The 72,089-nt window shown below is 41.1% G+C and overlaps 3 protein-coding genes across 4 annotated transcripts; all 3 read right to left on the reverse strand.

Moving 5' to 3' along the window:
- Positions 1-5,423: 5,423 nt before the first annotated feature.
- Positions 5,424-15,130, reverse strand: LOC308700438 (glyoxalase domain-containing protein 5). Its single transcript, XM_081382076.1, has 4 exons — positions 14,755-15,130; positions 7,188-7,340; positions 6,933-7,088; positions 5,424-6,026 (listed from the first exon to the last, which is right to left on the reverse strand). The coding sequence occupies exons 1-4, from the start codon at positions 14,806-14,808 to the stop codon at positions 5,904-5,906; spliced, it is 486 nt and encodes a 161-aa protein (XP_081238202.1). The 5' UTR covers positions 14,809-15,130; the 3' UTR covers positions 5,424-5,903.
- Positions 15,131-27,756: 12,626 nt separating this feature from the next.
- Positions 27,757-49,280, reverse strand: rlim (ring finger protein, LIM domain interacting). Of its 2 annotated transcripts, none has more exons than XM_081383599.1 (4): positions 49,139-49,280; positions 48,170-48,364; positions 31,502-31,606; positions 27,757-31,399 (listed from the first exon to the last, which is right to left on the reverse strand). In XM_081383599.1, exons 2-4 carry the CDS (start codon positions 48,336-48,338, stop codon positions 29,214-29,216), a joined length of 2,460 nt encoding a protein of 819 aa, XP_081239725.1. In that variant the 5' UTR covers positions 48,339-48,364; positions 49,139-49,280; the 3' UTR covers positions 27,757-29,213. The 2 variants fall into 2 exon arrangements, with proteins under 2 accessions (XP_081239725.1, XP_081239726.1); XM_081383600.1 differs by having other exon boundaries at positions 27,757-31,393; positions 49,139-49,277.
- Positions 49,281-68,138: 18,858 nt separating this feature from the next.
- Positions 68,139-71,834, reverse strand: nexmifb (neurite extension and migration factor b; the record flags this gene model as incomplete). The annotated part of the gene is made up of 1 exon (XM_081381986.1): positions 68,139-71,834. One exon carries the CDS (start codon positions 71,832-71,834, stop codon positions 68,139-68,141), a length of 3,696 nt encoding a protein of 1,231 aa, XP_081238112.1.
- Positions 71,835-72,089: the final 255 nt, after the last annotated feature.

Here is a 72,089-nt window from a genome sequence, read left to right on the forward strand (position 1 = left end):
TTAGTCAGACTTGATGACTGCATCAACCAACAGCACGTTCTCAATAAAGAAGATCCTGCTGAAGATACATCAGAGTCTCCTGGTCTTTGCTTCTGAGTTTCCTACACCTCTCCCTCGAAACAGCTGCTGTTCTCTTCATGACACACACCGATGATCCAAAGCATTATGACCATCTTCCTAATATGCTGTTGGTCCTTCGTGTGCTGCCAAAACAGCACCGACCCGCAGATGCCTGGACTCTACAAGACCCCAGAAGGTGTCCTGTAGTTTCTGGCACCAAGACGTTTGCAGCAGATCCTTCAGGTCCTGTAAGTTGCGAGGTGGAGCCGTCACATGAGCCAGCACATCCCAATGACGCTCAAATGGACTGAGATCTGGGCAATTTGGAGGCCAGGGCAACACCTAGAACTCATCATCATGTTCCTCAAACCATTCCTGATCAATGTGTGCAGTGTGTCAGAGTGCATTATCCTGCAGACTTCCACCAGGCAACACATTGTCATGAAGGGTGTACCTGGTCTGACACTACATCAATGTTTAGGTAGTTGGCACGTGTCAAATTTACGTCCACATGAATGGCCGGACCCAGGGTTTCCCAGCAGAACATTGTCCAGAGCATCACACTCTCTCCACCCGAATCCTGGCACCATCCCTTCCCCAGGTAAACGACACACTCGTACACGGCCGTCTGCGTGATGTGAAAGAAAACGGGACTCGTGACCTTACACTTCTCCAAAGTCCAGTTCTGACACTCGCGTGCCCATTGCAGGAGCTTTCGACAGTGGACAGGGGTCATCATTGGCACTTTCATGGGTCTGCAGCTGCAAAGCCCCGTACGTAACAGAGTACAATGCCATAAGTCAAAGTTGCTCCGATATTTATTCCTGCCCATTAACAGCAGCACAAGTCTCAGATTTGTGGATTGATACTATTCAGAATATTTCATCCAGTTCCTTCCGCTTGAATATCGGGATACTTTAGGGTTAGGTTCTGGGTTAGTGTACCAGGTTATTACCAAGTTGTTGTACATTCTATATACAGCGGGGGAAATAAGTATTGAACACGTCATCATTTTTCTCAGTAAATATATTTCCAAAGGGGCTATTGACATGAAATTTTCACCAGATGTTGGTAACAACCCAAGTAAGCCATACATACAAAGAAACAAACAAAAATAAGTTCAGAAATTAAGTTATGTGTAATAATGTGAAATGACACAGGGAAAAAGTATTGAACACATGAAGAAAGGGAGGCGCAAAAAGGCATGGAAAACCAAGACAACTGCTGAAAACTTACAGTAATTAAAAAGCAATCCAGCCCCCTGTCAGTGGAAATTAATAACAGCTGGTTCAGTCCCAAATGATGGCCTACAAAAAGGTCTCATTGCCAAGGTGTCACACAAGACACATCTCATGATGGGTAAAAACAAAGAACTGTCTCAAGACCTTCACAACCTAATTGTTGCAAAACATAATGATGGCATTGGTTATAGGCGCCATTCTAAGCTTCTGAATGGTCCAGTGAGCACTGTTGGGGCCATAATACGGAAGTGGAAAGACAATCATTTCACCATAAATTTGCCTCGACCAGTGCTCCTCCCAAGATTTCTGATAGAGGAGTGAAAAGAATAATCAGAAGAGTTGTCCAAGAGCCAAGGATCACTTGTGGAGAGCTTCAAAAAGACCTGCAGATAGCAGGTACTGTGTTCTCAAAGAAAACAGTAAGTAATTCACTCCACCGCCATGGCCTGTATGCACGCTCACCACGCAAGACTCCATTACTGAAGAAAAAAAGCATGTTGAAGCTCGTTTAAAGTTTGCTGCACAACATTTGGAAAAGCCAGTGAAATACTGGGAGAATATAGTGTGGTCACATGAGAGCAAAACTGAACTGTTTGGATGCCATAATACACACCATATTTGGAGGAGAAATGGCAGTGCACATTACCCTAAAAACACCATACAACTTGGTGTTGGCTCTTGGACAACTCTTCTGATTATTCTTTTCACTCCTCTATCAGAAATCTTGGGAGGAGCACTGGTCGAGGCAAATTTATGGTGAAATGATTGTCTTTCCACTTCCGTATTATGGCCCCAACAGTGCTCACTGGACCATTCAGAAGCTTAGAATGGCGCCTATAACCAATGCCATCATTATGTTTTGCAACAATTAGGTTGTGAAGGTCTTGAGACAGCTCTTTGCTTTTACCCATCATGAGATGTGTCTTGTGTGACACCTTGGCAATGAAACCTTTTTGTAGGCCATCATTTGGGACTGAACCAGCTGTTATTAATTTCCACTGACAGGGGGCTGGATTGCTTTTTAATTACTGTAAGTTTTCAGCAGTTGTCTTGGCTTTCCATGCCTTTTTGCGCCTCCCTTTCTTCATGTGTTCAATACTTTTTCCCTGTGTCATTTCACATTATTACACATAACTTAATTTCTGAACTTATTTTTGTTTGTTTCTTTGTATGTATGGCTTACTTGGGTTGTTACCAACATCTGGTGAAAATTTCATGTCAATAGCACCTTTGGAAATATATTTACTGAGAAAAATGATGACGTGTTCAATACTTATTTCCCCCGCTGTACACGGAGAACAAGGCAGTAAAATAAAGTGTGTCCCTTCAAAGAGTGAATTTTAAATAAAGGTCAGCAGTGGCAAATAGAAGCAAATTTAAATAGAACACATTTTAAAATATTATAACATGTATAGGCCCTAAAAGATAAATTCTGACTCTGGGTCAGTGATTGAACACTCTTGATTTAGCTCAATACTTTTGAGTGTATACACACGCAGTACAACTGCAAGGGCTTATGGGTATTTTCCACAGCCTCAGTATTTTACTTGATCGTTTTGAGTTATTAATGGCTAAAGTTAGGGAAGTCCAATCCTGCTCCAGGAGGGCCAGTATCCTGCAGAGTTCAGCTCCAGCCTGGAACACACTTGCCCAGAAGTTTCTAGTAGACGAGCTTGATTAGCTGGTTCTGCTGTGTTTGATCAGAGTTGGAGATAAACTTTGCAGGAAAGTTCAAGTGGCTCTCCAGGAACGGATCTGGACGACTGGTTAAAATCTTTACTTGATGGATTTTGAAGTCAAAGACATAGCTAAGTGACTCAAGTTTAGGAATCATAACTCCAATAATCTCATGATTATGATTGAGTAATTGGTAACACTTTACAATAAGGTTCATTAGTTAACATGAACTAAGAATGAACAATACGTCTACATCATTTATAAATCTTAGATCATATTAATTTCAACATTTACTAATACATTATTAAAATCAAAGGTTGTATTTGTTAACATAAGTCAATGCACTGTGAACTAACATGAAAAAAAAAACAATGAACAGCTGTATTTTTATTAACTAACATTAACAAAGATTATTAAATACTGTAACAAATATATTGCTCATTGTTAGTTCATGTTAGTTAGCTAATGTTAACTAATGAACCTTATTGTAAAGTGTTACCGAGTAATTTGTAATCAGAAACACTTCATTGATATGGTTTACAATATAACAGTAACTTCATTTACTTTAGTAAGAATAGCAAAAACGTAAGTTTAATTCATCAAATTAGTTTCATTTGAGGAAGCTGTTGTCAAACCCATGTCCAATGTCAGTGTCATCTTCAGTATGAGGATGATCGGCGACAAATGAGGTTTTATTAACAAAGTTCGGGTGGAGCACGTTCAGATAATTAACACGAGTGGAGAGCACTCAGCAATCAATGGTAAACTTTTCCCCCTCAAATTGTATGTAAGTGTGAACTCGTGAAACATAAAACAAACAAACAAACAAACGAAAACTTTCCACTGAAACTGTTCATGTGATGGAACAAGGAAATAGCTTCCTGACAAGAATTCTAGATTACATAAGTGGTTTGTGGAAACAATAGTGATCAGTGACACATCACTGCCATTTTTGCCCAGCAAAAACTTGAGAAAAGGAAATCAGTCAGTGTGCTCATGAAAATGATTTTATCATTCATGACTGGGACGGAAGAATGAGAAGAGAAATAACCATTCTATGTTTTAGTTTGGGCTTTACAGGACAATTAAAGTTGAGTACTGTCATTACGACCGTTAATACATGTAACGTGTAACAAGGACACTGTAAAATAAAGTGTTATAGTGTTATAAATGGCATCATGAGACAACGTTCATTTATTTGTGTGTTGTTGTTGTTTTCACGTGTTCAGACTGGAGCACCAAAACTGGTATTGTTCTAGTAAACATGATGAGTCTTCTTACTTTTTAACAGCAAACCTTTGATGCGTGGCTATGTCCACAAACAGCCCAGAAACTGATGAAACTCTTATATACAGATATGGTGCGTGTGTAGATGGACAATGCCTTTCTTCTACTTCAGAGGTTCTGCAGAGAGGCTTTCCTTAGTCAAGTCAAGTCACCTTCATTTATATAGCGCTTTTAACAATGTAGATTGTTCCTGAGTGTGTCTGCTTCCCTGGACAATGTTAGGAAGACTGTTCCAGAGTTTTGGTGCTAAATAGGAGAAGGATCTACCGCCAGCAGTCGATTTTGATATTCTAGGTATTATCAACTTGCTGGAATTTTGAGATCGTAGTAGATGTGAGGACTATAATGCGTTAAGAGCTCGCTCAAGTAGTGCGGAGCTAAACCATTTAGTGCTTTGTAAGTGATAAGCAATATTTTAAAATTGATGCAGTGTTTAATAGGGAGCCAGTGCAGTGTTGACAGAACTGGGCTAATATGGTCATACTTCCTGGTTCTGGTAAGAACTCGAGCTGCTGCGTTTTGGACCAGCTGTAGTTTGTTTATTAAGCGTGCAGGGCAACCACCCAGTAGAGCATTACAATAATCTAGCCTTGAGGTCATGAACGCATGAACTAATTGTTCTGCATTTGTCATTGAGAGCATATGGCGTAATTTAGATATATGTTTAAGATGGAAAAATGCAGTTTTACAGATGCTAGGAATATGACTCGGTGACAAAGATCACACCCAGGTTCCTAACTGATGACAAAAACTTGACAGAGCAGTCATCAATTGTTAGACAGGTGCGTTTAGTAAGCTGTAGGGGAGCAAAAAAGTGACGACCTCCATTCCCAAAACCTTGGAGTAAAAATGAGTGGTTTTGTTCAGGTCCCGAACAGTGAGCACCAGGTGGTCCAGATGACTGATGTGAACTGGACAGGAACTTTTGAACTGGACTAATGACAGTCCACTGACAACTGACTGGATGTGAAGCCAAGAATCATTTAAACAAACATATTGAAATTATTATTTGTGATGAATGTGTTTGGCAGAATATCACAAAGATGAATACTTTGCAATTTTGGGTATTTTTTATTTATTTAGCATTACTGTAACACGAATCGTAATGGTCCTGAAAGTAGTTTAAATAAGAAAAAGGACATCATGGTTGTTATTTGTTGTACTGCCTTTATTATGATAGCAATAATAATAATCATCATCATCACTAATGTATAGCAATAGACCAATAATATCATGACATATTACCATTTTAAATGAATATTATTTAACATTATCCAAAGAACAGAGGAAGATAGAATGAGTAAAATGGTTAAGGATTAAGTGAATATAGTCAGAATCTTACAAAACTTAATGGCTTCAAATCATAATTACAATTTAAAATCATGTTCAGTGTCTCAGTACGTGAGGATTCGAGCTTGGCCCAAAATGGTTTAGTTTTGAGGTTACAACATAAGGAAGTTTTAAAAAGAAAGAAATATTAGCTCAGCTGAAAACACCATGAAAGCAATTAGCTAATGTGGTTTCGGCTGAGCAAATATTTCCTTCTTTTTAAAACCTTGATGGGAGTTTTTATTGCTTTTAAATAGCAATCCATTTATGGAGCGATTTCTATTCATCCTTAGGCAATGATACAACTGTCTATTGTTGGTAATTGGAGACTTCAATCAAGTTGTTGTCAGGGTCACGAAAATAGAGGGAACTGATGGGACCCACAGCGCCAGTCCTGTCAACTGGGCCCTCCTCTATTGTCACGCCACACTCCTGGAAACACAACATCAGAAAATCAGAGAATATATCATTCTATGATAAAACAATCAGCTATACTTCAGTGTTTTGTCCTCTAAAACCAGGGATGAGCACCATTTAGAGCTGAGTTTAGAAGGCCTTTTAAATTTCAGTTCAATTATTGAAATTGAGTTGAATTAGGAAACAGAATGCAGAATTAACGTCTGAATTAAAGGATGTAAAATTATCGTAGAATTAAATTCTGGCAAGTTTATACTGTATGAGTAGTTTTAATTTTTTTTTTTTTTTTTTCAGCATGAAAGACTCAAAGATGGGGGGGGTTTTAGAAACAGTTGGTTGACATTATTAATGTTTCAAATGTCAATTATAGAAATATGTATTATATATGTAATATGTATTAATCATTAACGTTCGCTTTATTGGACAGTTTGTTTTGGCCTTTGAATCTGATTTAGTTCTAAAACAAGAAAAGTTAATTCAGGAAATAAACACTGGTGTGTTGCTCAGAGATTTTGCTTTGGCTTCGCCTGAAAACGTGTTTTGTCCGTAAAAATAGAACGGTATTATTAAACTGAATAATGTTAGAGTCATTTTGTCAATATTGTGTCTAAAATTTAAGATATTCAGAAGTAACTTCTTGTTTATAGAACTGCTGTATAAAAGCAATATCACACTCACAATCATGTTGTTGTGATTAATTTGACCATGCCTATAATTAGTATTAAAAACAACAGCACTCTGTGGTATTGCTTAATTATGAAGCATGGTGGAAGAACTCCTCATTCTCAGACGTTCTGTGTATGACAAAATGAATGAATATGAATAAAAAGTCCAAATTAATAGTCATTGTTTTATTTATTTATTTAGCAAAACTAGTGTTGGACTAATGATTTTATTAGTCAGTTTAATTGCAACTGATACCTTGAGATGGGCAGAAACAGTTGTCAGAGGGGTCTTGGTGATCAGGCACAGGTCAGCAGATCCTGGTGTTGGGCTTTTGGCTTTCGGCTCAAACTCATTCCCGGCCTGATGCAGGTTGATTTTCTGCTCTCCAAAGCTCAAAGCTTTACGGTCACCCTGGAACACAGACAGTCTTGAAGTGATTCGTGGGAATTCCTATACTTTGCTGCCACCATGTGGTATTGTTCGCTGTGTGGTTTTTGTGTGAAGTTCTACCTTAAAAGTGACGACCTCCATTCCCAAAACCTTGGAGTAAAAATGAGTGGTTTTGTTCAGGTCCCGAACAGTGAGCACCAGGTGGTCCAGATGACTGATGTGAACTGGACAGGAACTTCTGAGCCGGACTGATGACAGTCCACTGACAACTGACTGGAACATAGAGTTAGAGGATTGAAAATATTATTTGTGATGAATGCATTTGGCAGAATAAAACAAGAATGAATACTTTGCAATTTTTTATTTTTATGTTTTATTTAACATCACTGTAACAAGAATTTAAATGGTCCTGAAAGTAGAATAAATGTTCTTTATGCAAAATATAACAAGGACATCATGGTGGTTATTTGTTGTACTAACTTTATTATGATAGTAAAAATAAAAATGATCATCATCACGAGAAAGAGTGCTGTTGTTCTAAACAATCAATGCGTTTTATGGCAGCTATAGTAATAGTATGCTAATATGCTAATCGTAATTCAGCGAGTACGACAAGTGTGCTAAAGTCACCATGAATTTAAAATCGTATTTTTTTACAGAATGTTGCAATGTTTATTATGAATGATTTATCATCCGTCCACATTATTATTATTATTATTATTATACATTTATATTCCCTCATAATCTGTAATCAAAAATGTTAACCTCCCCTCTATGGGATTACAAATTTAAGAGTCTGTTTAAAATTTGCTGATCCTACATCCTGACATAACATCACATGAAAAACTGAGGTAAACTTCAATGCATTGGGCATTCAAGGTGAACACGATGGCATCAGTTTACCGATTAGATTACACGAGTTCACACTTACATGTAATCAGATTATGTGTATTTGGCGTGCTGTCCGAGAGGAGGGCTCTTTTTTCACACACACACACACACACACACACACACACACACACACACACACACACACACACACACACACACACACACACACACACACACACACACACACACACACACACACACACACAATTTACAATAAAAATACATTGTATTCCTGCCTTAGTCAGACTTGATGACTGCATCAACCAACAGCACGTTCTCAATAAAGAAGATCCTGCTGAAGATACATCAGAGTCTCCTGGTCTTTGCTTCTGAGTTTCCTACACCTCTCCCTCGAAACAGCTGCTGTTCTCTTCATGACACACACCGATGATCCAAAGCATTATGACCATCTTCCTAATATGCTGTTGGTCCTTCGTGTGCTGCCAAAACAGCACCGACCCGCAGATGCCTGGACTCTACAAGACCCCAGAAGGTGTCCTGTAGTTTCTGGCACCAAGACGTTTGCAGCAGATCCTTCAGGTCCTGTAAGTTGCGAGGTGGAGCCGTCACATGAGCCAGCACATCCCACTGACGCTCAAATGGACTGAGATCTGGGCAATTTGGAGGCCAGGGCAACACCTAGAGCTCATCATCATGTTCCTCAAACCATTCCTGATCAATGTGTGCAGTGTGTCAGGGTGCATTATCCTGCAGACTTCCACCAGGCAACATATTGTCATGAAGGGTGTACCTGGTCGGACTCTGCATCAATGTTTAGGTAGTTGGCACGTGTCAAATTTTCGTCCACATGAATGGCCGAACCCAGAGTTTCCCAGCAGAACATTGTCCAGAGCATCACACTCTCTCCACCGAATCCTGACCTCACACTTCTCCAAAGTCCAGTTCTGAGGCTCTGGAGGCTATATCTTCAAAAAGGGGGGGTAATATTTTCAAAACCACTAAGAAATCAAGTTTTAAATATAATTCTTTTGAAGTGTTAGTACTTAATGTAAAAATATATAGTAAAAATGATAAATCACGTTTGAGATTTGTGCTGGCTACTGTATACAGGCCACCAGGGCACCATAAAGATTTTATCAAAGAATTTGCGGACTTTCTATCAGAATTAATATTGACTGCAGATAAAGTACAAATTGTTGGTGATTTTAATATACACATCGATAATGAAAAAGATGCATTGGGATTGGCATTTAAAGACATTGTAAACTCTATTGGAGTTAGACAACACGTGTCAGGACCTACTCATCGTCGTAATCATACTCTAGATCTAATATTACCACACGGAATAGATGTTGATGCCGTTGAAATTCTGCAGCAGAGCGATGACATCTCAGATCATTACCTAGTCTCGTGTAAACTTAATTTAGCCAAGGCTGCAAAGCCGACTCTGTGTTTCAAATATGTTAGACCTATCACTTCTGCTACTAAAGATTGCTTTATTAATAATCTTCCTACTCAGTTTCATCATCTCAGCATCCCAGATAGCTTAGAAGAACTCGATATTGCAACAGAAACTTTTAACTCTCTCTTTTCCAGCACTTTAGACACAGTTGCTCCGTTGCGCTTAAAGAAGATTAAAGAAAATAGTCCAACGCCGTGGTACAACAAGCACACTCGGGCCCTTAAAGGAGAACTCTGGTCAATTTTAACATTGAGCTCATTTTATTGTACATTTGGAGTGCTGTCAATACAGAGAACAACTACAAAAATCGGTGTTGCCTACACCGAGTTATTCTATTTTTAAAATTTGCACCCTGTTGACTTCAATGGGGCAAGTACTAAACCTGCTTTTAGGCTCTTAACATCCTTGATGTGTCATTACAAGTGCACAGAAAATGTGAGTGATTCCTTCTGAGTGAACACGAGTGGATCTGACTGCAGTAGATGTGAAAGATATGTATAAAAATTATGTTATTTAAGCCAGCGCAAATACCTGTTTACATCCTGTTTTTCGGTTGAAGTCCAAAGTAGTCGATTGCCGAGTTCACGCGCGTGATAAACCTATGCGCGTGAACTCGGCAATCGACTACTTTGGACTTCAACCGAAAAACAGGATGTAAACAGGTATTTGCGCTGGCTTAAATAACATAATTTTTATACATATCTTTCACATCTACTGCAGTCAGATCCACTCGTGTTCACTCAGAAGGAATCACTCACATTTTCTGTGCACTTGTAATGACACATCAAGGATGTTAAGAGCCTAAAAGCAGGTTTAGTACTTGCCCTATTGAAGTCAACAGGGTGCAAATTTTAAAAATAGAATAACTCGGTGTAGGCAACACCGATTTTTGTCGTTGTTCTCTGTACTGACAGCACTCCAAATGTACAAAAAAATGAGCTCAATGTTAAAATTGACCGGAGTTCTCCTTTAAGAGAGCAGCCAGAAAAATGGAGCGCAACTGGAAGAAAACAAAACTAGAGGTATTTCGCATTTCATGGAAAGAGAGCTCGATTACTTACAGAGAGGCTTTAAAAGCTGCTAGATCTGCTTATTTTTTAAACCTATTAGAAGAAAATAAACATAATCCTAGGTATTTATTTGAAACGGTGGCTAAACTAACGAAAAAGAAAGCTTCAAGCACCGAAGTTTCCAAGCAACACAGCAGTAATGACTTTATGAACTTCTTCACTTTTAAGATTGATAATATCAGGGACAAAATTATAACTATGTAACCGTCTACTACAGTAGATGCAGACAGTGCATTGTAGTCTTAACCGCTTGTTAAAAAACTGCAACTTGATCCTACAGAATTAGTCAATTACAGGCCGATCTCGAATCTACCTTTTCTGTCAAAGATATTAGAAAAGGCAGTATCTTCACAACTGTGTTCCTTTCTTGAAAGAAATGATATCTGCGAGGATTTCCAGTCAGGATTTAGACCGTACCATAGTACCGAAACAGCTCTCGTTAGAGTCACAAATGATTTGCTCTTATCATCCGATCGTGGTTGTGTCTCTCTATTAGTGTTACTCGATCTTAGTTCTGCATTTGACATTATCGACCACAACATTCTTTTTAATAGACTCGAAAATTATGTTGGCATTAGTGGAATTGCACTAGCATGGTTAAAAATCATACTTATCTGACCATTATCAGTTTGTAGCAATAAATGAAGAGATGTCTCATCGATCACAAGTTCAGTATGGCGTACCACAAGGCTCAGTACTAGGACCGCTGCTGTTCACTCTGTACATGCTACCATTAGGAGATATCATTAGGAAGCATGGAATTAGCTTTCACTGTTATGCTGACGATACTCAGCTCTATATTTCTTTAAAACCTAACGAAACTTACCAATTCACAAAATTAACGGAATGCATAGCGGATATAAAAAATTGGATGACTCGATTTACAAGAGGTCGTCAATTGGATGAAAGATTGATACCAATCTTTCATTTGAAAGTCACGTGTCTAGTATCTGTAAAACTGCATTTTTCCATCTTAAAAATATATCTAAATTACGTCATATGCTCTCATTGACAAATGCGGAACAATTGGTTAATGCGTTCATGACCTCAAGGCTAGATTATTGTAATACTCTACTGGGTGGTTGCCCTGCACGCTTAATAAACAAACTACAGCTAGTTCAAAACGCAGCAGCTCGAGTTCTTTCCAGAACCAGGAAGTATGACACACATCTCTTTGACCTAGCGTTCACATAATACATTATAGACTTCTATAATTCAATATTAGGCTGCATAGATTAGGTCAGCTGGAACCGGGAACACTTCCCATAAATCCTGATGTACTCGTTACATCATAAGAAGAATGGCATCTACGCTAATTTTAGTGTCTTTGTTTATCCCGAGGTTTTCCCGCAGCCTGCCGGATCCAGGCCGTATCCAGATCTGATGAAGGACCTTCGCCTGGACCAATGACAACGCAGTGCTGAAGTGCCAACTAGTCTCTCCCTATGGAGGATCCCTTTACCACTCTACAGATAAAGCGTTGTCGGGAAACTCAATTCGCGTACCTACCCCGAATTGATAAAATAAAATAAAATTCTGTTTAAAAAATTATAAGGAAACACCAGTACTTTGTTTAGGCTTGGTTTGTAGGGAATTACAAACCTGTGTACATATATTCAAACGCACATAACTATAGAACCAATTCTTAATGCGCATGTGACCGCCATCAGCGTTTCTCACAGGTTCGCATTTAAAGTCTGTGTAGAGAGAATTGTGTCGTCTTAGCGGCCCCTAATTTAATAACAAATGATTGTTGCGACGGAAGCGAATCAATCAAAACTAACTTTAGCTGGAAAATAACTTTATTAAAGAGCCGCTATAAAGCCAAAACAATCTCTGTTACCTTAAATTATACGTTTATCTCTGTAAAGCCAAAAATGTATGAGATGAAACTTATAACTACTTGCCATAGGTGTAGCCACCTATAAATAGAGGCAGAATTATTTTTTTAAAGTCATGATAGAAAAAAAAAGTTATAAGCAACATCACACGATCAAGAGTCCTGAATACCATGACGATTGAAAATGTGACTGATTTTATATGACAGTTCAATAAACAATTAAGTCACTTACATTTTAAACACAATATTGACTGTTTTTGTTCCATTTCAGCAACGAAAATAGTCCCAAACAAAGATCATAGCAGAACCATGACGCAACTCACCGGAACACACAACCGTGTTTTCATTACTCTACGAACCGTTTGAACGAATCATTTGAATAAAGGGCTCAATGACTCATTCATTAAGACGGTCACCTGCCGCCACCTACTGGTGGTTTAGTTTCGTGTTTAAAAGGATAATTCTTTCCAATATTTTATATTTGTATATACAAAAAATATTTAAAACAATCACATAACAGTATTTAATGCAGTTGTAATTTTCAGTGTAAATTATTTCATTTGATTGGTAACAACCACATAATGTCTTATTATTCTAATTTATTGATCAAATTTAAGAATTTAAAATGAAAGATGAAGCATATATTTAAAATGATTAGGGAAAATGCTCTTTATAATGGTTAAAACATCATAAATATACAGATTTAAATATGTCAAAGCTGACTGAACACTGATGAGAGAATATTACTTCAGAATAAATTATATACTTTTTCTGGACAAGCTAATTTTTTACTTGCACAATTGAATGACCGATTTACTTGCTCAAAGGACAAGCAAATGAAAAGGCTTAATGTTGAGCTGTGAGTTATATTTTATATAGTATTATGGTTATGTGGCGAGCCTGAGTATAGTTTTACACATCAGCCCAGTGTATTCTGTAAAGTTAGTGATACGCAGAGTCAGGTTTTTGCACATTAATCTGAAAATAAATGTGGCACACCCAGTTTTCTTATGCATACCCAGATACTCTTTTCTGGCTACGCTAGTGCTACTTACAAAAGAAAAAATGTTTTGTGGACACAGCGAACATTCCAAATGCGTTTGTCCTGTTATCAGTAGCGCGAGAGCATGGTTCAAGTGTCAGAAACAGACAGAATCACTGATTTTAATGGGTTCTATGCGCTTTTGACACATGTCGTGCCGTTCGCATCCAATGTAGAGTGTAACCTGCCCTTTACACCAATGCGACTAGAATCAACGGTGTATCATTTCACAGTATTCAGTGTCACATGGTCCTTCAGAACTTATGCTAAAATGCTGCTCAAGAAACATTTATATGAAAAAGGGTTGTTGTGCTGCTTATTGGAAATGAGGAATATGTGGATGTTTTCAGGATGTTTTGATCAACGAATATTGCAATTGAATTTGAAATCGAAAACTGAAATGTGAATTGCTTTAAATTAATTTTTTTTGCACATTTACAAAGCAGGACAGAGAGCATACCAATATCATAAGGCCAAAAAAGCTCAATTTTAAATGGAATGGACTCGTGACTTAAAGATGTAAATCAGCATGGGGATTCAACATATTTTTCAAAAACAGGATATCTTCTAAAACTAAGCGATAACACTCCATGTATGTATGTAACAATGAATGTGTAAGCATACTTGGCTGGCAATATATAAAGCTCTTTCTGAATCTGAAGAACATTTTTTTTTTTTTTTTTACATTTTTTACAAATTCAGATTAAATATTCGATTCGAGATGATTCACAATAAAATGTGAGATTTGCTAAACAATCCGATTTACAACTTGTCTTAAATAATTTTGAGTCTGAATCCGTGAAGATGAAAAACAAACTATTATTTTATATGGCAAGGTGTATCATTGCCCAAAATTTTTTTTCCAGGAAGTGAAATTAAACCAAGGTTTAACTCATGAATATTAATAAAACACACACACGTCTTTTAGTAACCTTCATGCAGTGAAGGTTAGCCTACTAAAAGGTGACTCGCATTGTATTTAATATTCATGAATGAGACAAGACTTTCACATAAAGTCAAGAAATGTGGGAGGGTGGTGTAAGTATATCTGTTGTAGCCTATCTGTATTGTTACAATACCTCTTTTATATTGTTATCCTTTAATACAATAAAAATTTGAGTGCCAAAAAAAAAAAAAAAGTCAAGAAATGTCTAACCAACGTCAGCCTTTGAGCCAATCAGTAGAACCATCCCTTTGAGACGTCACACTCCTTAATGAATATTTATGAGCCAAGCCTTCATAATAGTATACAGGATTCAAATTCACTTCCAGAAAACTCATTTTTACTGTAATAAAACATTACGAATCAGTAAGTAATAGTCTTGTGTAATTTAATTAAATTGTTTTCATGCGCTATTTCCATTCCAGCCGTCTAAAAGAAACTAGGAAGTAATGATCAAACTAAAGAGAGATTTTGTTACCTTGCCGTGGGTCGAGTAAGAACGCAGAAAAGTACTGCAAACGCGTAGAGCCATTTTAGCAGTGGAAGGTCAAATGAGACTGAGTGACGATATCACCTGTCCTAACCTGTCCGGAAAAACAAAATCATAAAAGCAAACTCCAACTGGAGAACGAGAAGCGCCAGACACCCTGCCGTAATCACTCTATTACACACGCCACCGAGTGCAACATATCATATGAGTAAAATAAACAATGCGGCCCAGAAGATGTCTAAATGATAGTTAGGCTACATATAGTTGAACGATGTATTTTCAATTCAAAATCTGTTAAAGTTTCTCAGTCTTTACTGTAGGTTATCATCCTGCTACTGAAGTAGTGCTCGTTGTCCCTGCATGCAGGGTTGCCAGGTGCCAGCAAGGTTTTCCAGACCAAAACCTCGTCAAAAACCGCCCAAAAAACCGCCCAATTTTTTGTGTGGCTTGTTTTTCGTTTAAACACATTAAAATCATTAACAAGCTTTAAAATGACCCATTTTTCGACTTAGCCTAACCAATTTTAGAAACAATATTCAATCAAATGAACGCAAGGGTAGGCTACTGACCTCAATCAGACTATTCTACTAAACTAAGCTTATGTTACGGAAAATAATGCGATCAACTTATCGATGAGTCTCTTTATTGCCAATAAAAGTCACTTGGAACAAAAGCATTCAGTAACATAAAAACAGTGGATATTATGGACACACACACACAAAAAAAAAAAACAACTTTAACATTTCAGTTATTTCAAATGGCAACATAAAACATGCATATTAGAGCTTGGAAAAAAATCGATTTTTTTTTGTGATTTTAAAATCGATTTTTTTTTTATTACAGATATTAATTCAAATTAAATTGCTTTTTTTGCCCTTGCTTATAGGTTGACCGAAGTTAGCCACTTTCGTTTCAACAGAGGATGAAATGTGTTGTTACAGAGTTGTTACCATTCTTTAAAAGTCTGTGATCTCGATTCAAACACCCACGCGTTCTTCTTCCATTTCGTCTGTCTATTAAACCTTTGATCATATCACAACATTCAGATCTGTGTTGGCGTGCGTGCGTCACTTTAAGGTAGTGGGAGGGTGTGTTGTGAGGTTAGGGGGCATGTCAGCCAGAGTTGTAGTGTGTGTGTTCGTGTGAGTGAGTGAGATTGCTGTCTGCTGAACATTGGGTCGCAGGAATGATTTGAAGTGCCGGTGTTTCGGCAACAAAAACCCGCCGAACTGATCCGAAACCAGCCCAACTTTTATCCACCCGCCCAAACCTATTTTTGCCTAGCCTGGCTAATGTCTCATTTGAGACTTGGTCTGGGAACCACGTGTTCATTTTCTCGTATTTGAGGCGTGGTTTACGAATGCCCAGAGCCGTTTATTGGGCGCTATGAATGTCTATCAAATGCGCCTGTATGTAGCTCATAGCCAATCGCTTCAATTATACCAGATGACATATGTAGAGTGACAGAAATTCGACGAGGAAAAAGACGATGGGTCAAAGATTTATTTGTACACGATGGTGTTTAGCGAATATTACCGTTTGTGCAAGATAAACATGAGGGTAGAAGATAACGTTGAGTCTGATGCCATGTTGGATCCATAGATATAAACAAACTGCTTCGGTGTCGTCATCGTCTTGCTGCTCCCTCCCCGTTCTGTGATTGGTTCCCTTTTTCAGGGGAAAATTTGGTCCATGGTGTCCAGACTGCCTAGCAGCGTGAATAAAATCGCGCTGCGAGCAAGGCAGTATGGGGAAACTCAGGCTAATTTTTGCCCGCAAAATAGATTGCAAAACCGCCCAATCTGGCAACCCTGCCTGTGTTGCTCCCAATGCTCTAGTAACATTACATTATGTAAACTGCAATGCATTTATGACAAAGAACTGCACCGATGCAGATGTACTATCATAGCAATCTATCAATAAATGCACCCACGACACACCTTGTACTCTCTGATGTTCGCTCTGCTCGGCGCCCCTGCAGACAGGGTTGCCAGATGCCAGCAAGGTTTTCCAGCCCAAAACCTCGTCAAAAAACGCGAGAATGCACAAAAAAAAAAAAACGCCCATTTTTTTTTTTTTTGTGTGTGGCTCGTTTTTCGTTTAAACACATTGAAATCACTAACAAGCTTTAAAATGACCCATTTTTCGACTTAGCCTATCCGATTTTAGAAACAATATTCAATCAAATGAACGCAAAAGTAGGCTGTACCTCAGTCAGACTATTCTATTATGTTACGGAAAATAATGCGATCAACTTAGGCTATCAATGAGTCTGTTTATTGTCAATAAAGGTCGCTTGGAAGCATTCAGTAGCATAAAAACATTGAGTGGATATATGGACATAAAAAATAACCCACTTTAACATTTCAATTATTTCAAATGGCAACATGAAACATGCATGAGAGCCTAAGTCCCTCCCCTTCCGGTCGACGTAATTACAAAGACTACAAACCCAGACGGCGCACATGCGACGTCATACCTTTTCTCTCAATGAATGAAGCTAACTTTACTGAAGCTAACGTCTGTCATTTTTTCTTACATTATAATCGTAACGTTACGCCGTCATGCCTGAGTGTTTTGTGCCAGAATACACACATACGAGCAACGGATCTTGTGACGTACATAGTGCGAGACGAGAGATGTAGTTCACTGAGCGATTTTCACATAAAACTAAACGTTACTCTTCTGTTTTATGACAAACTGTGACTTTCTTGACTTTCATTATTACCTTTTAAATTGACAAACATCATATGTGTAGTTCAGGGCACAGTTCAGACGGAATAAAAAGATAAGTTGAAAATCGCTCAATGAACTACATCTCTCGTCTCGCACTATGTAGGCCTACGTCACAAGATCCGTTGCTCGTATGTGTGTATTCTGGCTCAAAACACTCAGGCATGACGGCGTAACGTTACGATTATAAGGTAAGACTATAGAAAAAATGTCAGACGTTAGCTTCGGTAAAGTTAGCTTCATTCATTGAGAGAAAAGGTATGACGTCGCATGTGCGCCTTCTGGGTTTGTAGTCTTTCTAATTACGTATTTTCACAGTCTTATACCTCAGCAGTTTTACATCAAGCTGCGACTTTCTTGACTTTAAAATGCATCTTTTAAATTGACAAACATCATATGTGTAAATCAGGGCACAATTCAAACGAGATCAAAATATTTGTTGTCTCCCGCCATTGACTAACATACAATATTTTTCCGAACTAAGGTCCCATGGTGGTCGACCGGAAGGGGAGGGACTTAGGCTCTGTATTGGGCTGGGAGAAAAAAATCAATTCACCTAGGTTTTTTAAAATAGATTTTTTTTTATTACAGAATATTACAGATATTAATTCAAATTAAATTGCTTTATTTTTGCCCTTGCTTATACATAGTTCCCACAGACCAATTAATGTCACGTGACCTCCCCGGAGACGCCATCTTTGAGGGCAAAAGCTGCTGTGTTTACAATGTTTTACCATACTGTCTATGAGTTTTACAAGCAAATTTCGAATATTTCTTTCTATTTATAATGTTACGAAAATCATGAAGAGACAAAGTGACAGATTATAAAGAGACTCTATTAACACAAGACAGAGAGAGGTACAATGCGAAAATTTCAGTCATAAATGGTGTGGATCCGTATGCGCTAACAAAGGAAGCACTGAGCACTGATTATCGGTAACAGTTATGCACTATGCTGCTTTGCCTCAGATACAGTATTGTCATGTGTATCATTATCTGGTATTGACTAGGAGTTTTAATACATGTGAGCAATTCCGAGCCTGGAAATATGTGCATGAATGAATGTACACGGTATGAAAATAAATAAAACTCGCGTGCAAATTAATTAATTAATGTAATGCGGAACTACTTCATACGCGGGTTCTTTAGGGACATAATCTGAGATTGCCATGCTGGAATGTGTGTGTGTGTGTGTGTGTGTGTGTGTGTGTGTGTGAGAGTGAGAGAGAGAGTCGCGGGCGCGATCGAACAGTGGAAACAATGTTGTTTTTGTATGTTTTTAATATTTTGTCATTTTGTTCATACAGCACATAATTCAAACTGCAAAGTGTTAACTTCTATTTGTGTACACTCGCAATAAAAAACAACAAATTCTTGCGTGTTTTGAGGGAGTTTCTTTCCTGTTTATCCTCGCCAGCCATAACCCCGTTGTTCTGACAGCTGTCTTCTCACATTCATGAAGTCTAATGACGGGTATACTGTAAAATTGTACTTGGTTACTTACGTAACCTCGGTTCCCTTAGAGATAAGGGAACGAGTACTGCGTTGCCTTGCCGTGCAATCTCTCTTATGTCAGGTGTTTTCGCTTCAGTCGATTATACCTGTCAAATAAATATAGACAATATTTATAAATATAGTCAATGCATATAAATATAGACAATATTCCGCTTTTTGACAGGTATAATCGACTGAAGCGAAAACACCTGACATAAGAGAGATTGCACGGCAAGGCAACGCAGTACTCGTTCCCTTATCTCTAAGGGAACCGAGGTTACGTAAGTAACCAAGTTACAGAATAGCCAGGATAAAACGAGACCGAATTTCGGGCCCAGAAAATATCCAATAATAAAGATCTGGGCCAAGGGCCAGATTAACTTTACCACAAGTCCAGTGACAACTGAGTGTCCAATTTCACAACTAGTCTGGGTCCACAGAGCCAAAGTCTAGAAGGAAAAATTGTGTCTGCAAAGCAGAGACATATAAGTTGTAAAAACTCACAAATGTGGACGGAGTGGACTTAGCCGGCCGTCACACAAATATCCTGTATAGGAACACTCACGTGTTCAGGTCTGAAGTCAGACTGAGTCCGCAGAGCCAGGTTCTGAACAGAAAAGAGCTTGTGCCTGCAGAGCAGGAACATCTAAGCTATAGAATATAACAAATGTGGACGGAACGGACCAACCGGCCGCCGCACAAATGTCCAGATAAGAACACTCATGTGTCTAAGTCCTAAAGTCAGCCTGGGTCCGCAAAGCCAGGGTTTAGACAGAAAGAACTTGTGCCTGCAGGGCAGGAACGTCTAGGTTATAGAATCTGACAAATGTGGACGTAACGGACCAGCCGGCCGCCGCACAAATGTCCTGATAGGAACACCACTCGACCAGGCCCACGAAGAGGCGACACCTCTCGTGGAGTGAGCTCTAACACCTATGGGACAGGAAAGGCCCAGTGAAGTGTAAGCCAGAGCAATGGCGTCAACTATCCACCTGGACAGCGTGAGCTTAGTAACAGGAAGGCCCTTGGTTCAGCCCCCGAAACAAACAAAGAGCTGTTCAGACTGTCTGAAAGAGGCTGAACGCTCCAGATAAATTCTCAAAGCTCTGACGGGGCAAAGCGTGAGAGAATCACTGTCCTCTTCGGAGGAGGGAAGAGCTGACAGAGAAATAACCTGGGCTCTGAACGGAGTTGAGAGCACCTTAGGAATATATCCATGTCTTGGCCTAAGGATGACCTTGGAGTCATTAGGGCCAAACTCCAGACAGGAAGCGCTAGTAGAGAGCGCCTGCAAGTCCCCTACTCTTTTAACTGACGCCAGTGCTAGAAGCAGGGCGGTCTTCAGAGAGAGGGGCTTGAGATCTGCCGACTGAAGTGGTTCAAAGGGAGGTCCCCTAAGAGCCCGCAGGACCAGTGAAAGGTCCCAGGCCGGCACAGACGGTGGCCGAGGCGGGTTAAGCCTTCTGGCACCCTTAAGGAAACGAACTATAAGGTCGTTTTTACCTAAGGAGGCTCCGGCTTCCAATACGTGAAAAACAGCGATGGCTGCCACGTACACTTTGAGAGTGGAGGGGGAGCGACCCGCGTCCAACATCTCCTGTAGAAAAGAAAGCACATTTGGCACTTCACAAGTGTGTGGGTCGAGGTTTCGAGCTAAACACCAGCTGGAAAACACTGACCATTTTAGGAGATAGAGGCGTCTAGTAGACGGAGCTCTAGCCTCCATAATAGTGTTTAGGACACCTTCTGGGAGATCCTGGGGTACCCGTTGAGTGGCCATACATGTAGGGCCCACAAGTCGGGACGAGGATGCCAGATTGTCCTGTTGGCCTGAGCCAGAAGGTCGCACCTCAGTGGAATTGGCCAAGGTTCTGTTACAGACAGTTGCATCAACTCTGGGAACCAAATCTGGGTCCGCCAGAGAGGAGCCACCAAGAGGACCGCGCTTTTGGTGTTCCTGATCCGTTCGATGACCTGAGGGAGCATCGAGACCGGAGGAAACGCATAGAGAGGGAGGTTGGGCCAGTCGTGGGCCAACGCATCCCTGTTCTTTGAAAAGAATATTGGGCAGTGACAGTTGTCTTCTGAGGCGAAAAGATCTACTTCTGCCTTCCCGAAGACCTCCCAAAGCAGGAGAACCGTCTGAGGGTGGAGAGACCATTCCTCTGGGGGAACTCTGCCCCGAGAGAGCATGTCTGCTCCTGTGTTCAACGTGCCTGGCACGTGAGCTGCCCTGAGCGAGCGCAGGTTGGTGTGAGCCCATAGCAGGAGCTGCGTGGCTATGGCAAGCAGGTTGTGGGACCTGAGGCCGCCCCGGCGATTTATGTAGGAGACCACTGACATATTGTCCGTTCGGACCAGCACGTGGTGTCCAGCCAGGTGAGGGAGGAAGGTTTTTAGGGCTAGAAAAACTGCTCTCATTTCGAGGCAGTTGATGTGTAGGCGTTTCTCCGAGCTCGACCAGAAGCCGGAGGCAGGCCTGCCCTCGTACAGCGCTCCCCAACCTGAGTTGGAAGCGTCTGTTGAAATCACCCTCCTCTCTGAGACCACCCCCATGCTTACGCCCTGCTGGTACCAGCTGGCGTCTTTCCAAGGGGCCAGGGCTTGAACACAGCGCTGGTTCACCTTGATAACCAAGTGGCCTGAATGCCAGGCGTGGGGTGGCACCAGAGGTGCTAGCCACAGCTGAAGAGGATGCATACGCAGTAGGCCGAGTTGGAGTACTGATGATGCGGAGGCCATGAGGCCAAGGATCCTCTGGAACGTTCTGAGGGGTACATAAGAGCCCTCTGTGAACGATGCTGCGAGCTGCTGAATCGTTAGAGCACGGGCCGGTGTGGGCCATGCTCTCATAAGTACGGAGTCGAGAACTGTTCCCAGGAACGTGATACGTTGGCTGGGCAACAGAATACTCTTGGCAAAATTTACCTTGAGCCCTAGACATTCTAGATGTCTGAGGAGCCAGGCTCTGTGAGTATGTGACTCCGCCTCTGACTGGGTCAATATGAGCCAGTCGTCGAGGTAGTTCAGGATGCGCATTCCCCGCTGTCTCAGGGGGGAGAGAGCTGCATCCATGCACTTCGTGAATGTACGAGGTGCCAGTGCCAGTCCAAATGGTAGGACTGTGTACTGGTATGTCTGCCCCTCGAATCTCAAGAATGGCCTGTGGTGGGGGTTCACTTGAATGTGAAAGTAAGCATCTTTTAGATCTATTGAGAAAAACCAGTCGCCTGGGCGAATTTGCGCCAGGATGTGTCTGGTCGTGTGCATTCTGAACGGCCGTGACATGAGAGCCTTGTTCAGATGTCTCAGATCTAAAATGGGTCTCAGGCTGCCGTCTTTCTTTGGAACAAGAAAGTAACGGCTGTAAAAACCTGACTCGCTCAGAGAAAGGGGGATCTTTTCGATGGCCCCTTTGGCCAGCAGACTTAACACTTCGGTGCGGAGGACATGACTCAGTGTGCTCCTTACCGTGGTTTGTATAACCGCACGGAAACGCGGTGGTCTGCGGGCGAACTGAAGCGAGTAACCGCGCTTTATGATGTTCATTACCCATTCTGAAACTCCGGGGATAGCTTGCCAAGCTAGAGCCCGCAGAGACAGAGACATTATCATATCTGGAGCGCCCAGTGTTGAGGGTTCGAACTGACATGTATGTGAGGGAGAAATTTTGCTCGATTTGTGCTTTTTGTGGGTCGCTGTTAAAACAGCGTTTGTGTGCAGGGGTGCGTGACAGGTGACGGGCCCATGTTCTGCATTTAATACTGCTCCAACCGCCTGAACTGAAGAGGGGGCTGAGAGTAGCACTCGAGCGATCTTCGGGGCTGGTCCGGCCGCGGCGGGACAATGACCCCTTTTTAAGCCGGTTAGGACGGTTAGGACGGCCGTTTTGCAGGCTTCATGCGCTGGCTAGTCTCAGCCACTGGGCGGGGCTGGAGGACTTGTGAAGCTACCCTCTCAGGTCGCGGCGTGCTCTTGGGGCGCCGTTGGACCGAACTGGAGCGTTTAGGGAGGAAATGCTTCATGGCGCTGGAGGCTTTCTGAGCCTCAGTGAAGCGTTCTGCGAAGCCGCTGACAGATGGGCCGAAGAGACCAGATGCTGTGACCGGAGAATCGAGGAAGGCGGTTTTGTCTGCGTCCCTGATTTCGGTCAATGTCAGCCAAAGGTGGCGCTCTAAAACTACTAGGCTGGCCATGTTGTGGCCCAGTGCTTGAGCGGTGGTCTTAGTGGCCCGTAGAGCTAGATCTGTCGCACTTCTGAGGTCCTTAAAAGTGCCGGGGTCAGGGCCTGACTCATCCATGGAGCGGAGGAGCTTCGCCTGAAACACTTGGAGGGTCGCCATGGCGTGGAGAGCAGAGGCGGCTTGACCGGCGGCAGCATAAGCACGGCTGGCAATGGCCGAAGTAGTTCTGTACAGCTTAGATGGGTGCACAGTCTTAGACCTCCAACTTCCTGCAGTGGGAGGGCATAAGTGTGCAGCGACCGCTTCCTCCAGTGGGGGGAGACACACATAACCTTTCTCTTCAGCGCCGTCAACAGTGGAGAGCGTTGAAGAGGCAGATGAGCGCGTTCGCGCTGAAAAGGGCGCGCGCCAGCTTTTTGTGAGCTCTTCGTGGACCTCAGGCAGAAAAGGGGCGGAGCGCTGACGAGGGGCCTGTTGGCACCCCGGCAGGTACCACTCGTCGAGGCGGCTTCTGGCAGGCTCAGCTGGGGAGAGCCAGTCGAGTCCCAACTCGTCAACAGCGCGAGACATGACACGGAAGAGTTCGGCGTCGATGTTCGCTCGAGTGTCAGAAGGATCTAACTGAGAGGGGGGGGGGGGGTCCGTGGAGCCCGACCAATCCTCACTCTCAGATGCCGCCACGGAAACTGCGTCATCCATATCATCAGCAGATCCGCCGAAAGAGACGAGCCCAGCCGCTTCAGATGAGGGGCGTTGGTCGCTCTGAGAGAATAGAACAGGCGAAGAGGGCGTGGGCGAAGCACGTGGAGAGAGGCCCGGCGTGCATTCGCTAAACTCACCGCGTTCAGGAAGCCTCTGATCGCGCCGCTTCTTCCTACGGGGCTCGCGGGGCGCCGAAGATGGAAGATGGGCGGAATCACTCACCGACGAAGCGTGCACGAGCCGCGAGCGGAGAGTAGAAACAGGCATCCCGTCGCAGAGAAGGCAGCCGCCTTTAGTGAGCGCTGACTCGGCGTGCTCAGGGCCGAGACAGGCAGCACACTGTGTGTGTCTGTCAGACACATGCAGAGGAACCCCGCAGGATTCACAAATAGAGAGCAGCATTTGCAACAACGCCGCGCGCTGTGAAAACAGCGATTTTGCTCTTTTAGAAAGAGAGAGAGAGAGATAGAGAAAAAGGATACTCGTCGGATGCCACAGGGAAACGCTCAGCTGGCAGATGCCGGATGCGAAGCTGTTCCGCTGGACGGCTGTTCAACGGCGAGCGGCTTCTTTATCCGGAGAAGATCAGCGACGAGGTGAGTCGAGCTGAAGGAGATAAAATCTGTCAAATGGCGGAATATTGTCTATATTTATATGCTTTGGTCACGTGCAGTTTCGCGCGCTTGACACTGGCAGTGTGCCAAGCTTCCTGATTGGTTCGCGCGCCTCTGCCGATCCGCCATTGGTTCGTGCAGTTGCCCACAGCACAGCCTATCAGCTCGCTCGCGCGAGCTTGATGCTCTCGCCTGTGCTGCATGCAATGCGTTTTAAAATAAAGGCTTCAATATTCTCGAGAAAAGGAGTTTTCCCACAGCGTTTGCAACGCAGTACGAGAGAACGTTCTCGTAAGGGAACCAAATTTAACTGAACCTCCGACACGATTTAAACATCCATTGACCCAGCAGGAGATCACCATTTTCACTTTTTATCATGAAATTAACTCGCTTTCAGCTTCTTCTACTATTGTTCTGCCCACAGAAATGGCGCCGGGTCGGCAAATGCACGTATGTTGTGACGTCATGTGGGAACTATGTATAGATGAGGTTGACAGAAGTTATCCACTTTCGTTTCAAAAACGTTTCAGGATGAAATGTGTCGTTATAGAGCTGCGCGATTCATCTTTAAAAGACTGTTATCTCGATTCAAACACCCACGCGATCTTATTCCATTTCGTCTGTCTATTAAACCTTTGACAAAAGCATATCGTAACATTCAAATCTGTGTTGGCGCTGCCGCTGACCCAGAGAGAGTCATGAAACCGCAGTGTCAGTCAGCTAGCTAAGTAAGTTTGAAAACCCCGCGATCTAGTGTGTTGTTGTTTGAGGGGCGGGCGCGTGCATCACTGACTGACTGAAGGGCCCTGTCCCAAATGGCGCACTTCATGCGGACTTTCGGTCTCGTGGACTTGAATTGCGCGTGCTCGCTGAGTCTACGAGTCCGTAGGCTGTCCCATTCAGCATTTTACCGCTCTGAAGTGTGCTCAGCAGCGCCCCCTTTGTGCCCTTGAAGCGGTCTTCCGCGAAGCCCGCATAGATGTAGGCTTCACGCACTTTAACTACCCAGGAATCCTTGCGAAAGGCCAATCAGACAACAGATGGGAGGAGATTTTACTCACGGATAATTGTTGACATGGCTGAGAAGAAAATATTACGGTTTTTATGACCTAAATGCACATTTTACCAGTTGTTACCTACAGTTTATACAAACATTATGGTCATTGACCAGTGGTTGATGTCTCAAACATAATAATAGTGCGTTTAATAATACGATCGCATTATGATTCATTAAATAAATAGATCCGAATGTCAGGGCTTTACTGAGTCATATGTAAACTTAGTATTAAATATTGAAACCTGTAAATTGAAAAAAATTATGTTTAAATTATGTTTTAAAATTGTAAGTTCAAATGGAACATTATGTAGCCTATTATTACAACTGTATACATCATTTAAATAAGCATGATATATCTATTTTTTAATGCCCTGGTGATATGCACAACATCAAAATATAGAACTGTAAAATTAGGCTGTGTAGTTGTGATGGAGATAAGACGTCGGAGCGCAAAAATGTGATTTCTCCTGTCCAACAATAACCAGACTATTATTTCCGGCGTGCCGATCGAGTCTGTCCCAAAAATACCTCTCAATGCGCCCTCGTGGACTCGCGCCAAGGGCCCTATAGGTCTGCACTACATGACGTCACCAAAGTGTGGACTCTGAGGAAGTCCACAAGTCCGGAGTGTGCCATTTGGGACAGGGCCAAGGTAGTGGGAAGGAGGAGAGGAGTGTCTGTTGTGAGGTTAGGGGGCACGTACTACGTGGGTGTGTGTGTGTGTGTTTGAGTGAGTGAGTGAGATTGCAGCCTGCTGAACACTGGGTCGCAGGAAGAAGGATCCGATGTGCCGATGTTTCGGCAATAAAAACCCGCCGATCTGATCCGAAACCAGCCCAATTTTTACCCACCCGCCCAAACCCATTTTTGCCCGCAAAATAGATTGCAAAACCGCCCAATCTGGCAACCCTGCCTGCATGGTACCTATTACTTTTCTCAGCGCTGCTCAGGAAGGGCCAATCTCTTGTGGTTCCCAAACCAGGAAAAGACACGTTTGCCCTGTCCAATAGATGTAAAAGAGCACCCTTCACAACAACAAATATTTTCTAATCACTCTAATTTCAGATTTTTATTTATTATTTCTGAAAACTCTAGTCCCAAACGTAGTCTTAATTTGCAACAGGCTGTTGAAATAACTAATTTATCATAAAATACCAATTTACATGATCTAGACACAAGACATCGGTTAGTTTCTTTTTGAATCAAAGCAAATATAATTGCAAAATAGAAAAACACCATAATCTTCAATAGCAGTGTTCATCGTCTGGTTTACTGGGGAAAAAAAGACTTGACAATTGTTCTGCTATTGCCTATTTCCATCAAGACTGTCTTGTGGATTTGGCTTACATAGAGCAATGTCGAATCTGAAAACAGGGTCTGGAAAAGTAGTACATGGGACCACATACATTATATATCGTCTGATGAAGAAAATCACATCAGTAGATCCACAATATTTCATTGATCATTTCATGATCTAAACATCGAACAGTGATCGTCAGTTTCCATAAAATTATGCATTAAGAGTAATGAAACAGTTACTTCTTTAATTATCATTATGAGTCACTTCATTAGCTGTATCAGAAGATATGATTATACTGGAAAGGCATCTCAGATGTAATGTGTGAATTGCGTTTTTGAAATGGTAATACTGTTATGTTTTGTTGTGTCTGTTTGAAAAGGTCAAAAAATGTCATATTAAGTTACCAAAAATAATTAACATAGTTAAAAAAAAAACAAAAAAAAACAGTCTTGTTGCTGTACACTTTTTATTGTAATATACAAATAACATTATGGCTTGATGAAGCCAGAACAAACCGATCATTAGCCTATGTTGTAGCAGAAAGTGTGCGACATCTGTGCAGTAAGCACTGGTGTGGTTACAAGCAAATGTCACCTAAATAAACCAAATTGAACTCAAAATAATTTGGAACATTTCTGGAATATCATAATTATTCATTAAAATACAAACCAGAACATGAAAACTTATCCAGAATATATACGTGTGTGTATATATATATATATATATATATATATATATATATATATATATATATATTTTCACAGCATCACGTTTTTGAGATGTTCAAGGGAAAGTATTGCTAAATTCGAGTCCTTGATAGCAGGGCTGTATGATTTACTTTACGTTTCTTTATTCCACAGCAGCACTTAACATGATGGGACACCGGTGAGGCCACAGAGAAATGGTCAGGTGAGGAAATCATTTTATTCATTTCAAACACAGCAAACTGGAAGCTAGTCAAAATATTGACTCAAAATATAACCTATAAATATGCTGACAAAATTAAGATATTCTATTGAGTAACTCGCTCTTATAATACATGACCTCGGAACTGAATGCATTTTAGCAATGGTTGGCTTGCTTACAATACATGAAATGTTGATGTAACTCATGGTTGAGAACATTTTGCTTGAGGTTGTTCTTCCAAGTCAAAACAGAAACAAAGGAACAGATTTCATCTATCGTTTCTAAATAACACTGCATTTTGTACTCGCATGGGAATAAAGAACCTTAGCTCCCATATGAACCAACCATTACATAATGAGAAAAATAATTTCCTCCTCAGAGTAAGATAAATGATGCTATTCTCAATGTACAGAACTGTTAGAAAAACTTCCATTTAAGTCTTCATTTTAAATGTTAATATTTACAGACTACAACATACAAGTCAATTTGTCAAAACTTCCTTTACATTTTCCTTATTAGCATTGCACAACATTGCCTATATGCAGCCAAGTTTATTTCTTAAGATATATGAAACATGTTTGAGTCAGCTAACTGATGCATTATTGTCATTTGGGAAGACAGGCGGAAATACAACCTGAAACAACATAGCATATTTACAGCCTTTTTTGTTTGTTAAAAAAAAAAAAAAAGTGTCTGAGCATATAGTTTTCAAAACCAGTATTGCAGAACACTTTCAAATGCCAAATCAAAGTCTATTCTATACAGGATGACAAATTCATTAAGAACTACTCCATGAATTTCCTACTATTTATCTGCATTTAATCATTTATGATAATGGTGCAATTGGTACAACACATACTATGCTTTCATACCAACACGCAACCAACTCTGTATGAAACCTAAATAAGTTCAGATGCAGCACAGTGAGACAGTTCAATGCATTTTTTCAATTGAAATGTATTTGAGGATGATGAGCAGAATGCACCATTCTGATCCTTAATGCAATTCCCGATGCTCTACAATATTATCAAATCATTCACTTTTATTAAAACACAATCTTTGTAATGATCTGATAATACTTGCTTAAAATACAACTCAAATCTCTCTTTTTAGTACAAAAGTATATGTACCGCTCAAAGGTATTTCTACATTGCCCCTCATCCTATGATTTTGTCAAATGTTGCTCTTCAATTTATGTAAAAGATAAGGGATTGCAGCACTGTCTTGATCGGTTGTGTCTTGCACCAATATTTATTGTAAGATGGGTCAAAATACACTGACGTATAGTTTGTGGGGGAAGATCTTGGCACCAGCAAATCTGATAAAACTTAATGACTTCATATAGGATGTATGGAAAAATCTCATTAAGAGTCCTCATATGACTAAGTAATAAATGTAAAAGGAAGAGAGGAAAAGAGACATGAAACCTGCCGAGAGTGCCACAAAACCAGTTCTGGCTAGACAACACTCTCGCGGTTGGTGGAAACAAGGACCGCTCTGCGGCAAATAGGGCAGGTTGAGTTCTCTGAAAGCCAGCGGTCGATACAGTGCACATGGTACTCGTGAGAGCAGGGCAGTTTTCGCAATTTGTTGCCTTCAGCATACTCTGTAATGCAGACACTGCAGGTTTTAAGTGCATCGCTTTCACCAAAGTTTCGCATTGATAGGTTGTCAATCTGCTCTTTGGTGAGACCTCTGGGCTGGTCATCATCTTCCTCGTTGAGCAAGAAGAAGTGCGCAAGTCGCAGAAAGGGCAGAGATCCAGTTTCATCCAGGCTGATGGGAGCCCGTTGTCTGCCTCGGTTCTCCCGAGGACCAGCAGCACCGGGAAGTCCACCTTCCACTTCCCTTTCCTCTGTCCGTGCCTCTAAACCACCCTGGTTCGAGACTCCATGCCCAGGGAGATGGGAATCCGCTTCACTTGCAGCAGTTTCAGTAGAAGCATCAGGGTTACCCAGTGCATCAGTAAGGTCTGCTGGTGGGCTGTCTTCACGGTTCGAGTCTGGATAGTCCGAGTCCATAAAGTAGCTAAGTTCACCGAAGCCAGTCATGATTTGACGAATCATAGACTGCAGAGCCAAAGAAGTGGCTTCACCAAGTCCAGCATCTGAGATCCTCCGAATGGGAATGCGGATAGTGCTGACGTATGTTCTCACTCCAGCCCGCTCAGAACGGGAGAAAGTCCGACGGAAACCCCCGCGCTCAGTCTCATATAATAAAGTGTTATTGGAGGTCTGAGAACGAGACCTTGTACGGTTAGCAATGCTGTCTCTCTGGCGATACTCTCCGGGACGCACCCTACGTACCTGTAAATCCAGCATTATGGTTGGAGGACGACGACCTGAGGCTCCTGCTTCCCCAGCATTTGTCTCTCTTTCCTGTGGTGTTCCAGGTAACTCAGGTGCTGCTCCCAATTCTTGAGTTTCCATATCCACGGTGCTCTGCCTAGACAAAAACAATTGCCGAGTCCTTGAGCTTCCCTCTACCTGGGGCTCAGGCAGGATCTCAGGATGGCGAGAAGGTATGCCATGCTGAGTAGGCGGAAGCCCATCCAATCTTTCAAGGTTGAGCGGTGAACGTCCTCTTGCAGTACGAGCCCTTGTCCGTCGCTGCTCTGGGCTTCTACTGCGAGCCCTTATTTGACCCCTACGTGGTTGCTCCACTGTAGCCAAGGTTGGGGGAGCCAAGGTTGGAGGAGCCAAAGTTGGAGGAGCCAAAGTTGGAGGAGCCAAAGTTGGGGGAGCCAAAGTTGGGGGAGCTAAAGTTGGAAGAGCCAAGGTTGGAAGAGCCACGGTTGGGGGAGCTAAGGTTGGGGGAGCTAAGGTTGGGGGAGCTAAGGTTGGGGGAGCCAAGGTTGGGGGAGCCAAGGTTGGGGGAGCTAAAGTTGGAGGAGCCAAGGTTGGGGGAGCTAAAGTTGGGGGAGCTAAAGTTGGGGGAGCCAAGGTTGGGGGAGCCAAGGTTGGGGGAGCCAAGGTTGGGGGAGCCAAGGTTGGGGGAGCTAAAGTTGGAGGAGCCAAGGTAGGGGGAACTATGGTTGGAGGAACTATGGTTGGAGGAACTATGGTTGGGGGAACAATGGTTGGGGGAACTATGGTTGGGGGAACTATGGTTGGAGGAACTATGGTTGGGGGAACTATGGTTGGGGGAACTATGGTTGGGGGAACTATGGTTGGGGGAACTATGGTTGGGGGAGCTATGGTTGGGGGAGCTATGGTTGGGGGAGCTATGGTTGGGGGAGCTATGGTTGGTGGATCTGGTGCATTAACTTCCCTGTTTAGAGATAGGGTACTAGGAACTGCCAGCTCTGGCTCTACTATAACAGCCAGCTCGTCTACCACTGGTTCCTCAACCACCTCTGCAGTCTCCATAAGACTCTCCGGCTCAGACACAGGCCCATCTGCTCTTTCCTGGCCCCCTTCCAGCCTTTCTGTCTGCGTTTGCTGTTCAGCTATGTTGCGGTTGACATTGATCTCCAAGCTGAAACGGAAATCACCACTGTTGGGATTGGTTTGGCTCACAGCCCGCCATGACTGGTTACCCCGGTAACCGCTCCTTGTTGTATTCCCTGTCTGTCGTACTGTGTTGAGCCAGTCAAGAAGGGTCTCACCGCTGGGGTTTTCTTCAGTGCCCTCCACCTCTGTTGCTGAGAATAACAAGAAATTATTAAAACAGGGCAGAATCACAAGTAAACTCACCTGGATGGATATGGATTTTATATAGTAACAGGGCAATTTAGTTGACTTACCACCAGGCCCCTCCCTTCTTTCCTCAGTGGTGCCATTGCTGGGCGACTCAGGGCCATCCTTGACCTGCCGAAGGCGGCTCAACAGTTCATCTGCTGTAATTTCACCTAACCAAGAAACATATTAGTTAGAATTATGACACCAGAGAAAAGGTGGGTATTTTGCAGGGATGTGTAACCTAGGAAAAGTCAATCAGACCATTGTAATGTATTGATCACTGTTGTCCATTCCATACAATTTCATACATATACATTTTCAATGTTTTTCCATTAAGACCTCTTAAAGACAACCAACTTTCAGAGGCTATGAACATTTAAAACAGTCTTGTTCTTTGGAGAAAAAGGTTAAAAACACTGACAACCCTTCTTGCACTGAGAGGAAATTCCAAATGGTCATTCAATACAAGGCTCTCTAGAAATCTCCTCCCTCTAACACCACCTGCCTCTGACTAGGAACAGCATGCTGCAAATCATAGTTCACTGGTGTGACTTGAAGTCTATAAAAAAGTCCCAACCAAACTTTCAATGGGAAATAGAAAAGTGTACTAAGCTCGTCACCAATGGTGGTTAATGGGGTTAAATGTGAATGAACAGGATGTTTTAAAGAATCAACAATACTCAAATTCTTTTATTATTAAATACATGGCTTGCACAAAACAATTGGGATACACTTAAAAATACACAGTATTCTTATACATAAAAGAAATGTAGCAAAACACTGCATATCCAACTTAGCTGCTGTTAGTTGTTAAGACTATGAATGTCTATGTTAACACAATGAACCAGGTTGGAAATAACCAATAAATAAAACAACATGATAAAATGTTTAGTATAGTATGTAAATAACAAGTTCAGGTGATGTAATTAAGCTATTTAACAAAATCAAAAAGTCATGAAAAGAGCATCAATGGAGAGAATGCAAAAGTACTGAGGAAGGAGTATTATGTTACATACCATATAGCTAAACCATCAATGGGTTTTCCTGCATTGAAAATACTTTGGTGACCACCAAAATTATTCTTTATCCTGACATTCTGCAGTACCAGCACCCGCTGCGCTGATAGCCGGCTGTTTTAAAATGCTTCCGTGAGAGTTTGTGTAAGCGCTCTGTGAAAAGCATCAAAGGTTTCTATTTACATGTTTTTGCAGCATTGAGCTTTGTAGCCAATCACAGACATATCTGTTGAGTGTGATTATTAACAATTTAGAATGATAAAGCAATATTCATGACTGAAAAAATAAAGAGCGGGACGTTAGGGTGTTAAAAAGATGTTAAAAAGATGTGGTGCTGGCGATGACTGACACACCTGAAGAGATGCCTCTCTCAGACAGCATGCAATGCCGAATTCAGTGTTCTTTCGTGGCTTTTTGCACTTGAATGGTCAAATGCACACAATTCTCAAAATGAAACCAGTAAACACCAGATGTGTGTCAGTATATCAGACCTCTGCATTTGGTCTTAAAGTGACAGCAACCTCATAAACCTGCTGCTGTGTGAATGTTATTAAACTGCAAAAGGCAAAAAGAAAAATCACTTACTGCTCTTGACAACATATTTTGTATCTTTAATAAGAATCAGTTTAATTCATACAGTGAAGACGTTTATTAAAATGTTTTTGTCTTATCGATTACATTTGTCCTACTGTTTGTAATTTACTTTGTTCTTTTTTTTAAAACAAATTTTCTTTATCCTTTTGAAAAAAAAAAAAAAAAAAAAAAAAAAACAGCAACAACAACATACAATCACATCTAAACAAGACAGAACAATCATTTGGTCACATTGATGAATGTATATGTCAGATAGGGCTTGCATAGACTAGTCGAGTAGTCGATAGATCGACTACTTCAACCACTAGTCGACGCTGTCGGAAACAATCGACTACTCGAGCGTCCATAAACCATAAATGAATTAAAAATGGCGAATGTCACCAACAGACACCACACGTCATTTGTGTGGAAGTATTTCATCAAGGATGACAAAAAATATTGTAATTGGCCAACTCTGCAAGAGGCCGTTCACATATTGCGTCTAAAAACGTGTGGAAAGAGCGCGCGGCCGTGCCGATGTCTCCTACAAGCGCTCGCGCTCCTGTGGCGTCTGTCGTCGCTATGCAACCAAACTGCGCTCTACATGATGACGTCGAAGTAGTTATCATTCAGCAAAGGATTAATTTATTTCTAACCCTTGCATTATCTTTACTACTAGATATATTTCTGGAGATGAGAAGGAAAAACCCGCCTGGAAAAACTAGTGCAACATGTTGCTTTCATTATGAGCGCGCTTGCCGCGGCCGCGCGCCTACATTTGAAATAACGACCTTGAGCGCGGAAAAGACGCGATATGTGAACGGCCCCTAGAAGCAGACGTCTGAAATGAAAGGCAGGAACGGCTATTTATTTGGCTTTAGACTGTTACATGAAAATTTAAAAATGAAATGTCATAATTACGTTTTGAGAGTTTACTTATGTAATTGTTGCATTAGGCTATGCATTAATAAATGTTTATTGATAAGATCTAGCTATTTCATGTCTTTTCATTTACAGTAGCATGAACGACGAGTAGTCGAGTAACTCGAGTATTGTTTTGATAAGAAATCGACTAGCAGAAATCAGTAGTCGTGCAACCCCTGTCAGATGATACATTGGTCAATAAACATGTCATGAAGTCATGAGGTGGTGGTTGAGGAGATTCCCCCCTTCTATGTAAAGCGCTTTGAGTGTCGAGAAAAGCGCTATATAAATGTAATGAATTATTATTATTATTATTATTAAGTCGTAAACACAATCCATTTTTCCCAATACTGCAAATACTTATCCATCTGTTGGATTAAAGCGAAAGTCATCCCCACCATATTTTGGACACTGGTCATAATGTCAAGCCATTCAGCCTGGGGGTTCAAATTGTAGCCACTTTTGTGTTACAGCTTTCTTGCTGGCTGCTAATAATATCTTTAAAAGGTAATTGTCTTTCATCATCAAATGAGCAGCTAAGTTGCCCAGGTAAATTGTAGAAAATGAGCAGTCAATTCCATCACCAAAAATAAAATCTATTACTAGTATTACCTCCTGCCAATATGACTGAATGGCTGGGCAGCTCCAGAATACATGAAAATGGTCTGCCAGCTGTTCCCCACATTTCCTCCAACATAGACCATTTCCCTTCTCACAAGTTTGAATAGATTTTAACTTGGGGGTAACAAAGTATCTAATAATTCTTTGTATCGTATCTCTTTATTAAAATAAGTCCTAGTTTGTAAGTACCTAAAAAAATCAAGTTTTCCCAGACCATATTTATCAGAAATCTCCTGAAAGCTATCTAATTGTCCCTTTGATGAAATTGAACTAAAAGAGGTGATGCCAAGCCTATACCAGAGCTGAAACCTCCCATCAGCCCTTGCTGGTTTAAAGTCGGAGTCGAAAGCAATCCATCTTAATAGTCTAGATTGTCTTTCAAGTAACAGTGATTTGCATTCTTTAACACACTGGCTGCGTGGCGTTTCTGTTGCGCGTCAGCTGCGTGGCGTGAGCGTGGCGTTTCTGTTGCGCGTCAGCTGCGTGGCGTGAGCGTGGCGTTTCTGTTGCGCGTCAGCTGCGTGGCGTTTTCTGTCTTTGCACACCAGAAACGTGTCTGACGCGGCGTTGCTGCTGCTAGGTGACATATGATAAGCCTCATTGGTGATATATTCAACATATGGGGAGAGAGTTGTGGAAGACCTTTACTTCATGTTAAACAAATATATAGCAGCAAAGACAATGTCGGCAGTGTTGACGGCAAGATAGGCTACAGAATATTTCGTTCTGTATTGACAGGTGCAATATATGAAAATCGATAATATTTTTTTTAATTACATTTATATCTGCATTTATGTCAAAACCTAGAGACTTTCAAACATCAAAATGTCATTTATTAATATGTATTCATGTCAAAATGACAAATAAACATTTTCCTATTCTATTTTGCCTGGAAACGCTTCCAACACGCTTGCGCGTTGCGTGAAAAATAGGCGTCGGTTCTATTTCTAGCATGCATGCGTTTTCCTGTTAACATGGGAGCCGAAATAAAAATGGAGACGCTCACGCCACGCAGCCAGTGTGTCGCCGACCTAAGAGTCGGGTGAACACGTTCATTTTTACTGTCTCTGTCCTGTTTTGCATCTCTAAGGGCAGTTGGGACCACCTATCTATATCTGATTTAATGTTCTTACTTATAGGGTATTTTTTTAAGATGGACATCAACCTAGGGATGCTAACCTTTTAACAAACAACAAAACATCTGCGTACAGACAAATCTTTTGTTCGAAACCTCGAACCATAATTCCTTTTATCTCCCGTTCTTCTCTAACTGACTGCTATGGGCCCAATGATCTAAAGCGAAAAGGGCGGGGCTGAGAGGACATCCTAGGCGGCAGCCTCTTTCCAGGTTAATACTCTGAGTGAGATGCCTGTTGATCCTTATTCTAGCCTTTGGTGATGAATACAAAGTTTTAATGCATCTAAAATGCATCTTTAAAACCAAATCTTCTCAGTGCCAAAATACAGGTACTCCCAGAACCGAACCGAGTCAAATGCCTTTTCGGCGTCTAAGCTAATTACTACTGCTCTGATGTTTTCTTTAGTGACATGATCAATTACATGCAACACCCGCCAAATATTATCTTGTGTCTGTCACATGCAAATCCTGTCTGGTCTAAATTAGAGATGCACCGATTGATCGGCTGGTGACCGGAATTGGCCGATTTTCACGTGATCGGCCGTAACCGGCGACCGGCCGGTCAGTCTGACAAATGCCGATTTTATGCCGGGCAAATGCACTCGGGCGCCGCATGATTAACATCGCGCAACATCAGCATCACACGTGCACATGGAGCACATGTAGAAAACCTCGTGAATTACGTCCGTTCAGACTGCAAGCGCGTATTTTTTTTCGGCGTGCATGTTAATCATTGAGTGCATTCACAACGGAAGCAGGAGCAGCGCGTGAGCATCAAGCAGGAGCGTCGCGAGAAGTGAAGCGCGTGTTTCGGCGCCAAGTCTATTTGCTGCACTGCTCACGCTCAATTAAAGGGAAAGCACACTTTTGATGGAAAATAGCCTTATAGGGTTTCACAAAAAAAGTGCCCAAAATGCACAGAATTTGCGTGTTTTAACAAGAACTAGAGTAGGCTATGTCAGAAAAGAAAACAAAGACTAATATTTATAGAAAATGTACCCATTTAAACTTGTTTTATTATTCAGTTTGTACAAGTGATTGCAATAGGCCTGTGTGTGTGTGTGTGTGTGTGTGTGTGTGTGCTTTGAGAAATATCTTAATACTGCAAGGCTATATTTATTTTATTTTTTATTTATATATTATTTTATTGCCATTCCCTGTTTTCATACAGACGTTTCGTTTGCTAAATACATGTGTATATATATATATATATATATACACACACACATATATATATATATATATATATATATATATATATATATATATATATATACATATATATATATATATATATATATATATATATATATATATATATATATATATATATATATATATATATATATATATATATATATATATATATATATATATATATATATATATAATTATTGGATATTGAATGCGAAAAGGAAATGGTTCTTCCACAACACTGCACTTTAGATGTGTGTGAACTATGCAAATTGTAAAATGTTTTATTACAGAAATGATATAAAATAAATATTTGTGTGTGCTGTAAAGTGGTTAGAAAAAATGAAATCGGAATCGGCTAAAATCGGTATCGGCAGGTCAAACCTAATGAAAAATCGGAAATCGGAATCGGCCCAGAAAATTGTAATCGGTGCATCTCTAGTCTAAATCCACTAATTCTGGTATTATATCTTCCAGTCTTTTAGCTAATATCGATGCATATCACTTATAATCCAAATTTAATACAGAAATTGGCCTAAATGCACTACACTCCTTTTTGTCACTCCGCCGAAGTAGCAGTGCTTTGCCTTCTGAGAATATAGTTCCCAGACGATGGCTGTGTCTCATGTGACCTTTTTATTTGTACACGCTGTGACTATACAAATCACAACATGTAAATAGGAAAATGTTGGTGTTATTTTGTCACTTATTGGGAGCAGTATGCTAGCTGGAGCCATTTACCTCCAGTATTTGTGCTAAGCTAGGCTAGCGGTGTCAGACAGAGTTATGGCACGCACGGAGATGAAAAGGGTATGTATGGACTTATCTAACTCTGGGGGATACGGTGAATAAGCTAAAGTCCCAAAAAGTCGGCGTGCTCCTTTAACCTCTTTAGTGCATTAGAGGAATCGAATTTAGGCTGTATTTGGGTGTTCCAGTCTCCTCCACATATTAGAACCCCAGAGGCTTCAGAAGCAATTAACTTTTCTAAATTTTTTAACTAATTTCTCTAATACAGGAATTGTCCTGCTCAGGGGCTACATACACGTTAACTAGTGTAACTTTTTACTGATCTAGAAATCCCTTAATTAAAACATAACGGCCCTCTCTATCAGTAAATTCAGAAACCACTTTAAAATTCACACTATTAGAAATTAAAAATTGCTACCCCTCTTCTTTTTCCTTTCTAATAGGATGAGTAAAATACATTCTTAAACCCTAGTTTTTTTTTTTTTGTTTTTTTTTTTTTTTTCTGTTCTGCACTGTTGAAATGAGTCTCCTGCCAAAATATATGTAACTTTTCCTTTTTCATCTTTGCAATAGCCTTGCTTCTCTTAATTGGATTGTGTAGACCATTTACGTTAAGGGAAATCACCCTATATTCCTGACATTGCATTTAAACCACAGCAAGACACTGTTTGTAAACCACAATATTGGTGACCAAACCTGAACTGTATTCGAACTGCAGAACAAAATCAGAACATCACAACAACAACAAAATAGACCAACAAATCAAAAAACACAGGTAGACCTCCATTATGAAGTAATAACCACTTCGTGATGTGAAGGGAATAGTCTAGCAGCTAACCACCAGAGCCCCCCTTCAGTGCAACCTATAGTACACTCAAGGATGTACTGTATATGCACTTAGAAACGTCAAAAACAAATGTATTACCTGTACTTGTCGGTCAGCTATATTCTCATTAAAGGCTAAGGGTGATTCTATTCAGTTAAGATGGGTATTTAAACTCCAACAGAAGTGAAGAATCAGCATTAGATACATTCAATAGGGAAAATATAATGAATAAAGAATAATAAACTTGTTGGGATGTTAAGATCAACTTAAAAGACCGCAGGTAACTTAACCTAGGCTTTACTCCCACACATTGAGGGCATTAAACATTGCCCCTTGGTGCAAATGTCATTAAAGCATTAATGTCCATAACCAGACATCTGCCTCGTTTGCTCGATAGTTTTTACTCTTATAATGCAAAGTCACTTAACGGTCTGTTGTCTCCCGATTCCATTACCTCTAGATCTATCTTGGCTGGTGAAAACTCCGTAGCTTCTCCTTGATCCATTCCTGGCGGATCTGCCGATTTGTCGTGCTCGCGCTTGTTGATCGCTGCCAGGCAGCCTTCCGGCCTTTTTCCGCAACCTCAGCCTCAGCAGTTTTCGCCCACTCAATCGGGAATCGCCTCTACTTCAGGTCCTCTGCCTCTTCCGCTGTGTTTCCATAAGTAATCGGCCCACTGTCAAAAAAGACTTGCAGTTTCGCTGGCGGCAGTGTTTGAAATCGTATTGCTTTTTCTCGGGGAACCCTCCTGATCTGCGTATACGCCTTCCTTTTTGCTAGCATTTCTGCAGGAAAGTCATGATCGAAGTAGATCCTTGTGTCGCTGTGGTAGATCTCCTTTTTCTTCCACGCAGAATGCAGAACCATCTCTTTAATTTTAAACTGCTGGAAGTACACAATCACCGATCTGGCTTGCGCCTCTCTGGGCGGTTTGGGGCCGAGCGCTCTGTGGCACTGTTGTTTTCCAAGGTCAACATTAGCAAGGGGTCCAGCTCTTTTCTAATAAAGTTCTCAATGAAGTGGAGTTGTTTCCCTCAGTTCCCCCCAGGATCCCGTAAATGCGAACGTTGCTACGCTTTGAGTGTGCTTCCAAGTCTGTTAGCTTTAACTGCAAACTTTCCTGAGCTTGTAGTGACTGGCTCAGTGCCTCTCTAAAGTCCACGGACCACTCTTCAGCATCAGCTATCCAAGTCTCGGCCTCACTCTGTCAGGAGTAGTTTTTAGATCGGTTGCGACCTCGTTAAACTTCTGGTGAATTTTTCTCTCGAATGTCTGCTAGTTCCTTTTTCAAGGCGTCTCTGATTCTGTCTCGAAAGTTACTCAGTTCAGTCTTCATCTCCGTGGACATCATCTTTATATCTGTGCGGATGGCGGCAATCTTAACTTCCATATCCAACAATGTTAATTTAGCATTTTGTCCATGCGTGCCATTACTCTCTCCTTGTTCATCGGCCATGACGCCCTCAGTCATTTTTTTCTCACTCTTCTCACTCTTTCACATTATTTTCTCACTCTCAGTTTCTCAAGCAATTTCCCAGACTGCTTTCCCTTGCCTTTCCTGTATTTTTCCCCTTCCATCATTGATTATTCAAAAATTAAATCTTAATTATATTCAAATTGGGGAATAAACTCAGACCGAACAGGAGTGCGGGATTATGTGGCCATATGCTTCAACTTACCACCGGAAGTCCCCTACTTTGTTCTTTTTTAATAACAAAAATAAAATAAAACTATTTTGTGATATATATCATTATTATGAAATAAAAATTCTCATATTGTGAAATAAGATCATACCGTCATATCGCCAACCCTTAATGACATAAATGATTAAATGCAGCGTAACCACATTACATATGACTTGCATAACTGAATCCGGATAATGGAAACATTTAAATGCAGTCAGACCCAGGCCACATCCAAATGTGGTTTCAGAGATCCAATCACAACCCGTTCACGATGCCTTTTGGGTGCATTTACCCCTGGCATTTAATGTGATCAAGTAAGATCTGATCGTGATCCAATCACAGAATGTCCATTAATGCCAGGTGCAAAGGGAGGAAAATGCGTAACAGTTTAAGAAAATCGTTTCAAATGGCATGGTACATGTATTTTTGTGATACACTACCTCTAAGATACTTTTCAATAGTATAATGTCTTCTAAGGAAGTTGGATATGCAGAATTTTGCATCAAACGTGAGTTTATAAACTAAATGAGTCTAGTCTTTACGCAGTAGCTGTCCAGAAAGACTCTAAAAACCACCAGACTTACCAGGACAAGAAATGTCCATTCAATGTCATCTTCTGGCAGGGCGCACGGCTAAAGGATGCTCCAAAATAACATTCCTTTCAACTGTTCTGGGACATAAAAGGATTGGGTGGATTCATAAGTTTGTTTACTTGTTTATGAGCACATAAACAACAGGCAAACCATTAAAGTAAAACGCAAAGCTAAATGGGAATATGTCTTCTAACCAAAAGACCTAAGAAGGGAATCGAAAGATCTGTGAAAGACCCTGTTATATCGACAATTTCAGGATCAAAACAGCGAGACAGCTGAGTGCGTTCTGGTACTTAAAAAGTGCATAGATGTACACTATATGGACAAAAGTATTAGGACACATCTCTTAATTACTGAATTCAGGTGTTTCAATTAGACCCATTGCAAAATGTAGTCTGCATTTACTAACATTTGTGAAAAAATGGCTCGTTCTGAGGAGCTCAGTGAAGTCAAGGATGCCTCCTTTGCAATAAGTCTATTTGTGACACTCCATCCCGGCTTGATACTCCACGGTCAACTGTAAGAGGTACCATTGGAAAGTGGAAGCATTTAGGAACAGCAGCAAACACGTAAAGTCACAGAGTGGGGTCACCGATTGCTGAGGAGCATGGTTTGTAAAAGTTCATAGGTCGCCAACACTCTGCTGATGCCACAGCTGAAGAGTTCCAGACTTCCACTGGCATTAATATCAGCACAAAAACTGTGCGCCGGGAGCTTCATGGATTGGGTTTCCATGACTGAGCAGCAGCATGCAAGCCTCACGTTTGCCCATATAGTGTAGCTCTCAAATTTATTGGGGCTTGAGTTCAGTTCAAAACATTCAAATGCACAGCTGCGGGAACATATTTTATCAGGAGGGTGCTGGGGGCGGGGCTTGATATGGCGGGGCGGTGCTGTGGTAGAGTGTTTTAAAGAAAATCCTAATATTAAACAGCCCAAATGAGGAGAGTTATGTGAGAACGCTCAGAACTCATGATACATTTTAAAAACAGCACAAAAATCTGCATCTGCGCTCACAGAAAAACAATGGACAAGTAGCAGAGAGAAAAACACGTTATGTGTGAACAGCCCCTAATGCCGATGAATGCCTTTAATCAAGACATCTTTATTTAGTTCACCACCGATGTCTGAGTGAACATGCATCAAATGAGTGTCAAATGAGTTCTGAGATGCTGGTCCTCAACCAGCGTAGTCACATCACTCACTTCATGCGAGATCTTAATTTCTTAAAGACCATATTCGACAATATAAAAACAAAATAATCTTTAGAGTAATTTTATAAAAGGTGGTACTAAAAATGTAAAACATGTTGAAAACTAAAATGTTATTTAAAGCTACACTGTGTAACTTTTTAAGTTGATTCTTAGCAAAAATACTTTTTTCTATCAAAAGTATGAGCTCATTCATGTGTAATTACTTCCACCAACTAATAAAGTATTCTCGTAAGCATAAAATCTGCCATTTATAATACATACGAGCAAGTCGCTCGAATGGCGGCAGCCATGTTGCGCCTCCATCTTGAAAATACATTCGCCAAAGAGGGACATACCTGGACATTCAAGCTTCGCCTTTTGCGTTTTACACTTAGTGACACCATGACGAATGCGAGGGGGAGATTATATTTGCGACTGCCGGCAGATTTGAAAGATTGCTGAAGATGGAGGATCACGCCTATTTTCGAGGACATGTAGCAGTCGCCAAGGAAGCGAAAGAGGGAATTAAAACGTCAACGCGACAGGCAAATCAGCAAGACCAAAGTCAATACTGGAGTAACTTTTCCCAGATGGAAAGAGCTCATGAGGAGCAAAGATTTTAAAATGGACGCCGAAGTTGCCTGCTTTCTTCTCGACAGGTAATATAGCCTATTTGTGTAAATTCGAAGTTTTATAGTTGCTTGTCTAACCATAGCATAGTTGTGCATAACGCCAGAACGACCTCTAGTATAACTTGCGTTACTTTTCCTCGCGTCAATGGTGAAAAAGTATTGTTTACCTTGTAACATAAATCTGTGCTGCGACGGATCACAGGTGATGAATAGTTTTAAAGGCGCAATTTTTTGCGAAGTCGAACTGGAAGCCATGTTAATCTTGGAATAATACGGCCACCGTAGGAGTTAAAACGCCCTCGGAATTGAAAGGAACAGAAACTAATATTCACTGGGTAGTCATATACAATTTCACCGCTAGATGGGGGAAAATATCACACAGTGTAGCTTTAAAGTCATGTCATCTTAAATTCTAATGTAGTGACAGTAGTGGCATCATAACACCTGTCATCGGGGGTGCAGCACCCTCAGCACTCCTTGTTCCCACGGCCATGTTCAAATGTGTTTTGCTGTGTTCAGTGATGCATTGAAATTTCAGAAAACAAACAATAAATGTTGTTTTGAGGCTCTTTAATGTAGTGACATTAAATTTGAAGCGTGGAGCGAACAAACCAATCTACTAGTTCTAGTAGGGCTGCACGATTAACCGAAATAAAATATAAATCGCAAATTAGATTAAATTTAGATCATCACATAGATAAGAATCCTGTGGTTTATGATTAAATATATGCACAGCATGTTTTATGTTAAAGCATTGGAGTGGCTCGATCGCAGAACAATCCTGATCCATCTCTGCAAAAGCTGAGAGATTGACATGCATTTATTTGGGAGAAAAAAAAGCCAAACATTGGTACAAACTTGAAATGACAATTTTCAAGCCTGTTGTCCAACAAAAGAGAACATTTAATGACACGCTTTTACTCCACTCACTTTATAAACATCAGTCGAGCATTTGAAATAACTACAGGGATAGTTCACCCAAAAAAGTAAACTCTGTCATTATTTACTCATCCTCAAGTTGTTCCAAACTTATATTTTAGTTTCTTTCTTCTGCTGAACTTAAAAGATGATATTTTGAAGAATGTCGGTAGTCACCATTTCTTCTTCTTGCCCAAACAGGCCCTATTTTTTTTCTCTGCATACTATGAAAGTCAATAGGGCCCATCGACTGTTTGGTTGCCCATATTCTTAAAAATACCTTCTTTTGTGTTCGGCAGAAGAAAGAAATACAGGTTTACAGGTACAGATTTAGAACAACTTGAGGGTGAATTTTTTGGGTGAACTATCCCTTTAACACACATCACACTACAGGAAAATCTGATAAAATAATCTGTAGAACCATTAAAATAATCAAGGATTTGATTTAGGATTGTTGGAAGGGCAGAACTGGGCCCAAAACCGGCCAGATTATCTTGTAGTTTGTTAATAACAACCTATTTTTGGGTAAAAATAGGAAAAACAATACTAGAAATTTAGGTATGTTTTTCCATGTTTTCATACAGTGTATAGAGTGTACAGGAATCTGTTTTTGTTTTTCAGATGTATAAGATTTTTCAGGCAAAAGATTAAGCAGTTGTCAGATTTGTTTTATCAATTTAATATTTTATAATAAAAATGTACACCTTTCTAATTATTTAATATTTTAGGCTTTTGTGTAAAATATAAATGATAATAATAACAATATATTGATTCTTAAATACTCTTAGTGTTATATAATGAAATAGTGTTATTACAATAGTAATATTTCTTATTTTGTTTAACATAATATTTTTTAAATAATCATGATCATAATAATTATTATTAGTCACATAAAAGCAACTTTTGGGGTAAATTGTGCAGCCCTAAAAACAAGCACAACAAACAAATGTTCTTTATCATTATTTTTAAATTGCATTTTAAATCGCAATCTTGACCAGAATAAATAAATAAATCGCAATTAAGATTTTCCTAAATCATGCATCCCTAAGTTACAGTATAGCAAGAAATATACATTAAACATCTGCAGATATGCTGAAACAAACAGCACAACTTACTGGAATGTCTCATATCTCATGTAAATGTGATGAATCACATGTCAAATATCATTGGTTCTCATCACTGGCATCAAACGTGGTGTGATGCATTTTGAGACACCAGGTTTGAATATGTTTACATGCGAGTAAGATGAGAGTTACAAAGTAATGGGAGATTTTCTGTGTATAATGACTATAATATAAGATACTTCGGTCTGTTCCTCAGCTAGCAATCGACTTCTAACAGCACACAGTACTGGGCAATTCGTTGAACGATATCAAATTTTGTTTGCTGATGATATAAAATTATGTAATATCGTGTATATTTGCTTATAAAGTCAGCAAGACAATTTCACTTCCCTTGTTCTTCGTAAAGCGTTTTGTGAAGAGCATCAAAGGTTTATATTCACAATGCGTTTTGCATTAGCCAATCACAAACATGTCTGTTAAGCGCCACAAAATGGTCAATCAGAGGTGTTTAAGTTAGACAAAATACACTCGATGCCGCTCAAAACGCTGGAGATCGTTCAACGCGCCTCACTGACTGTTCTACACATTCACAAATCCTTTCATTGTAACCAACAAAGTGTAAACACAATGTAAATAAGAGATTCAATGTGCAGTATAGACAACTTCTTTGATTATAACAGGGTTTTACTCAAGAGTGCAAACAAACTCAAGTGCGAAAAAAAATCTGATCACGTATGTCACGACAGATGCAGTCTTGGTGTGTAAATTAATAGATCTGCCACTAGTTCTATTTAATGTGTTTCTTTGTTCGTCAAAAAAAAAAAAAAAACTTTTTGTAGGAAGATTACGCTTATTGCTAACTTTTTTTAAATAGTGCTGATTATGCAGTAAACATTTTGCATGTCCTTTGTAACAACAGCTGTTCTTTTCAGATTTCTATTTTTTCGAGAGCAAACAAAAACATTGATATATACATCAAATTACATCTTCAAAAATTTGGAAAATATTGGGTAGCACTTTATTTTACACTCCTGTTCAGTGTTCCCCATGTGCATACTAGGGCTGCACAATTAATCGCCCTGAAACCACACGCGATTGGGCAAAGGCTCGATTATTTTATGCTCAGCTTGTCGGTGAAGTACGGCTGAACTACGTCATTCCAGGAAATCCCTATCGCTGGAGCGGAATAAACAGAAGATTGAAATGCTTTGATTAAACATGACTTATAAACACACTTTATTCTGTGTAAGAAGCCACATCATCTCACTGAAGAATGAGCTCAACTGTCATCATTAAGTAAGTTATGCATGTTATTAAATGTTGTCTTTTGTTGGAGGTTGTTAAATGCTTCTCAAAGCTGTTTGACGCGTGTTGCTTTTTCAAATGCACGTTATAAGTGACTCACAGCGCTTTAAGATGGAGCAGCGTTTACAGAGCTGTACATCAATGACAAGCTGCGCATAAAAAAATTAAATAAAAATAAAAATCACAGCCTTTGCGATTTCATAATCGCTATAAGCCAACTTGATTTAAGTGCAATTACATGTAAATTGCGATTAACTGTGCAGCCGTAGTGCATACTATGTAGGCTACTTATTATAGTAATTTCAATAACTGGGTAATTAATTACTAGGTACTAACCCTGAACCTAACCTTAACCCATGTAGTTTCCTTCTATTACCAGTCCTTTCTCAGGTGAGTACACTGTACATGTACTGTACAATAAAGTGCAACCAAATATGAAATAGATAGAAATTACAATAGCTGCATCACCCAGCCCTAGTATGGGCTACTTTGTTTCTCTTTTTGTCATTTTGAAGGGGTCACCAGTCTCGTATATAGCAGGGTAAAGACCAGCACTGAAATTATGTCAAATGTCTCCTTTGATCTTTCACAACACCAAAAAAAAAAAAAAAACATTAAAGTAGTGAAATAATTATCATTTTTATTGATCAAACCTTGATTTGAGAATGAATTGTTTTGTCCGACCATGTTGAATGTTAGTAAAAGAAGTGTAAATGAGCTCAGAGGCTCTATAATTAATCTATGAAGTTCTACCGTATACTAACTACCACTGAATTCTGCAAGTCACGTGAGAGAGATAAATATAAAACTGGATGCAGGGAAACCACATCGTTACTCAGTAAAATGAAATGCGTGGCTAAGGCAAAGAGGATGCAATTCATACTTCAGTAACACTTAAGGAACCAATAAAGGTCAGTGGCAACTACTCTAACATCTCATGTAGTTTGTATATTTGCTCCTATAAGCCACTGACTGAAAGACAACAGGAACTACAATTTCTGCTGCACTCAGTTAATATGACCCTTTATGTGGTTTACGTGTTAAGACCACATCAAGAATATTGAAAGCTTAAATTCCGTTCAATTTAAAATTCAAAATAATTTCGAAATAAATAATAAACATTCAGTGTCAAATCAACCAAATTTAGTAAACCTGCACGGCTGAAATGTTTGATTTTGTTCATGTAAATAGTGATGAAAGCCAAGATATCAAATGCCATGGATAAATATATTTATTGAGTAATCCACTATTTTGTAGAGGGGGTCAAAATGACGATTTTCACCTGAGATTTGGAGCCAGATTACAGGGGGTAATTATTTTGTTTACCTATTAGTTAAATCTGCTGACTATATATATATATAAAACGTTCAATGAACTTTCATTTTGTAAGTTAACTGTATTTTCTTTTTTAGTTGTTAATACTTAATCAAAACAACCCAACTGCAGTTTGGTTGATATTACTTGGAATTACAATAAAAAACATGATTTATTTAAATTAATAAAAACGGGGTTATCCGTTTTTGCAAATGAATCCCCATATGTTTTTAACTTTTCTTTTGGTGTCTTCATTTTTAAGGCTCTGTGTGGTTTGATCCCAGAGATAATGGGATCCCAATGTAGCTCCACAAGTAAACTGTTAAATTGCACACATTTTCAGTGCTCAAAATTTGTGGTTGACCAATATTATTATACATTTTTTTCAACATTATTTGTTCTCCCGACATTCCTCTTTAAAAGAAAAAGAATCAGCTTTATACAAAGTCACCCACATTTGTTTTTTGACCACTGAAAATGTGTACAATTTAACAGTTTACTCATGGAGCCATATTGAGATCCCAGTATCTCTGGGATTGAACCATATAAAGCCTTAAAAATTAAGACAACAAAAGAAAAGTTTAAGAGTGGGAATCTAAAACCATACTGAGATTGCATCTCCACATTTATGAATTTTCACCATTTGTATATAATGCAACATTGCTAAAGACAACAACTAACAGACTTACCCATCTATGTGTAATAACAAAAAAATGCTGTCATCTTTCTAAAGTCACTGTAATTTGGTTTAAAATTATAGGTGAAAATAGCCATTTTGACCCCCTCTACAAAATGGTGGATTACTCAGCAATGGCATTTAATATTTGTCTTCAGAAGAAAAAAAAGTTTGAGCCGGGGACCTCTGGTTGAGTTGACAAGGAATGACCCTGCCATTACGCATGACCAAAATGTCTCAATGAAACCATTAGATGTTGTTTTGCACAGTAAAAAAAAAAAAAAAACATTTACAAAAACCAAATGATTTACCAGGCGTGCCAAGCAGATTGTTGTCTCTCATGAGCCTGTAGTCTTCCTCACTGAGATTGTTGACAAACTGGTAGAAGGCCTCTTCTCTGTCCAGACGGTCCCGCTGTCTCCGGCGTTGTGTTTCAGACTGATCACTGCTGCCCTGATCTGCATTATCCTGACCCTCCATCACTGCGACCCAGATGTCAGATCCAACTACAACACAGTGGCAATCAGTCAAAACACACACACACACACATACTGACCCAACAACCATTGATTTCAACCCAACATGAGAAGTATGTGACTATATAATAAATGATTATAGCCAATCATCCAGTGTCATGGCTTCACTATGAGATAGCATCACCATCATATGGCCACACAGTTACTGTGCGTATCTTTTTCATGTTAAATGTAGCTAATAAAATGGTTAAGACGTGACCATGCTCGGTGACTAGAATAATCTTCTAAAAAAGCGTATTATTGTGAGTTAGGCTGTGATCTCTCGAGTGTCTCAGTTCAGATATAAAGAGCTGACTGAAAACAAAATGGCATCAGCGAGCTAAACTGGCTAAAGCTCGGGAATCTCAAGGAAAACAACGTTTAACTTGCGTGTGTCCTCGATGGTACACACAATTATCACAATGACTGCATTACCAATGGAAGCGAGTCCATTAAGGTGCTGCTAGGGCTAATATCACTTATATTACAGCAACGGTAACGTTATATTTCGTAATGTGTGACGACAAACCTCTCGCAACCATGAACTGGGCAAACGGGTGAGGGCTAATGTTAGCTGTAGCATGAGCTCAAGCTGGGCTCAAGTTAGCTCGCGAAGCCTATGGAGAAACGGCTCTCTGGTTCATGCTAAGCTAAAGCGAAGCTAATGTTAGCACGGCTATGAGATAAAAACAGCCAGCGAGCTCTCCGTCATTTCGACGACCACAATAACTGACTGGTGAAATAAACACAAACACAGAAGAATACCTTAATGAACTCGTCGAAGCCTTATCTAGTAACAGTTCCCTTATCTGCCTTGTAGATGTTTATAAGTGTTATTCTTGACAGCTATTCAGGAGTACATTTTCTCAAGCGTCTCTTCGGCATGAATCTACTTCCGGTGTGCGGAGATGTGCGAAAACGTAATACAACTTAAAAGTCCTTATTTAACGCTGAAATAGAAACTCACGTTATGTCAACACCATGTTGTTGGAAGTACCGTTTGTGCCATGCTTAAGAACAACAATACATCACTGTACAATCACCTCATGTCTCTTATTTTCGCTAAATATATACCTCCATCCCACTCTCTTTTAGTAGTGAATGTGTCTCAGAGATAATATCAAATACAGCTCTGGGAAAAAATTAAGAGACCACTGCAAAATTAGCAGTTTCTCTGGAATTGTTTTTTTATATGTAGGCCTATCTGTTTGAGTAAAATGAACATTTTTGATTTATTCTACAAACTACTGACAACTACTTTAGTTATCCTTCACACATACGGATCTGCCAGATTCTAGTCTTACTGAAGAATGAGGGTTATTCATTGAATATTGAATTCTTCCTAAGTTAAAGCATTAGAAATGTGTTGTTTAAAAATGAATATAAACTTGTTTTCTTTGCATTATTAGAGGCCTGAAAACATGGCATCTTGTTTTGTTATTTTGACCCGTTTCTTTCTGCAAATAAATACTCTAAATTACAATATTTTTAATTGAAATTTGGAAGAAATGTTGTCAGTAGTTTGTAGAATAAATTAGAAATGTTCATGTTACTCAAACAGATGATTGTAACGAGGTTCAATATTATATTGCAAGGAAGGAAGAAGACAGGGGTCGGCGTGACTGAAAACACTCACTTTTATTTAACAAAAGAAACAAATAAACAAAAAGGGCGCACGTAGCGCATTCACCGTGCCACGCACAGCAATAACAAAACGGGACAAATAACAATCACAGATTCCACAAAACACAGCGTACAGGTGAGGTTCCAGTCCAACTCTCTCTCTCATCTCCTCCCGCATGCTGGCTTATATCCGGTCTCTCCACACCAATCACTGCAATCAGACACAGGTGTTCATCATTTTGCACTTGACCTACTTACTCACCGATCGGCCCCCTCCTTTCTCTCCTGCTACAGACTTCGCAAAACCACGCCCCCCTCGCCACATACCCCCACCGCCCGACTCAGGCCGGGGAGCCATCCGGCCTGCAGCCTCCCCCCCCCTCCTCCTGGAGAGGAAGTCAGCCACAACCATCTGTACACCCGGCCTGTGGATCACCTTGAACTTAAAAGGCTGTAAAGCGAGATACCAACGAGTGATCCGCGCGTTGGTATCCTTCATGCGGTGGAGCCACTGCAGGGGAGCGTGGTCCGAACAGAGGGTGAACTCCCGTCCCAAGAGGTAATAGCGGAGGGTGAGAACGGCCCATCTGATGGCCAAACACTCCTTCTCTATGGTGCTGTACACCGTCTCTCTCTTAGAGAGCTTCCGACTGATGTACAGCACCGGCCGCTCCTCACCCTCTACCTCCTGGGACAGGACCGCGCCCATCCCCCTGTCCGACGCGTCGGTCTGTAGGATGAAAGGGAGAGAAAAGTCAGGGGCATGTAAGAGCGGTCCGCCACATAAAGCAGCCTTTATCTGGGTAAAAGCCCGCTGACACTGCTCCGTCCATTGGACCGTATCTGGTACCTCCTTTTTAGTTAGATCAGTCAGCGGGCTGGCGAGGTCCGAATAATTAGGCACAAACCTTCTGTAATAACCCGCCAGCCCCAGGAACTGTCTAACCTCCTTTTTGGTCTTGGGTCTCGGACAAGTCGCAACCGCTGCTGTCTTATCAATTTGGGGACGCACTTGTCCATGACCCAAGTGGAAGCCCAGATATCTTACTTCCACCCGCCCAATTGCACACTTCTTCGGGTTGGCCGTGAGCCCAGCTCGTCTCAGCGTCTTCAGGACAGCCCACACCTGCTGCATATGACGCTGCCAGTCACCACTATAGATGATGATATCATCCAAGTAGGCAGCGGCATATGCAGCGTGCGGTCGGAGAATCCTGTCCATCAGACGCTGAAACGTTGCCGGAGCCCCGAACAACCCGAAAGGAAGAGTGACAAATTGGTGTAACCCAAACGGCGTGGTGAAAGCTGTTTTTTCTTTGGATAATGGAGATAAGGGGATCTGCCAATATCCCTTGGTTAAGTCCAATGTCGAATAAAATCGAGCAGTACCCAGCCGATCAAGCAATTCGTCAACCCTTGGCATTGGATAAGCGTCGAACTTCGACACAGCATTCACCTTCCTGTAATCTACACAGAACCGGATCGAGCCGTCCGTTTTAGGAACTAAAACTATCGGGCTCGCCCAGTCACTGTTAGATTCTTCTATTACTCCCAACTCCAGCATCGACTCTAATTCGCTTTGCACAACTTTCTTTTTGTGCTCTGGCAGTCGATACGGCCGGCTGCGAATCACCACGCCCGGCTCTGTCTCAACGTGGTGTTGAATGAGGTCCGTCCGACCAGGCAGGGGCGAGAACACATCAGCAAAATCTGCTTGTAAATTATGCACGTCAGTGAGCTGGGATGGCGAGAGGTGGTCTCCCCCCGCGGCCAGGGAGAGAGATTTCGTTTTGACATTCGCCTCTGGACCGAGATCCTCCTCTCCACTCACTACCATCGCCAGCATCACTGATTCCACCTCAGACCATTTTTTAAGCAGGTTGAGGTGGTAAATTTGATGTGCCCCGCCCCTATCTGTTCGTATTACCTCATAGTTAAGATCCCCAATTCGCCGTGTAACCTCAAAAGGTCCTTGCCACTTTGCGAGTAATTTTGAGCTAGAGGTAGGAAGTAATACAAGCACTTTCTCTCCCGGTGTGAATTGACGCAGTCTAGCCCCCCTGTTGTACAGCCGACTTTGCTTGTCCTGAGCCTGTAACAAATTCTCCCGTGACAGCCGCCCCAAAGTGTGGAGTTTTGTTCTCAGGTCCAGGACATACTGAATTTCATTTTTACTAGCTGAAGGTCCGTCCTCCCAAGTTTCCCTAAGGACATCTAACACCCCGTGGGGCTGACGCCCATAGAGAAGCTCGAAGGGGGAAAACCCCGTGGAGGCTTGCGGGACCTCCCGTACAGCGAACAAGAGGGGTTCTAACCACCGATCCCAATTTTTGGCGTCTTCTTGTACGAACTTTCGAATCATGGATTTCAAAGTGCGGTTAAATCGTTCGACCAGCCCGTCTGTTTGTGGGTGATAGACACTGGTCCGGATCGATTTAATGCCCAATAATCCGTAAAGTTCGCGTATCGTTCGTGACATAAACGCCGTGCCTTGATCGGTGAGAATCTCTTTCGGGATTCCCACCCGGGAGATTAGCTGAAACAGAGCGCTCGCCACACTATTTGCGGAAATATTGCGAAGCAGAACTGCTTCAGGATATCGCGTTGCGTAGTCCACCAGGACTAAAGCAAAGCGATGTCCCCGTGCTGACCGTTCTAATGGCCCGATGAGGTCCATACCAATTCGTTCGAAGGGGACCTGCATCAACGGAATAGGGCACAATGGTGCTTTTGGGTTGGTCGGTGGATTCACCAACTGACATTCACGACAAGACGCACACCACTTGCGTACATTCTCGTGAATGCCCGGCCAAAAGAATCGGGCCATGAGACGGTTTAGTGTCGCGGTTTGTCCTAAATGCCCGGCCATTGGATTAGAATGAGTCGTCTGGAAAAGCATTTCCCGACGGCTTTTAGGTACCAACAACTGAGTTGTATCCTGCTTTGATTGGGCATCTTGGGTTACCCGATACAACTTATCTTTTATGATTGTAAAATACGGATAGGTGAGCGGTTGGTCCGTGTGGAGAAGCTGGCCGTCGATAGAGCGAACCTGATCAAAGGCATGTTTCAGCGTGTCATCCTGGGACTGTTCCAGGGGAAAATCATCGCGCTCTGTGAGGATGGTTCTCTCCAGTGCGCTCTGTTCCCCTGAACCAGTACCCAGAGGTTCCGGATCAGCTTCTCCCAACTGAGCAATCGCCACCTTCCTCTTATCTTTTTTTACCCAAGAAGCATCCGCACATAAATGACCCAATAACTCATTAAACGCTGGCCAATCTGTCCCCAAAATCAGCGGATGCCGGAGGTGCGGGTTAATCGCCACCTCCACACTATGCTTTTGTCCCCTAAATTGAATATCCACAGGCATCACCGGATAATTCACCACTTCCCCGTGCACACATCGTACCTTAACCATGCGGCCATTATCTAATGCCTTAAGTTGAATCAGGCTTTGGTGGATAGAGGTTTGGTTACAGCCTGAATCCACCAGAGCCTGAAAAGTACCCCCCTTTATACTCACGGGTATTTGGTACAGGCCAGCTTGATCGGGGGCAGCTTGCGGCGCGTCAGGGACCCGGATCAGCGTCCCCACCTCCATCACTGGACACCGGTCGATAAAATGACTCGGGTCCCCGCAATGCCAACAAGCCGGCCCGGGCCTCCCCGCCGCTCCAGTGGCAGGAAGCGGGTCAAGGGATTGGCGTGGAGAGAGAGGCAGCGCAGCCTGGGGAGAGAATCCCCCCCTCAATGGGCCCCCTCCCCGGGGAAGAGGCCTGGGGGAAGATACCGGTTCTGCGGCACCCCCTGTCCTCCACCTTGGAGCTGGTCTCGGTGGCAGATTCCCCCGGTACCTGGGAAGGGGAGTGGGCTTAGGAGGGGGGTTAGAGAGAGAGAGAGAGAGAGAGAAGCAGATGGTAGGGGTTCGCCGACCCCCGGGCACGCCAGCATTTGGTCCTCCGCCAGCTGGATGGCCTGGTTCAGCGACGTCGGGCGGTGGCACTGGACCCACTGCGCGGTCTGCGCTGGCAACCGCGCCACGAACTGCTCCAGCACCACACGATCGATGATTTCCTCGACGTCGCTTCCGTCGGCCATCAGCCACTTGCGGCATGAGTCCCGGAGCTGTTGGGCCATGATGAAGGGTCGACCAGACTCCTCGAGGTTCAGCGTCCTGAACCTCTGGCGATGTTGTTCCGGAGTCCGGCCAACCCGCTGGAGAATGGCCCGCTTGAGATCCTGATAGACCAGGAGATTCTGGACTGGCAGTTGGTGCGCGGCCACCTGCGCCTCTCCGGACAGCAGGGGTATCAGCCGCATTGGCCAGTCCGTCGAGGGCCATCCCCGGTCCTCAGCCGACCTCTCAAACAGCTCCAGAAATGCCTCTGGGTCATCCTGGGGCCCCATCTTGTTGAGAGGTATCGGCGAGGACGAGTCTTTGTACGATGGGGGGCTCGCGGTCTTCATGCTGGCCTCGGAGGAGCGCCTCGAACCTTTTGTCCTGCTCCTCCTTTATGGCCAGCAGATGCTGATGTTGTTCCTGGTGAAGACCAGCGAGCGATTGGATGATGTCCGCAAATGGCGTTCCTGGCGGAGCCTGCATGGCGGCAGCGATCTTCTTCCTTCCCGGGATTCGGCACCAGTGTAACGAGGTTCAATATTATATTGCAAGGAAGGAAGAAGACAGGGGTCGGCGTGACTGAAAACACTCACTTTTATTTAACAAAAGAAACAAATAAACAAAAAGGGCGCACGTAGCGCATTCACCGTGCCACGCACAGCAATAACAAAACGGGACAAATAACAATCACAGATTCCACAAAACACAGCGTACAGGTGAGGTTCCAGTCCAACTCTCTCTCTCATCTCCTCCCGCATGCTGGCTTATATCCGGTCTCTCCACACCAATCACTGCAATCAGACACAGGTGTTCATCATTTTGCACTTGACCTACTTACTCACCGATCGGCCCCCTCCTTTCTCTCCTGCTACAGACTTCGCAAAACCACGCCCCCCTCGCCACAATGATAAATCCAGAGAAACTGCTAATTTTGCAGTGGACATTTTTTTCCAGAGCTGTAAATCCTAGTTATACTGCTAACTCTTTCAATATAGTCATTATTACACAAAAGTTTGCCAATGTCTGTCCAAAATGGCAATACAAATGCAGTTTTTTTTAAGCTCACATGCTGATTAATTGTCTTCAACATTTTGTTTCTAAACATCAAGAGCTTAACTTTTATTATGAAATTGTAAAAGAGATACCATACCAGAAGAAACAAAAGCATCAACATATTCATCAACCAGGAAAAATATTCTCGGCAGATTTGCTATTTAGGTTCAGTATGAGGTAAAGTGAAATCATTGTAATTCATTAGCTATTTTACAGCTAACGTTTCCCCCTTATGAGTGCTAACATTCCCCATACACCAAATCAAGCCATACACTAAATTTATACTCAAATATAAGTCACAATAAGGAAGAAAAGACAATTGCAACTTAAGTTTCATGCTGACTGATATTCGCAAGGAGTCAACATTATTAGCAGTGCCCTAACACCAAGACCTAAATAAAAAAATAAAAATAAAAAAAGAACAATTTTAAAGTGATAATAAAAAGTGTTTGTGCTACAATTTTTGTGAACAATGTATTGGTAAATTCAGAGTAACTGTGATCAAGGAGTAGCCTACAAGTTATTGTATTATTATTATTATTTTATTTATTTTTTTGCTTGAATTTTAAAGTTAGAAAAGAAATAAGAGAAACAGGGAGAAACTATACCCCAAAAATCAATCCCTTTGAAAATCCCATCTGTCCAAGCTGAGGGTAGAATTGTTGTTCGTCAGAATTTTTGTTGGTGTTGTTATTGTTTTGAATTAAAATCATTTTAACGCTTTGTTATTGATTGTCAAGGGTCAAAGTCAGCGCTTCTCTACTGGAGGGTTCTGTGACTCATCTGAACATTGGTTGCATATTTGTTCTGGGTCACAGAAAGCAGGCAAATAAATGCAAATCAGAAATTTCATAACTGTGCACAGAATAACAAAAAATGAGCTTACCCGCTAAAAAGGAGCAGCGAAAACACTTTCCATGTCATTTGTTTGTTGATGTCAAAGTCTGTGTGTCACAAACCGATGGCTCAAAACATTGTGCAGGAAATATGAAGTTAGAGGCAATATGTCTGGCACAAAAACATGATGCCAAAAAAATAGGATTTAAATAGGCAAATGCTTAAGAGTGATTAGATCATTATTGCAGTGATTATTATGTTTCTATCATGTTATATGTTTGGTGGCAACTAGGGATGTCAACGATTAATCGACGATCGATTAATTGTCGATAATACATTTAATCGATAGAACTTATCGATCATCGATTAAGCAGGTCTTCATGCGGGTTCGCGGCGTGCTGCTCAACCGCGAAACATGTAAAGCGAGCGCGCCGGAGTTATGTTTGGGACCATTTTACACCTTCATCATCATGTAAGTTTGCGTGTGCATTCGCAGCCTTTTGTTTTGTTCAAATGTAAGTTGTAATACTGTTTATTTTGTGTATGCCTATCTATATCTGATTTATCTCATATTGGATGCATTTGGTAAAGAACTCTGTAGTAAAGCGTCAGCTTCAGCGCGCGCAGCTCAAACGGCAGTGCACGACTAATAATGACTATTGGGACTGTAATATTACATAACATTATAAAGAGAACAATATTGTAATAAAAAATTGTGAATTATTTGGGTTTAGTTGCCGTGTCGCGTTGCTTCAGGAAGAGCGCGTCCACAAAAGGAGTAGTTCTGAATGAATGGCACGTAACTTAGTTCAAGTTCACTTGTGCATGAATTTGCGTCATTTTGTGCAGATATAATTTGTAATATTGTTCATTTTAAATATATCTGATTAATCTCATATGTGATGCGTTTCTTTTAGATAAATAACGTGCTAGCAAAGTGCTCCAGTTTAATGGTAGCAGATTCATTCAGCGCGTGCAGTTGTTCCAGGAAGAGCGCGTCCACAACAGTCACACATTCTAGCGCATATGAGGCGGCGCTGGTGACGCGTTGTATTAGTAGTTATATTTGATTATTAAATAATTAATTTAATTATCAATCACATCGAAACATTTTACAATCCTACTAGCCCTTTTATTTAAAACCATTCTAATCGATTTGGTGAGGAACATTAGCATTTGCAGACCCTGTCATGCTGTTGGCCATATGCCACTGCAGTTGACGCATATCGCAGTATTAAGGCTAACGATTAATCGATTAATTGATCGTTAATTTAAACGACGATCGATCATGGGAATTTGTGAAAATTGACATCCCTAGTGGCAACAGTTCTTCTAACTCTAATTGATGGAGTGTTTTTCATTTCTTAAACAACCATGTAGGGAAGACACATCATGGCCATATTCCAGGATGACAATGTCAAGATTCATCAGGCTTAGATTATGAAAGAATGGTTGGAGGGAAGAATCGTTTTCACACATGAACTGGCTCCTCAGAGTCCAGGCTTAAATTCATTGAAAGTCTTTGGGATGTGCTGGAGGAGACTTTACAGTGCTGGACTCTTGCATTGACAATACAAGATCTTTACCAAAAATGTATGTACCTCTTGATGGAAATAAATGTTGTGATGTTATTTTCATCAAGAGGTGCATGCATTTTTGGTCAGTATCTTCTATATAGCAATGTAGTGGGGTCTAAGTTTTTTATCAATTTTATTTGGATAAACATGACACAATACAGGGCTCTCAAGTGTCACGCACTGAGCGTGACAGTCACTCATTTCGGTCTTTTGTCATGCACTCCCGCCACACATTGTATTTCTCACGCGGAAAAACTATTTTTAATATTCTCAAAATTTCTCTGGCCGTCTTCTCAGTATGGAAACGGCAGGAATCAAGCGCGTCTCCCCTGGAGTTCTTAGTCGATCCTGCCACTTATCAGCCAATCAAAAAAAGAAAGGGGCTACACAATAGCCAATCAGAAAATAGCACTATTGTATCTGGGTAAGATTTAACGCAACAACCAATGAAAAAAAAGCATATCCTGGAATTGTTCACGTGATTCTGCTACAACGTCTTCCGAAAGTTTCGTTCACCCCAAGCGGCAACCTCCCTGGCTGAGTCCCAATTCGCATACTATCCGTCCTAAATAGTATGCAAAACTAGAATTAGTACGTCCCAAATCGTAGCATGTTGAAAAGAGTATTCCAAAGATACCCGGATGGTCTACTATTTCCGGTTAGAATTCGAAGTGCAGATCAATGCACACTCTAACGGCTAATATTGCCCACAACCCATTGCGTGCGGGAGGGAGGAGCTTTGCGGTGATGATGGTGATGTAAACCTGGCAGTCGGATGCAGCAACGGAGATGCGCCTTCAGTTTTTAAGTGTAAGAATTCAAATGTTTAACCCTAATTAAAGTTATATTTTATTGTCTCGTAATATTAATGGGTTTATGTTGTGCCAAAAAAGTACCGTGTTTATCTTGTAGGGTCCGATGAAGATACCGAGCGCCTCATTGCAGGCTACAAAACAATAAATAAAAAGGCTCTAGTACAGTGTCATGCAAGTGTCTTTTTTTATATATTTATTTTTATGTTTGTGTCTGACTTATTTGTAGTAATACTGTGGCTGTACGTTAACTTTATCAGTCCAACCAAAGAAACATGGTTACTACACTTTTACTATAGTAAAAGCATGGTTCATTTTCATCGGGGTATTTTTAAGTATTATACATAAGTATAAGATTAAGTATAAAATACGTTAAACAATAGTTACACTATAAACTTTAAATATTTTAACTTTCGTTACACACATTTGCACATGAACGTCAGAACCAGCCGCCTCACAAACGACCTGCGTTTGGTTGATCTACGACGACGCCCGCTTCACTCCTCAATTTGGTAAACACATTGTAAATGTATTGTGGAAAAAAAGATGGGAATAGTAAATAAAATTATATTGCATAATAAGAATGAATGAAATGTTTTGTTAACCGTCGCGGTGTGCGTAACTAGGCAACCACGTTCAAGTTCACGTTCATGACGTCATCGAAGTATGTCCCAGAACGTGCATACTTTTTTGCTACACACTCAAAAGTATGTACTTTTTCATCACAAAAAAAGTACATACTTTTAGGTCGTAGTATAAGTAGGCGAATTGGGACTCAGCACCTGTCTCTCTCTTGAAACCAACATGGAAGTGAATTAAACGGCAATTCATCAACTGGCCGCTTGAGGCTGGGTGCAGAAGTGAGTCAAATCTGTATCTCCCCCATGTTAAAATGCCCAACTTTACAGCAGAAAAAAACATGTTTACAGCCTGGTGCAAAAACTGGCTTTGGTCTATACAGCTAATTTTGCCCTTCATGACAACTGTGAGGGGGGTGAATTTTTTTATAAGTCATCCGTTTAAATTATATTAAGCCTTAAATCTTTGCATAATTAAGGGTGTCCACTTTTGAGTGACAGGTGGATTCCCGCTGCTGTGGTCATTAGTCATCATTAGCCGTTTGTCTGCTGTCTGTTAGTCGTCACCTTACCTCAGCTCATTGTCTGCCTGTAAAAATAAATAAATCCGGGTGTGACGCGCTGCCAAGATGGCGACGGTCGGCCATGCCCACTTTAGGCTTCAAAAACGGTCTTCAGAAACCTACGGGTGACGTCACGGACACTAGTACGTCCATATTTTTTTGCAGTCTATGGTTCACCCACAGAGGAAAACACTCCGAGCATCACTTTGAGCACAGAGTAAGTCATGATCTCCTGTTTTAATGTTACAACAAATTCACAACTTGTTTGACACAAACAGTGACAACTTGACTGCTGTTAGAGAATGTTTCCTGATAATCAGCATCAGTTTTTCATGAGTGTCTGTAACTTAATCAACAGTTTTACAGCCTGTTCACTGACAATACCTGCTCAGAACAAGTAGTCTAGGCCTAGTCATATTTTCGTTATCACACGATGACTGACATATTGTCACATTATAAACATCTCTCTCTCCAAATAGGCTTAATAATTGTATTAGCACTAAATAAATTAAAGTGTATTGCATAGTTGATGTTAGGTCACTTTTAAAATCATGTCATATTTTATAATTATATCCTGGCCATGGATGCATTAATCATTGCATCTGTCTTTCAAAGATGTCAGGTAAAAAGCCATTAAGCATTCTCTCATTCACCCTGAGAGGAAAGTCCCATAAAAAGGGAATGTCGCTCTTGCCTGTCTTCAAAACTTGAGAGCCCTGCAAAATAATATCTCGACTACGTGAAAAGTTATTTTACTGTTATAAAACTGATAGTTGATAGTGATAGTGCTGATAGTGGAACCAGAGACTGTCTAATAAGGGGAGAACTTCCACTCTCAGTAAACTTCCGGCTTCTGAACTGGTTTCAGTTCCACTCTGGTTCCATATGAGGGCGCTCACAGGACGAGTGCAGAATGAATGGAGGTCTATGGAGCTATACCCCTCAAAATCCACTTTTCTCAGGATATCATTTTTTGTCTAGTAATTTGAATGTTGTATTCGAAAGGAGATGCAAAGAAATTACACATTGCTGGGTGTTAGATTTTTTAGAGTCACTTATTTGCTTTAAAAAGTCTTTTAAAATGTCAATGACGTCATACACATCGTACAACCAGAGATACTGCTTTACGGCAATCCCTCAGTCACTTTGGTGCTTTCGCGCTCTGCACTTTCTTTTCTCTCGAGGCATCGACAACACAGCTGACAGGTAAATACACGTGCTAGAAGAGTTTTTGTTTTGTTTGTCTCTGGTCCTGCTTCAGATGCCACGATGCCATCAAGCGGTCTCTCTGGTCGTAATCAGTCCTTCACTGACCAATCAGCGTTCATTAGCAGAATGCTAGCGTGTTATGGGCAACAAAGACTCAACCTGTAAGAAATCGAAAGGACATAAGTACTCGTTCATTCAACTTTCGACCTATAACCCATGTTGAACTTGCAAAACCTACTATCAAATCTGAGATTTCTCAACGGCAATCGGGTGAAAGAGACAAATTGATCCGTCTAGCTCCATAGACTCCCATTCATTTTGCACTCATGGGCGATCGCCCCCAGTGGAACTCTGGTGTAACTACAACCAAAATTCGGTACAATAGGACTTAATAGGGAGTGGCCAGGCTCTCCGTAGACGGGCTCTGGTGGAACTGAAGGTGACGTGATCGTTGTCATGCGGTGGATTCGGCCAATCGTGGAACAGCTGTGTCGTCATCAGAGCTCGTGAGCCGCTCTGGAGAAACTGCTCTTGATTCGCTCTCACTGTACTTTTGATGCCAAACGTCACACAGTCACGTGGTGTCGGCGCTGTCTCAAGTCGAACACAATTTAATAAAAAAATAAAATAAATTGCACTGCTTCAAGTCAGCCGCTGATCGGTCTGCACAGCACTGTATGAAGTCGAAACAAGTCTAATGTCTGGATTACGCATGTAACCCCCGTAATGCGCATTCAGAGCGCTTTTCTTTGAGTTGCCTAGAACTGTGAGATCTTATAAAAAGATGTCATATTTCGTGATTTTTTGTACTTCTACCTTTTTATACTTATTATTCATACATGCTTTGACAGTGGTGTATTACTCTGAATAATTTATTTGAAGGTCACATTTGTTTAGATGTGTTTACAGAATCAGCTTTATTGCAAACTGTGCTTGCACACACAAGGAATTTACCTTGGTATTGATCTTCCAGTACACACATATTAATATGACAAGACACATAATAACATTTGAGTAAAAAAAAAAAAAAAAAAAAAAAAAAGTATAAAGACACAGATTGGTTTAGTCAGAAAAAACATTTAGCTACAGATAATGAATATTTACCGCAATACTAAATAAATTAAACAAAAGAGCATAGGTGGATTAAAATAAACAAGAAACCAGCAATGATTACCACAATCAACAAGCTAACTTAATATATAAGTATTTTACATACATTTATTTTTATTTTAAAACTGTGTTTTCAAAATTCCAAGGGATGTGCTTCCCGAATTTCAACTGGAAGTTGGTTCCACAACAGAAAAAGCGATAGAAAAAGCTCTGTCCTCCGTGTTTGATGGCCAACCAAAAAACCCTGCTGAGAAGAGTGAAGACTTCGGTTTGGAAAATAAGGTGTTAAAAGTCGAGATAAATACTCTGAGGCCAGACTGTGGAGAGCTTTGTATGTGAGCATGAGAACTTTAAAGGGGTGGTTGATTATGATTTCACTTTTCTAACTTTAGTTAGTGTGAAATGTTGCTGTTTGAGCATAATCAACATCTGCAAAGTTACTATGCTCAAAGTTCAAAGCAAAGGGAGATGTTTCCAGTTAAAGAAATTGCTTTTTAAGGACTACAACAAACGGCTGGTAGGGACTACACGACATTCCTCTCGGGTTAGTGACATCACCAACCCTAGAATTTACATAAACCCCACCCCCTGAACATGATTTATAGATTATCAAGACAGAATATGCTAATCAATGACTAGAAGATAACTACACATAAGCTACATAAATTCACCAACTAACCAGAATGTCCTGTTGCATTTTACATGTTGTCACCTCTTCTTGAGTCTCTCCATCTTTGTCTGACTCCGGTTTCAACATAAAAGGCTAAAAGTTTTAAAAAATTTCAGTGCATGTCTGTGTGAGTGCAAGCTCTTGAAGCTCCGCCCTCTGTGCCGGGAGCAGCAGCTCATTTGCATTTAAAGGAACAGACACAAAACGGTGCGTTTTTGCTCACCTTCTGCTCACAACTTTAACATGCTATATAAAAATATATGTGGGGTATTTTGAGCTAAAACTTCACATACACACTCTGGGGACGTCAGAGACTTATTTTACATCTTGTGAAAAGGGCATTATACCACCCCTTTAAAATCAACTATGTACTTAAAGGAATAGTTCGTTTAAAAATGAAAATTCTGTCATCATACTCACCCTAGAGTTGTTTCAAACCTGTAAGAGTTTCTTTCTTCTGCTGAACACAAAAGAAGATAGAGTGAAGAATTTCGGTAACTAGACAGTTGATGGACCCCACTGACTTCCATAGTAGAAAAATAAATAATTTCCTATTCCTTTAACTGGTAACCAATGTAGTGACTTCAAAACCGGAGTAATATGATCTCTAGTTTTGGTCCTAGTTAAAATTCTACTGTAACTTATTTAAAGTAGGCTATGCTTAGAAACCCCATAATAGAAGCGCATTATAATCAATGCGAGAGAAAACAAACATGTTAATTAAAGGGGTGATGAACTGAGAAATCAAATTTTCCTTGAGCTTTTGACATATAAGAGGTCATAATACTATAATAATATCCTGTAAGTTTCAGAACTGAAAACTACCTTGTTAGTCCAATAAAAGCTTTAATAGACATCAGGCTCAGCAAACGACTCGTTTTTCAAAGTGGGGAACAATGACGTCAAAGAGGATAAAACACCGCCTCCACAAAAGAAGATCAACGCCTACTTCAGCACGGCCTGTTTAGCCCCGCCCACCGATTCGCCCAAACATGCTAAATAACATAGGACGACATGATGATTGCTAAACCGGATCGAGCTACTTCCAAGCAATAAACATGCTGTTTACTAAATATTGTGCGTGCCTGTTTGTGGAAGAAGACAGTCTGCATAAGCTTCCTTCGGATTCCAGCATGGTTAAACTTTATTAAATTCAGTCAATCACAATTTCCCGACGGATCTGCCAGCAACATGTAAGTAACCATGTGTACTCTAATGCCTGATCTGCGATCAGTGATTTCTGATGTTTAATAATTCAAGTTCAGATATTTCTCTTAAAATCGTTCAATACTGTTTATGCATCAGTGACTAAACGATCAACTTCACATAATTTCTCGTAGTATTATGAAAATAATCTTTTTAAAACTGTTATTAAATTATATATAGAAAGCGATCAAAGAACGATCCCTTTCCATTCGCCCAAGCTGTCAATCAAACAGCACAGCGCGAGCCGCGAGAGCTTATCTGGACACTTACCAAACTCGTGATGAAATAATGACACTGTTACACTACACAACGAAGCTCTTACTGTGTATTCACATCGTGTTTGCATTGTGATTTGGTGTAAGCTTTTGTGAGAGTGCAAAAATTGCGTTGCAATGATAAGATCTTTATTCACGCGATCAACAGACTGTCTGTCATCTGCTCAGTGCTCATCATGCTGCAACCTTTCATGCGATGTAATAGATTTAAATATAATGCTTTAAACGATACTTTTCACGATTTGTTAATCTCGATAGCTGTAATAGTAAAAACGTAGTAAAAGTTTTCGAGAGAGTTCATGTAATACTAGCTATTTCATATGCAAGCATGTCAGCCAATCACAGCAGTGGGCGATTGCACCGCAGTCTCACAGCAGACACGCCCATTAAAACGGAGCGTTCAAATCTGAAGCTGAAATCAGGCTTGGAAAAATGGCTTTTATTTATAAATTATGACAATTTTTGATGTAAAAATCATACTAACATTATAAGGGCACCCCAGGTAACATTATATAATAATAAAACAATCCAGTTCATGACCCCTTTAATTAACTTTTCTGCAGCTGAAAGGGATATGAATATTAAATCAATTTGCAAGGATATTGCACAAAAAAGAGGGGTATTGCACTTTGAAGGCATTTAACTGCTCAAGAGGGAAATAGCCTGTGGGAAGAAACTGTTCCAGTGCCTAGATGTTCTAGTGCCTATAGTGAACTGAGGCGCCGTCCTGATGACGAGAGTTCAAATAGGTTGTGGCCGGCGTGAGTGGAGTCTGTGATGAGTTTACCTGACCTGTTCAGGTACAGGTCCTGGAGAGCAGGCAGGGCACATAATAACCACAGCATAATAATTTGCAAAAAGCAGACAACATAAAGAGATTACTCTTTCTAAATACCTCTTTTTGCAATTTCATTTGTTTTACTTTCCTGGAATAACAGTTAGTCTTAAATGCATTTGTTACTCTAACTAAATAGCCTACTTGAATGCATTACTGACTCAGTTATTCTTGCACGCAATGTTCCATACTATGTGCATAGCCTACCTCATATGAAAGCATTTCACTGCACAATTTTGGGGATATGTCACATTCAGATGCCTATAAAGACTTAATTTCTACTAAGTAGAAAAAACAATGGCTAGTTCTTATAGGGACGTCCCACACTATATGCACACCTCATATGAAACCATTTCACTGCAGCATTTTGGAGAAATGTCACATTATTCCACTGCAGAGGCCTGTAACAAGGTCCCCTATAAGAGATTATTAGAAATTAGGACTTTATATGCCAACATATACTTTAACAAACGCTGACATATAGTATAATTGAATGCAACGCTTAAATAAACTTAACTTCAACTTAAAACAATGACATCCCCTATTATCATCTTTGTTCACATTTTTTTTAGGCATTAACCGTGTAAACAATCATGGAAGAAATGTGACAACATTCAAAAGGCAGCATTCAAAATCTTCTTTTAATTTGTATATGTACTCCATAAACATTATTACAAAACTCAGCAAGTTACCAATATTACATTTCACCATACAGGCTTGATCACAAATATTTAAAACCTTTGCAACAGATACAACATAAAATAATACAAGAATAATTTACAAGAAAATCTATAAAACAGCGAATAGTTCACAATTTTTGTCTGAACTTTTTTGCCTATATGTGTTTTTCACAATAACACAACACTCTCACAACAAGATAATTTTCCTCTTACAAAACTTGCAACAAAAGGTAGAGTTTTATCCTTTTCATTTTTTTTTCGTTTCTTAATATTTTGGTTTGTAAAACCAAAAGCTTGTCATTATACATCCTTTTCACTGCCTACAGAGGCACAAAAAAGGTTACTCATACACACACACACACACACACGCACGCACACACACACACACACACGCACACACATACTAATACTTCACAGCACTTTCTAAGAAAAATATACACTTACAAAATATCTTACAAATTGGCACAGAGAAAAATATACAATTTTTTTGTGATGTCGAGAGTCCCTCTGGTATCAACTCTAGACAATATTTATAAAGCTTGATAATTTCTTCAACAAAAAGGCAAAAGCAATTCCAATTAAGGACAAAGAATTGTGTTGTGAATACATCAAACAGAACCATATATTGTACATTCATAAAGAGAGGAGTAGGGATTTCAATTCAAATATTCCCTGTTTCAGAATTTCTGGGAGAATACAATTACCTTCTTAGCACCAGTAGGAGGAGGCAGCTTAACAGTGGCACATTGTAAAAAACTAGAAGTACATTCAGTTGACAACAGGCAGAAATGAGAGAAGGCAGGCAAGTCGGGCGAGCGGCCCATGTGCAGTTTCCCATCAGCATCATCCTGGTGCTAAACATGGCCGGCTAGAGGCAGAGGGGGCGGAGTGAAATCTTTCTAAGGTAAAAGCTATAGGTAAGGCATTACTTTACCTGAGATATCCTCCTAGAGCAACTCTTTTAAATCAAAGGTGTCATCTACAAATCTATATGTGGTAAATGCCAATGTGCTTTTGAAAGGACCAATTTGGTTTCAAAGGTTGAAATTTTGCAACAATAGCAAAGCAAATGTGTTAATTATGTGCCACTAATAAAATTAACTAAACTGAACAAAACACAAATGAAAAAAAATAATAAAAACCCAGCATGTTCAACAAAGTATTTTTTTTTAATTTCACATATGAACAACTTCTTGTTGTCAAATGAAATTGTTAGCACAGGATACTTAAACATTTATGGCAAACCGGAAGGCGAATGTTTAAAAATGGGTTAAAGGAAAAGAGGCATCCTTTACACTTTCTTAATTATCAAAAGTATTCTATTCAACAAATACGCAAAATATGGAACATTATGTTCCCAGTCCCTGTTACAGTAGATTGTGAAATGATTGCTTACCAACTGATACCATCCTCTATTAACATTATCTGTGTCCACCTTTCTCATTTTTCTTCCTTCTGTGTTTAGAAGTCAATCTTTTCTTCTCTTTTTGTTTCTAAGCAGAAGTAATGCTGAGGTACATTGAATTTGGCAAGCAAGGTGGGAAAAGTAAAAAAGTTCAGAGTTTAGTTGTTTTGGTTGAGTGGTTGTACCACTGTCAGCTGCAGGTGCTCTTCAAACGATAGGGTGCCCAAAGAAGACAGACAAAACAACTAACCAAAAAGAAATGTCAGATCTTGTTAAGTCTTGAGAGAACAGCCAGCATTCATTAGGATAGTAATTGCAACAGCCAGTATTCATTCAGATTATAAATGTACACAGATCATTTATACTTGGGACACAAATAGAATTCATGTTTCGCTTTAAAGAGTGCATTTCTGTACAGTGTATACAGTACAGATACTGTAAAAAAAAAAAAGCAAAAATGATGCATTTTGGGATTTCCATGGCATAGAAATGTCCATCTAAAACATTTTCCAGTACAACTCCTGTAAAAAGCATAGTAGATAAGAGAAAATCATAAGTACATTCCAACAGTAAGAAAGTAATTAGAACAACATTAATCTGATATGTCTTCAATACAAAATGGTCCCATTGTGTACTGATAATGTTTAGGGATGTACCAAGGATGTTGTTATCTTAGACAAGGGGCTGAGCATATTCACACTTTAAAAAAGTCAGGCAGTAAAAGGGTAAAAAGAGAGGAGAGGGCATCTGTTTCAGCATACATAATCAAATTGGGAGCTTGTTTCACACAAAGACATTTTAATAGCTACATGTTTGAAGAGAGAAATATAATTACATGAGGGCAGCAAGATTCACTGAGAACTGAACAAAAAAAGGTCCAAAAAGAGAATTTGCACTTAAAGTTTTTCCTTTTCTTCAGACAAAAACTAATCAGCAACTGCGAGGGGGGAACGAAACAGCAAAAACAAGAATGCAGAAGAAAAATGCAGCCATGGTCATTTAAAATCTCAATCAAGCCTAGCACAATCAATCAATAGGTAGTTTGCGAGTACAAGAAGTTTCTCATGCAAGATATCAATATCCTCTTCAGGGGCAAAAAGAAGGAGGGGGTACTAAAGAATAACGTAAATCCATGCATCTCTGGTCTTGAGTCAAGAAATGAGGAGGAAGTGGGAAAGTGAGGAACGTGCATCAGCAGCTAGATATAAAATGTTACCTCAGTTTCTCAAAAGATGCCATTAATGATATGTCCTTATTTGGGTCTCGTTCTGGTCGCGTGCCCTTTAGATTTTCAATCCGAGGGAATTTTGCACTGGTTTTGTGACGGTACATCTTTTTGTGCGCAGGCCCATTTACACCAGGAACGCCGAGGCTAGGCTTGTCAAACACGTTACAGCCCAAAGCCAACTGAGGGAAAAAAGGCAGGGAGGCATTTAACTTGGCCTGGTTTTTGCCACCTTTTGTCCCACCTTTTCTGCCTTTTGTGCCCCCATTCGCCCCACAAGTGCCTTTCTTCTTCGGGTCAGATGAAGTTCCTGCAAGGATTTTGAGAGTTTTTAACTTGAGGCTGTTAGCCTCTGAGGGCAAGCAGACATTTGCTGCAGGGCCCCATATTGGCTCAACAGAAGCCATCATGAATCTCTGTACTTCGGCCATCCCTGAGACAATATTTGACAAGATGTTGGATGGCTCTTCAAACTCTCGTTGGTCATCGTGGGCTTGACCTTTGCTCTCTGAACAAACTATTCCTGTCCATTCCTCAGAGCCACTGTCCTGTAGTGGATGAGCAGCGCCCTCAGTCTGGCCTTTACCCCCCTTCTCATCCAGTAAAGCCTTTAACTTCTTAGATGCTCTTGATGTCTGACGTGGAATTTTGCCCTTTTCTGCCTTAGGAGCTCTTGGGGCTTTGCTTTTTTTGGTACCCTGCCCTGCAGTTTGTTTGTTGGTATTTTTCCTTTTTGCCTTGGTCCCCTTAATTGCACTCGTCATATCACAATCAAAGTCAGCTAGATTTTCCTCCTTCGTCCCCAGGCTTAAGTTGTCTTCACCATTAAAAATGTGCAATTGATACTCATGACCATCTACTGAATATCTAGACAGATCTCGCTGCTCGATCATTTTGCAGTTCCAGTCCACGTCTTTGATGCATGGCATCTTAGCCCCATCCTGGAGGTCAGTGGCCTTCGCAGCTATCTTCATCTCACGGCCCATAACTTGAGGGGATAAATTAGGTGTCTCTGGAGGAGAGAGTTCTGACAATGATGTGTGTCTGAATTTATCGGGAGTGAAGTTGGAGATATCCAGCAAGTCTGTGGACTCCCTCAGGGGTGTGATTGCTTCGATACTCTGCTGAATCACCAGTTTGGGACTGCAGTGGGCCAGAAAGTTCTCGTTCACATCATCCTCACCATCTTTCTCGCAGGACTTAAGACTCAGAGAGCTGTAATTGCTAGAAGTAGCTGACAATGAGCCAACTGAGTCGAAACTGATGAGTCGGCCGTTGTCTGTGTGCAGTGTGGCTCTTTGAAACTGTGGCTGCCCCTGACATGCCTGAAACTCAGCATCAGAAGGCAATGGCTGCTCAGGCATGTAATTCTTTTCATAAAGCATTCTGTTGCTCTCCAGACTCAGCTGGCTATAGCCTGACACAGTCAGACTCTCAGACATCGGCATAGCCATCTCTCCAGTGAAGCTGTTGGGTTGGATCGCAGATTCAACAATATCTGCAGCACCAAACTGCTGGTTGGGACCAAGTTGCGGGTGCCACATCTGGGTAAGAGTTGGACAATTCTGGGGTGACTGTTGGAGCTCTGATTCTGATGGTGGAGAAAGGACACAGCTTTGTGCTAGCTGAATTGAGGTGAATTGCTGCTTATCCAAAGAGAGATCCAGTGAGTGGTGGGTCTGCTGAGGGAAAAACTGGATGCCAGTGCTACCTGAAGAATCAGAGGCATCTAACAATGTTTGCAGGTAGCCCCCTGGGATAACGGAAACACTTGCAGCCATATTCTCAGACGATGCCTCTTTGTTAGGAGAGCAGGTGGTAGTCACAAAAGCACATTTTTCAGAGGCATTAGCTGTTTGACTCTCACACAAATGGGGGCTGTGTGCAGCTGGGCTAACGTTTTTATCTTCAGAACCTCCTACTGAGTCCATATTTTTCTGCAGCGAGCAAACTTGTGTCAAGTCTGTCACGCTCTCGCTGTTCTCCACAAGCTCTCTCATTTTCTTGCTCCTAAGTCTGGCTTCGCTTCTGAATTTCTGTATTCTGAATATTTTATTTCCTTTTCTCCCTTCCTCCCTCTCTTGTGATCTGCTCTTCCGGGTGGCAGTGTGTATGATGTCATTTGGGTCTAATGTGCTTGCACAGCTGGTGGCTATTGTTAATGGCATTTCCATGGAGGCAGTTTCATCTGTAGAAGCAACCTCCTGCCTGGGATCAGAGGCAAAGTGGCCCTGGGTGTTGGGTGATTGCTCCACAGTATGAATTCTCTGAATTCTAAGCCTGTTTGCTAGCTTGTATTTCCTTTTTGAGGGACTTGAACTAAAGGCATGATGGTGAGAATTGTGTTTACCTCCTGCTGCCAGCTTAAGCTGTTCCTCTCTTTCTCTCTGTTTCTCCTGCCAGAAATCTTTCAGAGGTGCAAGCTTCTCATATTTGTTGATTTTATCCTCATTTAAGCTTACTGTCGTGTCAGCTGATTCGATTCTGCCCAGCTTTACAGCCATGCATTTGTCGCCTTTGAACCTGTTGACAATAATGTATTTGATTATTACAGGTGGATCCTTGCGAGAGTATTTTCGTCTCTTTTTAGGGCACCAGTCAAGATCCTCTTCTTGTTTTGGACCAATCGGTAGTTTCTCTCGCTTTTCAATGTTTCTTTCGCCATCAGTGGACTCAACATAATACAAGTAGTCATCACTATACCTAACTTTTCTCTTGGCCCGTAATCCATAGTTCAGATGGTTTGAGCAGCTTGCGTTCTTTCGTGAGAACAAGTGTTTAGGCCTGTTGTCTTGGAAGGTGTCAAGAGAGGAAATGGAGGAGGAGCTGTCATCACTATACTCCCCTGAGTCTTCAGCTGAGTTGCTTGAATCAATGAAGTAGTTCATTTTGGGGTTGTAATCGGGTGTCTGCTCTATGGAGCAGTCATTTTCATCCCCTTTGGTGTCATTTTGGAATCCAAGCTCCTCTGGTTTTGGTGGTAGATCATCCACAACTCGCTTTACCCCACTGCTCTCTTTCTTTGTGCAGTTTACCAAGACACTTGGGAAAAAGTTGAACTGGGTTTCTTCTTGCAGAACATTGGTTTTCTCCCTCATGTTGTCCTGGAAGGACTCGTAGCGGATCTTTAGCGAGCACACGTCACTGCTCAGAGTGGAATCATCATCATCATCAAACATGTAATTGCCCACGTCCTCCTCAGAGAAGAGATTTACGGATAACTCGTTCTTGGAGCAGAGATCCAGCAATTCCATCTTACTCTCGCTAATGAAGGACTCAAAATAGCCCCAGTCCTGATTTGGATTGGTAAGCAAGCCATCGTCTCCATTGCACTTGTCTAATAGCAGACCCTCATACAGGTTTTTGGAGGCTGAATCATCTAAGTCTATTTTCTCTGTGTCCTTCTTCTCCACCAGCTGGGTTTTGGGGACAGGAAAGCTCAAAAGCTGATCCGAGAGGAGCGCTTCTCCATAACTTACTGCTTCACTTGTGCTCATACATTGAATGTTAATATCAGAGATAGGGCAGGTGGTGTAGTCCCGGGTCATGTCAGCCATTTTGAGGTTGATACTGGCCTCTACATTGGACAGATCCTTGGTCTCAATAAAGCAGCCCGGACAGGTGGGACTCTGCTGAGTCAAACAGTCCTGTGTGAGCCCAGGGATACTCGCAGGTTCTAACATGGTGAAATGGATCTGATTGCGGTCTTCTTGGAAAGGCCCAGGGGGCTCAAGCCCTTGGCAGCACAGGGTGTGAAGGATATTGTGTAGTTTGAGGACTCATCGGTTACGTGGTTCTCTAAAGGAGTCCGTGTTTACAGTGGCCGTGGTAAGTAGTGCTTCTTTAAGGCCAATTTAACACTGCGGCAGTACGAATTGCATCTCTTCTTGCTCTCTGCAGCAGCTGTGGAGGATGTGTGTAAGGCAGCATCTGCGACA

Source organism: Scardinius erythrophthalmus, assembly GCF_964197995.2.
Source record: "Scardinius erythrophthalmus genome assembly, chromosome: 13".
Lineage (NCBI taxonomy): Eukaryota > Metazoa > Chordata > Actinopteri > Cypriniformes > Leuciscidae > Scardinius > Scardinius erythrophthalmus.

Excerpts from the sequence above, each read along its gene's own strand:
- LOC308700438 (XM_081382076.1), bottom strand. The coding sequence starts at position 14,808 with ATGGCTCTACGCGTTTGCAGTACTTTTCTGCGTTCTTACTCGACCCAC. Across the intron at positions 7,341-14,754 it reads CTTACTCGACCCACGGCAAG|TCAGTTGTCAGTGGACTGTC; the intron begins GTAACAAAATCT and ends TCTATGTTCCAG. Across the intron at positions 6,027-6,932 it reads CTGTTTCTGCCCATCTCAAG|GAGTGTGGCGTGACAATAGA; the intron begins GTATCAGTTGCA and ends TTGTGTTTCCAG.
- rlim (XM_081383599.1), bottom strand. The coding sequence starts at position 48,338 with ATGGAGGGTCAGGATAATGCAGATCAGGGCAGCAGTGATCAGTCTGAA. Across the intron at positions 31,607-48,169 it reads CAATCTGCTTGGCACGCCTG|GTGAAATTACAGCAGATGAA; the intron begins GTAAATCATTTG and ends TTTCTTGGTTAG. Across the intron at positions 31,400-31,501 it reads AAGAAGGGAGGGGCCTGGTG|CAACAGAGGTGGAGGGCACT; the intron begins GTAAGTCAACTA and ends TGTTATTCTCAG.